Source organism: Scyliorhinus torazame, chromosome 7 (assembly GCF_047496885.1).
Source record: "Scyliorhinus torazame isolate Kashiwa2021f chromosome 7, sScyTor2.1, whole genome shotgun sequence".
NCBI classification, from domain to species: domain Eukaryota; kingdom Metazoa; phylum Chordata; class Chondrichthyes; order Carcharhiniformes; family Scyliorhinidae; genus Scyliorhinus; species Scyliorhinus torazame.
The window spans coordinates 220,188,617-220,260,705 of record NC_092713.1 but is presented as its reverse complement, the minus strand read 5'-3'; the positions used below and the strand labels follow the sequence as shown (position 1 = coordinate 220,260,705).

The 72,089-nt window shown below is 49.0% G+C and overlaps 1 long non-coding RNA gene across 1 annotated transcript; it reads left to right on the top strand.

Annotated features, from left to right (window-relative positions):
• The first annotated feature begins 23,003 nt into the window (after positions 1 to 23,003).
• LOC140427446 (uncharacterized) lies at positions 23,004 to 50,405 on the top strand. The gene is made up of 3 exons (XR_011948492.1): positions 23,004 to 23,062; positions 31,062 to 31,253; positions 49,414 to 50,405. It is a non-coding gene; the product is annotated as an uncharacterized lncRNA (long non-coding RNA).
• Positions 50,406 to 72,089: the final 21,684 nt, after the last annotated feature.

The window sequence follows — 72,089 nt, the reverse complement described above, 5'->3', positions numbered from 1 at the left end:
TCCATTACAAGGATGGGTGTCGATTGGCTAATGGCTGGAGAATGGGGGAAAATAAGACGACAAAATCTCCAGGAGTACATTTAATGAAAGTTGGCAACCCTAGGCTGAAGCGCTGGCCAGCTCCAGGAATATTGCCTGCAGGGTTGGGACCTGCAGACAAAAGCAGTAAGGCTGGGTGCAATCTTTCATTTCACCATCTCTCTCAACAGCACCCGGAAACAAACCTTCCCTTTTTTCTAGCAATCTGGGCAATTCTCTCCCCTCCATCATATTCTTCACCACTTTAGCACACTAAACCACTTCTCATTCTCAGTCTAAACACACATTCACTTGTTGTTTTCTGCTTCCACAGCAAGAATATACTGGTCTCAAATGTGGCCACTGCATTCAGGAATTCTCAATCCGACTTGGTATTCACATTACATTCCAGTCTCTTGTTTTCTATTCCACTCCCTCCCCATCCTGCTTGTGTCCTGCTTCTTCTTCCTTTTAGCATTCGGGACACTCAGAAAATGGCAGATAAAGGAGTTTATGTATGTACAGAAGAGGTAGTCTCCAGATTGCTAACTGTTCTCCAACAGGCCTACAGGGTACCCATGGCAGATTTAAATGTAAAAACATGACAACAACATGGAGAGGTCATTTAGACAACACTCGGAGGGCCCGCATTACAACAGAAAACTAACTTGATGATTAGTGCACTATATTAAGGAGTAAAAATACAGCATTAATGCCTTTTGGAGTAAATGTGATTTTTTTTTCCAATAGCATATGGGAACAGAATGTTATTAAGCCTCATGCCAATATTAATATAAGCTGATGAAAATGTTCTCAAAAGTAAATAGCTGTTTTTAATTGGTTAAATGCTGTGCTATTGTCACTTTATTCCAACACAGTTTTGTACAGTTAGGGGCAGCACCCATGTAGCCTTGTACAATTCACTGAGGTCAGTGGCTGTGGGGTGATCCTTTTTTTAAATGTACCTTTCTGACTATTCACCTTTGCAAATCTGGCAAGTTTTCTTGCTGAATATTTAAGACCCAAGCATCAAGACCTGGTGACATTCCTCCTCCTCCTCCAGTTGCCATACATAGAAACATAGGAAATAGGAGCAGGAGTAGGCCATTCGGCCCTTCGAGCCTGCACCACCATTCATCACAATCATAATTGATCATCCAACTCAGTAACTTATTCCTGCTTTCTCCCATATACTTTGATCCCTTTAGCCCCACAAGCTATATCTAACTCCTTCTTGAAAACATACTGTTTTGGCCTCAATTGCTTTCTGGTAGAGAATTCCACAGGTTCACCACTCTCTGCATGAAGAAATTTCTTCACATCTCAGTCCTAAGTGCTTCCTTGTGACTCCATACCCTTAGACTGCTACACCTGGTTCTGGACTTCCTGCCATTGGGAACATTCTTCCTGCATTTACCCTATCTAGTCCTGTTAGAATTTTATAAGTTTCTATGAGATCCCCCCTCACTCTTCTAAACTCCAGCGAATATAATTTTTACCAACTAAGTCTCTCTTCATAAGGCACTCCTGCCATCCCAGAATCCATCTGGTAAACCTTCGCTGCACTGCCTCTATAGCAAGAATATCCTTACTCAGATAAGAAGACCACAATAATCCAGGTGTGGGCTCACTAAGTCGCTGTATAATTGCAGCAAGGCATCCCTGCTCTTGTACTCGAATCCTCTCGCTATAAAGTTCAACATAACATGTGCCTTCTTTACCGCCTGCTGCAGCTGCATGCTCACTTTCAGTGACTGGTGTAAAAGGCCACACAGGTCTCATTGCACACTCCTCTCAATCTCTAGCCATTCAGATAATAATCTGCCTTCCTGTTCTTGCTACAAAAGTGGATAACCTCACATTTATCGACTTTCTACTGCAGTTGCCATGCATTTGCCCACTCACTCAACTTTTCCAAATCACAAGGAAGCATCTCGGTATCCTCCTCACAGCTCACCTTCCCAACAGCTTTGTGTCATCTGCAAATTTGGAGATATTATATTTAGTTCCCTCATTTATATATATTGTGAATAGCTGGGATCCTAGCACTGATACCTGTGGTACCCCACTAGCCACTGCCTGCCATTTGGAAAAAGACCTGTTTATTCCTACTCTTTGGGCACGACTTAATGGAAATGAAACAGAGTCCCATGTTGGGCGTGTTTAGCCTGGTGTTTCCCGGTGCTTGCAGCACTGATAACGGCCCCACTATTAAACAGGACTCTGCTTTATTTCTGGACCTCGGCAAGGAACACCACTCCAAAGCCGCAATTAGTCCCATTTCCAGCACGAACAACCTATGTTCACCAGTGCCGGAAGATATTGGGGCGCCATTTTAAATGGTGCCCCAATTTCTGAACCTCCCACCATGGCCTCCGGACCCCCCAACATCATTGAGGCGGTCCTTGAGCTCCCATTCCCCACCTCATAAGGGCAGGGCACCCCTGTGCTCAATACCCGGCATGGGAAAAATGCCACCCGGGCACCGTGGCACTGCCAGTCTCGCACCCTAGCAGTGTGCCTGTCAGGCTGGCAGAGCAGCCTGGGCACCAAGACAGTGCCAGTGAGGAACCACCAGGGTGCAAGGCTGGCAGCACCATGGTACCCAGGTGTCATCGGTGGTGCCAGGGTACCACCCTGGACAGAGCTCGACCACCCAGGGGACCCCGGTCGCCTGGGAGACCCCCCTAAACGTGGTCCACGTTGGCAGAGACCAGTGCTAAATGGTGCTCGCTCAGGGTCTCCGAGCTAACTCGTTAGATCTCATGCGGTGAGACGAGGCCGGTAAATCGCGCAAGGTGCCTCTCATGGGATTTCCGGTCTCATCAGGTTCTGAGTCGATCGATAGATTGCGGCCTTTGTTTCCTATCTGCCAACTAGTTTTCTATCCATTTCAGTACACTACCCCCAATCCCATGCGCTTAAATTTTACAAGCTAAGCTCTAATATTGGGCTTTGTCGAAAGCCTTCTGAAAGTCCAAATAACCAACATCCACTCACTCCTAAGAGTGCTTGGATGACCTTGGATTGGTCCATAATTATTCTTGGCAAAGTGCTGCAGCGGTTTCCCATTGCCTTCTTTCTGCAATATGGTTGAACAGAAAACTCTCCCACTCTGACCGCCTGCCATCAGACATTTTGAATGGATTTACAGTTTGCTTATCAACCTGTTTGTCCAAATTATTAATGCACCTTCCATTCTGGTGACAAAGAGAACAAAGAAAAGTACAGCACAGGAACAGGCCCTTCGGCCCTCCGAGCCTGCGCCGACCGTGCTGCCCCTCTAACCTAAAACATTCTATACTTCCAGGGTCCGTATCCCTCTATTGCATCCTATTCATCTATTTGTCAAGATGCCCCTTAAACGTCACTATCATACCTGCTTCCACCATGTCCTCCGGCAGCGAGTTCCAGGCACCCACTACCTCTGTGTAAAAAAACCTCCCTTGTACATCTCCTCTAAACTTTGCCCCTTGCGTCTTAAACTTATGTCCCCTAGTAATTGGCGCTTCCAGCCTGGGAAAAAGCTTCTGACTATCCACTCTGTCCATGCCCCTCATAATTTTGTAGACTTCTATCAGACCGCTCCTCAACCTCCATCATTCCAGTGGGAACAAACCGAGTTTATCCAACCTTTCCTCATTGCTAATGCCCTCCATACCAGGCAACATCCTTGTAAACCACTTCTGTACCCTCTCCAAAGCTTCATTAATAACATTTAATAGCAATAATAACATTTAATCTAATATCTCAACCAACAAGTCTGTTCTTTTGTGTAGCATCTCAACTGATTGACCTACTTTAAAACGTTTGTGCTGTATTGCATGTTGTGGCAGATGGATGTTCTAAACAGGGTTATTGTGATTTGTGTTTCTATATGGCTGGGGTGTGTTAATTTCTTTTCTCATGTGACTGCAGTTGAACTGAGGAATCTTCATATCTGTACTTCAAGGCTAAATTCGACAGATTTTTAATCAGTAAGTGAATCAAGTGTTATGGGGCTAAGGCGGGAAAGTGGAACTGAGGATTATAATATCAGGTCAGTCATGGTCTCATTGAATGGTAGAGCAGACTCGATGGGATGAATGGCCTACTTTTGCTCCGACACATTAAGGCCTCATGGCCCAATCATTTACCTTCCTGCCAATCCACCAGAATTTTTACAGGATATTCTTCACATGCAATTACACCATGATTCTTTTCTTATTTGTATTGAACATATTTTCATTCATTTGTTCAGGGTTTTGCTGTTCTGCACGTGTATTCTCAATTAGGTGCCAGATTTGTCATCCACTTGCAGCATTGCCTTTTCACCATGAACGAGAATGGGGGGATTCCATTTTAATGAGGATTTTGTCATTATCTACTAATACACTTTTGAGGTTCATCAATACATTTTGAATCTTTCAGTTTCACTAGATTTGTGTTTCATTCAGTAGTTTCTATTCAGACTCAAAATCTTGTGCGGCCAGCATCCACTTAAAGAAAAACTTTAAATTGTCTGCTTCAAAATCAGATTGTTGTTTATTATATTAATAGAATTGTTGTGAGATCCAGAATTACCTTCTTGTGGAACAGGGGCCAGGTACTCCAAGTCTTGATAGGCCTTGGGAGTTTCATGCTTGTGTAATCCAGTGTTTTTGCAGTTCTTCAGACAAAGGACAAGCGTAGGCCACCTATGCAAAAAGAAAATAACATAAACACCCAAACATGTGACTGGGAGAGGCGTGCGTAACCAAAGAAGACTCCCAGAAAGGGGATAGGGAGAGGGGACAAGGATATGTTCAAAGATTAAGAAGAAAGAGGACCAGAGGAAGAGGGTTTAAGCAAAGAAAGGGATTTGGTTGGCCTACTTTAAGTGATGACGACTCAGGAGGAGCCCTGGCAACCAAAGAGGGCTCAGGGGAAAACCTGAAGAAGGCAACTGAGTCGTGGGAGAAAAGATTGAAATCCTGCGATCTGGGCCATTCTTGAGCCAATTCAATTCTGAGAGACATTTGGAGAGAATTCCAAGGGGAGATCTTAGAAGACGGAATCCATTGCGAGAGAGATGGAGTTTCAACAAGATTAGTTGACTCACAGTGTTCCTGATGTCTGGGTGGATTATTGAGAAATTCATGGATTCTGTCTTGGTCGCATCTGCCAATGATTATGCATGGTGCTGTGTTTGACCATAGATTGCCTGTTCATTCACATATAGAACATAGAAAATACAGCACAGAACAGGCCCTTCGGCCCACGATGTTGTGCCGAACCTTTGTCCTAGATTGATCATAGATTATCATTGAATTTACAGTGCAGAAGGAGGCCATTCGGCCCTTTGAGTCTGCACCAGCTCTTGGAAAGAGCACCCTACCCAAACTCAACACCTCCACCCAACACCAAGGGCAATTTGGACATTAAGGGCAATTTATCATTGGCCAATTCACCTAACCCGCACATCTTTGGACTGTGGGAGGAAACCGGAGCACCCGGAGGAAACCCACGCAGACACGGGGAGGACGTGCAGACTCCGCACAGACAATGACCCAAGCCGGAATCGAACCTGGGACCATGGATCTGTGAAGCAATTGTGCTATCCATAATGCTACCGTGCTGCCCTTAAGAACAAATAAATCTACACTATATCATTTTCCCGTAATCCATGTACCTATCCAACAGCTGCTTGAAGGTCCCTAATGTTTCCGACTCAACTACTTCCACAGGCAGTGCATTCCATGCCCCCACTACTCTCTGGGTAAAGAACCTACCTCTGATATCCCTCCTATATCTTCCACCTTTCACCTTAAATTTATGTCCCCTTGTAATGGTGTGTTCCACCTGGGGAAAAAGTCTCTGACTGTCTACTCTATCTATTCCCCTGATCATCTTATAAACCTCTATCAAGTCGCCCCTCATCCTTCTCCGCTCTAATGAGAAAAGGCCTAGCACCCTCAACCTTTCCTCGTAAGACCTACTCTCCATTCCAGGCAACATCCTGGTAAATCTTCTTTGCACCTTTTCCAGAGCTTCCACATCCTTCCTAAAATGAGGCGACCAGAACTGTACACAGTACTCCAAATGTGGCCTTGCCAAAGTTTTGTACAGCTGCATCATCACCTCACGGCTCTTAAATTCAATCCCTCTGTTAATGAACGCGAGCACACCATAGGCCTTCTTCACAGCTCTATCCACTTGAGTGGATACCTCATATTAAGACCTAATGTTAAAATATAAGATAGATATTGTAAAACAAATATCTTTCTGACCTTGTGCAGTTAAGCTTATTGTAGTTTATTCCAACCCATGGAATCATGTAGGTTTATTCTCTTCTGTCTTGACTCTCAAACTTTGGGCTGGATTCTCTGTTTCAGCGGCTAAGTGCTGGCACCAGCAGAGCATGTGTGGCCTTTTACGACCAAAAAACTCTGTATGAAACCCTCACCGATTCCAGGACCAATGAGGGGCTAGCACCGACACAGGGTGAAACTCCCAGTTCCCGTGCCGAAAACGGCCGGAGAATGGCCGGGTCCATGTGCACAGATGGCGACCTGCAGGGTTGCGCCATACAACATGGTGAAAGCCGTGGGCGGACCCGACACAGCATCCGCGACCGCAGAGCCCACCCCCTGACCACCTCCTGACCACCCCCTGGCCGCTCCCACCAGACCCCCAGCCCTCGCCGAAGACCCCAAGGCCTGCGGCATGGATCCCGGCCGAGTGTGGCGGCGCTGGACACAGTCCTCAGCCGCCAAGTTGGGTTCCCGCACAGCTGAGACCACACGTGTCCCGTGCCACCGTTAACTCGGCCCAGCGGGGGCAGAGCATCACGGGAGGGCCAGCCTATGACACGCCAATGCCATTGCAGCGGCATGCAGTGCACAACGCGATGACGCCATTATGGAGGGGCGGAGCATGTCTGACCGGCTTCAAACCGCCGCCGGCCCCAATTTTCGCATCGGAGTCCATTTTCCACCCGATCGCCGATTACGATATCAGCGTCGGGCAACAGAGAATCCCATCTTTTCTCTATTTTAAACAAAATGTTTTTGGTCCCTAACCAGATCGCACCAAAAATGTGGGCATCTACTCCGGGACCATAACATAATATGGAAGAGAAATTCAATAGCGGTTACTCATGAAATGATTGTACAAGTTCATTTTTAAAGCTAGGATATTGGTGGACTGAAGGGAATAGACATTTTGAGGTGGTGATTTCATAATATTTTACAACTTTTATAAAGTGAGTTGCCTTCATGCAATCTTTCACCCTTCATAATTTTAATCTGGCATCTTGCAGTCCCATTACACATGAGCTCAATATTATACTGAAACGCAATGAGCTCGATCTTGGCACCTCAGTCATTTTTTTAAACTCGTGGTCAGATGTGCAGCAAGCTCTGCAAGTGTCCTTCCAATGTTACCCACTGATCTGATAAGATAGGGGTGAAAACATGGCCAAACTATGCTCAGGAAACCAATGGGTTAAGTGCTGGTTATCATGAAAATGTGAAGGGGAATTGTGCTGCTGATGCTGTTAATAACCGAGAGGCTAAACAAAGTCTACTGGGTGTGTGTTCTTTCTGGCTCCAGCAATGATGTAATCTGGGTTGTTATGGTCACACTATTCATCATTATGGACACAGTGTGGTGGCAAATTGAGGTCAGTCTTTGGTCTAAGAAGGCGTTAAAAAGTCAGACAATCTTTGTTTTGACTGATTTAGTTCATCAGCTATTTCACTTGATAATAGCTTTGCTATAAAAACAGATTAATACGGTCACGTTGAGTCCAATTAACTATTCCGTGCCCCTGTATATAAAAGAGGATGTTTCCAGCTGGAACTTTTCTTTAGCTAACTAATTGCGCTACATTCACATGAAAGTGTAAAAGCTTTAGTACATGTTATATCACAAAGGGGCTGCATCATCATCATCATCGTAAGGATATTTCTAGGCAATGGACAGGTTTAACTTCTGGAACAATCTGTCCACAAAGCTGAGCCAATGCGGTGGGTGTTGTAAATATGGCTGCCCCTGCTGCAATTTAAAGTTACTGTGGTTTTTATATATTTTGCTAACCATTTCCTCTCCTCTTCCTTTTATTCCTGCTTGGACGCACTTTCCATGGTTTCAGACACCCACTTTTCGGTAACTCACCCAAGTGAACCCAGACAGTGAGTGTTGACCAACAGTTCAATTATTCAGGGCAGCATATTAAACATACATTTTCCAGCAAGGATCGTTGTGAAGTGAACAGGAGTAGGAACCCGAGGCTGAATTTTGCCTCTGTCACCCTGTAGGCCCATTGTAACCCCCCAGTTGGGATCAACTGACAGCACAGGCTGACAGGTCTAACCAGGGGCTTAATTCTGAAATACTTGCATGCCGGCCTTACTCGTAGATCCATATATTTTAACAAAATCTTAAGCTTTACGAACAAATGGAGGTGTTCCATCTAACCTGCGTTTAGTTTTCCCAGTGCAAAGGAGATCATACAATGAAAGAAGCGTGAGTAAATTATTGTTTATCCCAGAAGGAATATTTGAGGCCTTGGGCAATGAGAAGGGAGAAGGTCAAAGGGCAGGTGCTGCATCTAAACAACTCTATTTAGTCTGCTCACAGTCTAACCTTTCTGTCCTTGGCTTCTTACTGTCGCAGTGAAACTCAACATTAGCTTGAGGAACAGAATGCATCTTCTGAGTATACGCACTTTATAGCTTCCAGACTTCAACAATTTTAGTCTGTAACTCCTTCATCCATTTTGTTTCTTTTTATTTGCCGGCTTTGGCTTTTCTCTCTTGATTCGCTTTTTTCCCATTATTTTGCTTTAAGATCACAGCTGTTCATGATTCTGCCATTCACACCTCCTCTTTACTTGTCCCATTACCACTCAATTTGGCCTTGCACCATGAACTCATTTGTGGTTTAATCACCCTTGCCTTCCACACAATCCACAGCATTTTGCTTTCAAATTCATTGTATGTTACCTGCAAAATTATGACATGAACCATGGCGGCTGGTTTAGCTCAGTTGGCTGTACAGCTGGGCCGGGATTCTCCCCTAACCGGCGGGTCGGGCCGTACCGGCGCCGAGGAGTGGCGTGAACCACTCTGGCGTTGGGCCGCCCAGAAGGTGCGGAATCCTCCGCACCTTCAGGGGCTAGGCCGGTGCTAGTGGGGTTGGCACAGAAGGGCCTCCGCCGGTCGGCGCGAGTTGGCGTGATCCCAGCACATGCGCAGGGGGGTTCTTCTCCGCACCGGCCATGGCAGACTATTACAGCGGCCGGTGTGGAGGGAAAGAGTGCCCCCGCGGCACAGGCCCACCCGCGGATCGGTGGGCCCCAATCGCGGGCCAGGCTACCGTGGGAGCACCCCCCGGGCCAGATCCTCCCGTGCCCCCCTGAGGACTCTGCAGGCCGCCCGCAGAGCCAGGTCCCGCCAGTAAGGATCTGGTGTATTTCACACTGGAGGGACCCGCCGAAAGCGGGTGGCCACTCGGCCCATCGTGGGCCGGAGAATTGCTGGGGGGGCTGCTGCCAACGGCCCCCGACTGGCGCGGCACGATTCCTGCCACCGCCAAAAAACCGGCGCCGGACAATCCGGCAGCCAGCGTCGGGGCGGGATTCACGCCGTCCCATGGCGATTCTCCGGCCCAGCGGGGGGTCGGAGAATCCCGCCCCTGGTTTCTGAAGCAGAGTGAGACCACCAGTGTGATTCAATTCCTGTACTGGCTGTGGTTATTCATGAAGACCTTGCCTTCTCAGCCTTGTTCCTCACCTGAGGTGTGTTGATCTTCAGGTTATATCACCACCGTCAGCTCTCATTTTGATTTGTTTATTGTCACGTGTACCGAGGTACCGTGAAAAGTATTGTTCTGCATGCAGATCAGACATATCATTCCATACATGAAAAGAAAATACATAATAGGGCAAACATAAAATACACAATGTAAATGCACAGACACAGGCATCGGATGTAGTACTACTCGGTAGAGAAAATGTGTGAAGAGATCAGATCAGTCCATAAGAGGGTCGTTTAGGAGTCTAGTAACAGCGGAGAAGAAGTTGTTTTTGAGTCTGTCTGTGCGTGTTCTCAGACTTTTGTATCTCCTGCCCAATGGAAGAAGTTGGAAGAGTGAAGTAAGCCGAGTAAGCCGGGTGGGAGGGGTCTTTAATTATGGTGCCCGCTTTCCCAAGGCCCCATCAAAGGGGAAAGCAGCCTATGGTCATCTGTCCCAGTAGGTGGTAAATTTACATTTGCACGATCCAGAAGGACTCTGGGCAAATAGTAAAAGCGTGAAGTACAAACTGTATCTTATAATTAAACAATTGACTTCACAACTTCCCCTGTGTACTACAGTATTGGATAAAGAGAAACATTTGTCTAATTCCCAGCTTGTTGGTCTCATTTCAAAATAATTGTTACTTATATCTGCGCAAACTGGCGTGGTGGCACAGTGGTTAACATTGCTGTCTCACAGCGCAAGGGATCCGAGTTCAATTCCAGCCTTGGGTGACTGACTGTGGGGTGTCTGCACATTCTCCCCATGTCTGCATGGGTTTCCTTGGGGTGCTCCGGTTTCCCACAGTCCAAAGATGTGAAGGTTAGGTGGATGGGCCATGCTAAATTGCCCCTTAGTCTCCAAATATGTGCCATTTGGTAGGGTTATGGGGATAGGGTGGGGGGGGGGGGTGCGCCAAGGTAGGGCAATCTTTCAGAGGGACGGTGCAGACGCGACGGGCTGAATGGCCTCCTTCTGCACTTTAGGGATTCCATGAAGCCAGTGACTGTGCAGCAACACCTCTTTCATTTGGTCTGATCATCTTCTAATTGCTTAAATGACCTCCAAAGCAATCAATGATGGACACTTCGCTGATTCAAATTCTATTGAACATATTTTCCTTCCAATTAAAATAGTTCAGCATTAAGTAGCAGAGGATACCACAACAGAAACACTCATCAACAACAGCACATAGTGTCAGAAGAGCTACATGGACAAGGGTGAATTATATATAAAACTGGGAATTAAATGCCATGGGGCAGGATTCTCCAATAATGGGGCAATGTCCCCACTCCACCATCAAAACGCTGGCGTTTCACTCTGGACATTCCTGAAGCAAGTCCGGAGAGATTTTCCTACCTGAAGGGGGCTAGCAGAGCCCCGGAGTACTCCACGCAGCTCTGCCTGCTGATACGGGGCCCTGCACTTCCAGTCAGGAGTCCGCGCATGCCCACGGCGGCGGTCCTTCGACGGCCGCCCCGCGCAACATGGCGCACTCACACCGCGGAGTGTCCCCGAAAATATAGGCCCCCCCCCCGAGATCGCGGATCGGTGGCCCCCGAACGCTAGCCTGGCCGTCCGTGAGGCCGCGCCCCTCACCGGTGAAGGATTCCCCGCCCCCCACCAGGGCGGCCGCGGACTGACTCCGCAACCGCCACTGGCCGTTCCTGACAGGCAAAACGTGGTTAGAACCACGGCGTTGGGAACTTGGCCAGTTGTCGTCGGAGAATGGGCGCGGGGGCCTCTGTCAATGTCCCCCTACCCGCACCGCGATTCGCGGCGGGGACCGGAGAATCGCGGGAGTGGCGTCGGGCCGGCTTTCGCCGTCAACGCCCATTCTCCGCCCCTGCGCCGATCACGATTTTGGTGCGGAGGCTCAGAGAATTCCACCATGATATTTAGTTGGAGGCAGGAAGTCTGCAGGGGGACATGGGGTACAGGTAGGGGTGGAGCAATGGGAGGGTGTCTGGAATGAACGGGGACATGGAGTTTCTGCTAATATTAATGGGAGGATCACATTATCGTTTTCTTGTAATTATTGGGAAAAATTAAGGCATTGTTTTTGGTTCCCAGACCAAACTCTGTTCCCTAGTAATCAACTCCATCCCTCCCCTGATTACGCCAGTCTGTTCACAACCATGGTTCCACGTTTCTTCCCGAGATGAGCTTCCAACTATATATTCATGCCATTGCTAAGACCGCCTATTTCCATTTCTGTATCAGCACCCGAATTTGCCTTGTCTCAGCTCCATCTGCTGCTGAAACCGTCACTTGTGCCCATGATACCCTTTCGCCCCAACTATCCAAGTGCACTCCTGACTGGTCTCCAACAGTTAATCCTCCAGAAACTTGAGATGATCCAAAATTTTACTGCCCAGATCTTAGCTCGCAGCAAGTCTCACCCCCCTTTCATCCCTGTGCTTGCTGACCTTTTTGCATCCAGTCAAGCAATGTCATCATTTTAAAATTCTCATCCTGGTTTTCAAATCACTCCATGGCCTGGCCCCTGCCTCTCTCTGTAATGTCCTCTAGACCAACAACCCTCCGAAATACCTGGGGCGTCATTCTCCGACCCCCCGCCGGGTCGGAGAATGGCCGTTGGCCGCCGTGAATCCCGCCCCCGCCGAAGTCTCCGCTCCCGGAGATTGGGCGGGGGCGGGAATCCGGCCGCGCCGGTTGGCGGGACCCCCCGCTGGATTCTCCGGCCCGGATGGGCCGAAGTCCCGCCCAGGAATTGCCTGTCCCGCCGGCGTAAATCAAACCTGGTATTTACCGGCGGGACCAGGCGGCGTGGGCGGGCTCCGGGGTCCTGGGGGGGGGCGCGGGGCGATCTGACCCCGGGGGGTGCCCCCACGGTGGCCTGGCCCGCGATCGGGGCCCACCGATCCGTGGGCGGGCCTGTGCCGTGGGGGCACTCTTTCCCTTCCGCCTCCGCCACGGTCACCACCATGGCGGAGGCGGAAGTGACTCTCCCCACTGCGCATGCGCGGGAAACTGACAGCGGCCGCTGACGCTCCCGCGCATGCGCCGCATTTCCGCGCCAGCTGGCGGGGCAACAAACGCCATTTCCGCCAGCTGGCGGGGCGGAAATCCCTCCGGCGTCGGCCTAGCCCCTCAATGTTGGGGCTAGGCCGCCAAAGATGCGGAGACTTCCGCACCTTTTTGCCGGCGCGATGCCCGTCTGATTTGCGCCGGCTTTGGCGCCAGTCGGCGGGCATCCCGCCGTTGGGGGAGAATTTCGCCCCTGTTCCCCAAATTCCACCGGATTTAACATTCCTGATTTTAATTGATTCTCCTTGGTAGCCTTTCCTTCAGTAATCTAGGCCCTAAGCTTATACCCTCCTTACACCTCTCTGACTCTTTACTTTGCTTTCCGCTTTTAAAGCACCCTTTAAAACCGATGCAAATTTAGCTATGGTTTTGGTCATCTATCCTACAATGTATCATGATATCCACATTAACATATCATGGTGCAATCACACACACACACTGATAGACAGGTAGTTGGACCAACCAATACACACACAACATAACAGCCAATCACCAGTGAGAGCACACGCACTGTAAATCAGGGAACACCACAGTTCCCGCTGATTCTACCAGGAGATAGCTCAGAGCACAGAGCTCACAGCATGCCACTCAGACATACACCATGTGCTGAGTGCCTCACTAAGATAGTGCTAGGGCAGGGTCCACAGCCTAGCTGGTAAAGTACGAACCACAGCCAGAAGTTAATAGTTATTATTGTACAGAATAATAAAACAGAGTTGTACCATCTACAACCGTGTTGGTTCGTTTGTGTATCGGAACACCCGACACGACATGGTACCAGGTCTGGAAACTCAGCAGCGACTGTGAAACCTACCTGCACCTCTTCAGAGATCCACCATCCTGCGCCATGGACACCATCAGCCCGCCGCAGCCGCTCCAAATCGCTGGAAATCTCGGCGTCAACTGGAAGCTGTTTAAACAGCGCTTCCAGCTCTTCCTAGAAGCCACAGAAAGGGAGAATGCATCGGACACCAGGAAGATCGCCCTCCTCCTCTCCACGGCGGGGCAACATGCCATCCACATCTACAACTCCCTGGCATTCGCGGAAGGCGAGGACAAGACGAAGTACAAGACAGTCCTTCTACAATTTGAGGAACACTTCAGCGTGGACGTTAATGAGAGCTTCGAGAGGTACCTCTTCCAGCAGCGCCTGCAGGGTAAGGATGAGCCTTTTCAATCTTATCTAACACACCTCCGTATCATCGCGCAGTCCTGCGGCTATGAGGCCACCTCCGACTCCATGATTCGGGATCAGATAGTTTTTGGAGTCGCCTCGGACACCCTAAGCCAGCAGCTCCTCAAATTAAAGCGCCTCACCCTAGCCACCGCCATCGAAACCTGCATCCTCCACAAAAACGCGACCAGCCGGTACTCCCAATTCCAGGCGGCCGAATCGGCACGGCAGGGGCCCTACGAGCCCGAGCGGGTCCAGTCGATCGCGTTCCTCCAGATCCGCGGCCTGGACGAGGGCGGCCATTTTGCGCGCTTTCAGAGCCTTTGGTATCATCTCGGCATCCGAGGTGTTCCATCGCATCATGGAACAGATGATGGAGGGCATCGAAGGGGTACAAGTATATGTTGATGACGTCATCATCTGGTCCACCACACCACAGGAGCACATCAGTCGTCTCCAGCGTGTCTTTGCACGGATACAAAATCAGGGCCTGCGACTCAGCCGAGCCAAGTGTTCTTTTGGCCAAACTGAGTTAAAGTTTTTGGGGGACCACATATCCCGGTCAGCGGTGCGTCCGGATGCAGACAAGGTGGCAGCTATCGCAGCCATGCCGCAGCCGGCGGACAAGAAGGCAGTGCTACGCTTTCTCGACATGGTCAACTTCCTGGGGAAGTTTATTCCCAACCTTGCCTCCCACACAACAGCTCTTCGCCATCTGGTGGAGACCGACCATCGCCCCCTGGTTGGCATCATCCAGAAGGACCTCAACGAGATGACCCCTCGCCTCCAGCGCATTCTGCTCAAGCTCCGGAGGTACGACTTCCAACTTGTCTGCACCCCGGGAAAGGACCTCAACATCGCGGATGCCCTGTCCAGAGCAGTGAGCACACCGCCCGAATCGGAGGGGTTCGTTTGTCAGGTCAACGCCCACGTAGCCTTCACATCAGTCAATCTGCCGGCTACTGATGCACGCCTGGCCCACATTCGCCGTGAGACTGCGGCTGACCCCCTTCTACAACATGTGATGCGCCACATAACGGAAGGGTGGCTCATGGGGCAGTGCCCACAATTCTACAATGTCCGGGACGACTTGGCCATCATTGATGGTGTCCTCCTAAAGTTGGACAGGATTGTGATTCCACGCAGCATGCACCGGCTTGTCCTCGAACAACTGCACGAAGACCATCTCGGGGTTGAAAAGTGCAGGCGGAGTACCCGAGAATCTGTGTACTGGCCGGGCATCAGCGATGACATCGCCAACATGGTGCTCAACTGCCCCACCTGCCAAAGGTTTCAGCCGGCGCAACCCCCGAGACACTTCAGCCCCATGAGTTGGTGACTCCCCCTGGGCGAAGGTGGGTGTGGACCTCTTTCATGCGCTCGGCAGGGACTACGTCATAATAATTGACTATTTTTCCAATTATCCGGAGGTCATACGCCTGCACGACTTGACATCATCAGCTGTCATCAGAGCCTGTAAAGAAACCTTTGCTCGCCATGGAATTCCGCTCACCGTCATGTCCGACAACGGGCCCTGTTTTGGGAGCCAGGAATGGTCTTCTTTTGCCGCTTCATACGGCTTCACACACGTGACATCCAGCCCTTTGCATCCCCAGTCGAATGGCCAGGCGGAAAAGGGCATCCATATCGTGAAGCAGCTCCTCTGCAAGGCTGCTGATGCCGGGACTGACTTCTATTTAGCCCTGCTGACCTATCACTCGGCCCCACTGTCCACAGGCCTCTCACCAACCCAGCTGTTGATGGGTCGCACCCTCAGGACCACTGTGCCGTCCATTCATGTCCCTAAACCCGACCATGCTCCAGTACTGCAAAGGATGCGACAGCAGCGTGCTCAGCAGAAGGTGGCACATGACTCTCAGGCAACTGATCTTCCTGCCCTGGCGCCTGGAGACAACGTCCGCATACACCTACCGGAAGGTGGCTGTTCGGCAACCTCCGAGGTTCTCCACTGCGTGGCTCCCCGTTCGTTCCTGGTTCGCATGCCTGATGGCTCCATTCGCCGACGTAATCATATCATGGTACAATCACACACACACACTGATGGACAGCAGATGGACCAACCAATACACACACAACGTAACAGCCAATCACCAGTGAGAGCACACGCACTATAAAACAGGGAACACCACAGTTCCCGCTGATTCTACCAGGAGATAGCTCAGAGCACAGAGCTCACAGCGTGCCACTCAGACATACACCATGTGCTGAGTTCCTCTCTAAGATAGTGCTAGGGCTGGGTCCACAGCCTAGCTGGTAAAGTACGAACCACAGCCAGAAGTTAACAGTTATTATTGTACAGAATAATAAAACAGAGTTGTACCATCTACAACCGTGTTGGTTCGTTTGTGTATCGGAACACCCACACGACACAATGTTCTTGTGAAGTACCCTGAGACACTTCATTATTTTTAAGGTTCAATACAGATGTAAATCATTATTGTCGTTTTTCTTCCATTTCCTGCTCGATAACATGCTAAATCAAGATATCACCTTTTATAACCTCAGTATCTCGCAAAGATCTTTACAGCTCTTTGAAGTACCTTTGAGGTGAACACTGCTGTAATGTAAAAATGGTGACATTGACTTTGCCCAGACCAAGGTCCCAGAAATAGCAGTGTGATAATTATAGTAAAAGGGCATCTGGAGGAACAAGGGTTAATGTGGGATAGGACCAATCATTGCAGGATTCCTAGCCTTTAACCTGTTCTTGTAGCCACAGTATTGATAAGGATAGTCCAGTTCAGTTTTTGGTTAATACTATCCTCCCAAGATGTTAACAGTGGGGGGGGGGGGGGGACTCAATGATTGTAACGCCATTGAATTTCAAGGGGCAAAGATCTGTCTCCGAAGGTCCTGTCCAGTCCACACTGACTCTAGAGTCAGGTCATGTGTCTCTATCCACTGGACACACCCGCCCAAACGGGGACGTGGCACGGCTGTTTGATGCCGGGAGAGGCCTCTTTCGAGGTTTACCCGGCTTTTGTGAGACGTCACAAACCGGATCCCGCTCACTGTGGGCAGGATTAGTATTTGGCAAATCTGCATGTTAGAGTGGCCCCCAGATGAGTAGCCTCCAGGAAGGGTGGCACCCGGACACTGCTGATGCCACCTGGGCACTTTGGCACTGCCAGCCTGACAGTGTCTCCTGGGTGCCAGCCTGGCACTGCCAAGGTGCCCAGGTGGCACTGTTAGACTGGCAGGAGCAATGTCAGGGTGCCAGTGTCATCAGGCCCGTGTGTGGCCTGCCAGTGTGAGGTAGGGTCCGGGGGCCCCCAAGGACTCCCTTACAGGTGATTTGGGGCTTTGAAGGTTCCGGGGATCGCGTGGGAGGGTGGGAAAGGAGCGCCAATTTAAACTAGTGCCTCAATCTCCTCCTGCACTGAGGAGTTATGGCAGGCGGATCGCTTCGGTGCGGGAAATAGGACCAAGTGCAGCCTTGGTCCTATATAATACAAGTTTGGTTGATTCTCCCTATTCTAAAGGATTCAGGTTTTCTGGCGTGGGTTTAGTGTAATAATTGAAGTCAAATGATCATTATGTCATTATTGATAGTTCTGTTTTGATGTGAGGAGACAAGTGAAACCCCCGTGAGAATAAGTAGTCCAGTCCTCATGTTACAATTATTAAAGACTATTGAAGTAAAGACAAATACACACAAACAGGACTACCCTATTCTCATGCAATTAAGATGTATGAATCACAAAACACACACCATTTATACAATGTACCTCTTGTTCCAAAATATATCCACAATGCCTGAACTCCAGAAGACTTCTCTGTTTCCCCAAACAACATCAAAATTAAATAACCAGCTTATTGTTACGCACAATACAGGGATGATACTCAAGTCTGGAAAATGCCTTCTCCTGGTCCAGCAAAAATATTTAAAACTGCTGTTACGAAGGTTTTCTCCACTGTCTTGGCTCTAAGACTTGGAGGTTTGTTTCATGTAAACATGACATCTAGGCTTCTGGCTGGAAAATCTGGCTTTCAGGCTTGGTGGCTGGAAACTGGCCTGTCTGTGTTATGAGACTGCCAGATGTTAACCGCCTCCTTGGATTCTCAGGGTGTGGTCAATTATACCTTTGTTTCTCTTTGATTATGCCTTCTGTGTATTTAGCTGTCTGCCCCTATCAACTTCCTTGATTATACATTAACAAATGTATATCTCATGGATGTTTCCAATTGTCTATAAACTGTTCCTCCTCATAAGCTATTTACACCTGATTATTATCTAACCAGGCTTCTAATCCCATTATTGTGGGAGACGCAGATCAATGGGGTCTTTCAAAAACTATTTACTGCTGTCTCTAGGCAGATTTTGAACTGTTGCTGGACATCTTTCTATGTATTATGCTTCGTTAAATGTGTTTACTGCTTTTGCTACGCAGGTTCATGACAGCACTTAATGTTCAACCATACTAGAGTCAGAAACTCTTTGCAAGACTAACTGAACGTGCGACATACAACATGATCGCAGCAAATGGAAAAACACAAAATCTCAGAGAAGCTGGAGCCGAAATTCAAAAGCTGGATAAGTAAAGGAGCAGCATTCTGACCTGCCTGAAAACACCTGACATGAAGACACAGAAGGAGACCACCTGAGAGAATGTCCTTTGCAGAATTGGAGATGAAGGAGGAAAAACTCCACTGTGCAGTCGAGGGCTGCTCAAAATCTTGTAGAGGTCCATTGTGAATGGCCAGGGTCTAGAGTCAAAGGACCTAGCGGGTTAAGCAAAACATTCAGTTCTAAGCCAGGGCTAGCTTAAAACGATTCAGCGCTATAAAAAAACTGTCAGAGCAGATTGTTTCCGAAAGCATCGTGGCCAGTCTCGGTTCAAAGTCAGCATCACATGATGGTCAAGCTCATTGTAACGAAGGAAAGAAAATTAATTTGAAGGTTTAAAAACCTCCACCAAAGCACTGCAAAACAACCCTGAATTTAAAGCAACCATGGACAACAAGACTGCGAATCTCTTTGTTACACCTACTGAGCATACAACATAAGGACCAGATAATAGGTAAGATTCTCTGGCGTGTTTCGAGGGGTGGGATGAAGCCCTCTTTTGTTTGGCAGCAGGACCCTGCTGTCAATGAGATTTCCCATTGAACCCAACCCTTGCTGCTGGGAAAAACGTGGTGGGGTTGCACCATCAGAGTGAACAACCGGAAGATCTAGCCAATAGTGCAAAATGCTGGGAATATTTAGCAGGTCAGGCAGCATCTGTGGAGAGAGAAACAAAGTTAACTTTTCAGGTCAATTGTGCTGATGAAAGGTCATCAATCTGAAATGTTAACTCTGTTTTTCTCACTCCATAAATGTTGCATGACCTGCTGAATATTTTCAGAATTTCTGTTTTGGTTTCAGATTTACAGCATCCCCATTATTTTGCATTTACAGTTGTTTTTGGAGTTGCTAACACTCTTCCGATCCTGCGCTGGAGGGATAATGCAGATCTTGTACTCAAGCCGCCAGGGTGAGATGCAAACCAAAGGGAAAACAACAATAGGCTGCAGCTGCATTATCCCAAAATGGTGCTGGAGCGTGGTGACTCTCTGCGAGCTCTCCCCTACATCTTTTATAGCTGTTCCATGTTTTCATGTATGCAGTGATCTGCTGGGACTATAAGCAGAACAATACTTTTCACTGTACCTCGGTACACGTGACAAGAAATAAACAAATCAAATCAAACTTCTGTTTCATCGGCAAGAATGCTACCACTGAACCACAACTATCAATAATGACATAATGACCATATGACTTCAATTATTACACTAAATCCACGACAGAAAACCTGAATCCTTTAGATTCGGGAGAAGCAACCAAACTTGTATTATATATTTAAATTGCTGACTGCATTGCACTTGAATAAATAATCTTTAAATAATCTTTATTGCCACAAGTAGGCTTACATTAACACTGCAATTAAGTTACTGTGAAAAGCCCCTAGTCGCCACATTCCAGCGCCTGTTCGGGTACACAGAGGGAGAATTCAGAATGTCCAAATTACCGAACAGCACGCCTTTCGGAATTTGTGGGAGGAAACTGGAGCACCCGGAGCAAACCCATGCAGATTCCACACAGACAGTGACCCAAGCCGGGAATCAAACCTGGGGCCCTGGTGCTGTGAAGGAATAGTGCTAACCACTATGCTACCATGGTGCCCTAATGCTTTTGTCATCCCTCCCCAGTCTCTCCTTTACCTTTTTTCATTTGAGAGACACTTGAAATGATTCTTCTGTTAAACACATTTTAGTTGGTCTTGTTATTGTTGTATAACTGTAACAGCGAGCAGAGAAAGAAGTCTTTCACCCCCGCAGTATTGGATAGAGTTGAACCGAGATGTCAGAAATGAAATGACAATTATAATTCATTGTGATACTAGTTCTCACAGAGATCAGTTACATGGCACAGTGCACCATTTCTTTGATTAGGTCTTGCAAGTGTGAGATTTGAGGTCAGAAATACTGCAACAAGGGCACTCTCAAAATTAAGTAGGACAAACGACTCATCATTCACTCACATGTTTAATAGGAGCTGGAATTACTTAGGCCAATGAATATCAAACAACGTGGCTTGAATTAAAATGAAGGAGCCACAAAAAGCTTTGGGATCAGACCTTTGCCACTTGTCCAGATGTCCCTCTGCCACTCAGGTGCAATCTAACATTAGAGCCACATTTTCATTAAGTTGTCAGCTGTGCACATCCTACTTTGTTTTTCAGTTTTGACTGTGGCTGAGAACCAATTTCTTCTGAACTCAAAGATAAGGATCCCTAAATTTGAATACAGTCCAGGCCGGAGGGAGGTAGGGCCTCGTTGCGCTCCCCCCCCCCCCCCCCCGCCAATTCCTTACATTAAATAGATATCATCTGGAAAAATAACCACTGTACTTTTCAGCATTTAGTTTCATATGTGTTCGTAGATTCTCCAGCTGTAGCTTTCCTGCCTTCTGAACTATGTTGAATATATTCAAGTTTTCAATTATTTTACACTGAATAACGGCATGTTATGTGTTTATTTTTCTGAAGTTGGACAGTAAATTAAAAATTACTTTTGATGGAGGACTGGTTGATAGCATCAACATCCCAATGGGAAAAGCTTCAAAGGCGCTTCATCATCACAATGTAAGATCGGCTGCGCATAATGAATTCTGTTCCCTTGAGAAAAATGTTGTTAACAGTTTGATTGTTTTCACACTGCATGCAAGAAACACAGAGATTTCATTAGCATTTAATGATTAACCAAAAACAATGTGTCCAGTAATTTGTCATGATTGCTGACTGCATTTGTTCTTTGCCTGGCCTCCTATTATTTTCAGATTACATAATCCAGAAGGTGTACGGGTCTGAGATGCAATGAATGTAATCAACAGATAAGAATGACCATCTCAAATTAGGATCGCGTGATTGACAAATGCTGGTAAAGATCACTATGTCCTTTGTCCTTACATCAACAGCGTATAGCTGGGAAAACATCAAACCATGTAATGTTCCATACTGATTCAAGATTCTGTGTCTTATAACTAGTTAACTGCATGAGAAGCATTAAATTTTTTTTAGTATGTAGTTCTGTACTTATAAGATGCACATTTGGTGGAACGAAAAGCAAGAAAGCAATGTTCTCTTCCAAGACTACCTCCAAAAGTGAGGGCTAGTATCTGAAATCACAAACAGTGTTGACTACTCCCTGTAAGTGAGATGGGTTTGCACTGTGGTTTGGATAGAATCTTAGTTGGGACAACGATATAGCAGAAAGCGTAGTTCTGTGGAACACAAACTCCAGTGACCTCCTTACACATCAGGGTCATTCAATTTGGCCACACATTGACTCGAACCATTACTCTGTGATAGATGCGTGCAATAAATAAGACACAGGACAGGGACAGTGATTAAACTGACCGTATGTACAGAAGTGCTCAAGCATATTCTACAAAAGGGTTTCCAATAATGATTATTAAAAGGCACATACAGAAATTCTTTCTCAGAAAGGGACGAAAGAATGAGTCACACACACATACCCTTTATTGTTTGCCTATCTCTCAAAACAGAACATGCAGATTTCTACACTGAAATATGTGCGAAGCTGTTTCTGAGAATTGGACCTTGCTTATGCATGTAGTGTCTTGAAACGATATAGGACAAGTTAAATTCAGAGCTAAGTAATTGTGCTGCCACTGTAGACAATAAGACACCACAGTATATGTGTACAGTCCACGTACTTAAAGAGGCATTGTCTTCATGAAAAAAATGTTTCTGGAGGTTGCAGAGGCAGAGAACATTTAGGCTATTTATGTTCCGATGACGTGAAAATGACACAGAAATACACATCAACATAGTTTGCATAATTATTTTGTACACTTGCAAATAAAAATAACTGCATTTCAAACTTTTTTTGGGCTGCGAATTACTTTGAGATATCATGCAAACACGAAAGGTGCTATGCAAATGCACAGGTTTGTGGTTGCACAAAACAATGTATTTGTATGACACGTTTCACATTCTCATGATGTCCCAAGGTAATTCACAGCAGAATAATATTTTTGAAATGCAATTACTTTTATTGATAAGGTAGTAAATGTGCTTGATCCCACAGACAGCTGTCACACTTAAAAAACAAAATGGAGATGTAAGGTGACCTGTCTTTTTGTCTACTAATATACAAGGAACCACACCAGGCTTGAAGTGCAGTCTCAGTCAGTCAGTCCCGGAGACAAGGCAACTTGGAAGGAATAGATTGAGCCCAGCAAAGAAGGAAACCTGCTTAAAATCCACCCTCAAGCAGGTAATTAGGGCTTGCTTTTTACCCACCAATTTAAAGAACCATGGTCGATCCTTTCTACAGAGACTCAGCTGCACTTTAACTGGAGCAAAGCCAAAAACCTGCTGTTATGAGGAGTAAACAACTGCCCATTTGTCACTAGAAACTTCCAACCCTCATTTCTTCAGTGAATCGAAAGGGAATAATCATCCCTGCAATGTTTCAAGCTTTTATCTGGAGACTCAAGTATAACAGTGAATCTTCTGATATTTTATAAACGTAAGTGCTAGCTACCACTTTTGTAATCACCGTTTCTTGTGTGTGAGTGGGGTGATTTTACGAATACATTCAGTGTTCAGAAATAAACATTTATTCTTCATTTTAATTGAACGACTGAGAAACTTGGGTTACTCCCAACGGGAGGCTAAGTGCCGACGCCGGAGTAAAAACGGGAGTGTTTTACTCTGGCGTCGGCGCCCGTTCCGGGACCCCATTTTGCGGCCCACAGGGGGCTAGGACAGTGCTGGAGTGGCCCACGCCACTCCACATGCCAATCCCGACCTGATCCCGGCGCTGCGGGGTCCGCGCATGTGCAGTTGGGCTGGCACCAACTAGAGCATGCGCAGTGGCCTTCTTCCCCGCGTCGGCCCCGACGCCAAATGGTGCAGGGCTACAGGAGCCGGTGCGGAGGAAAGGAGGTCGGGGGGGCAGAGAGGCTGGCCCGCCGATCAGTGGGCCCGATCGCGGGCCAGGCCACTACAGAGCCCCCCCCCCCCGGGGTCGGACCCCCCTCCCCCCCCACAGGCCACCCCGGACCCTTCAATGCCGAGGTCCCGCCGGCTCAGAGGATGTTAAAACGGCGTAGGCTCGATTGGGCACTTTATGGAATCCAATCATTTCAACATGCTACAAAACTAAAACATGCAAATTTATCAAAAATCTAAATCTTAATGCATTTTTTTGAAGTAGGTTAGGTCACTTTCCCAAGTGGAGGTACTTGAGAAGAGGCTTTCGGGTAATAGTCCATGCTAACAGCTAAACATCAGGTTCTGTCTGGACCAGCCATGAGCAATGTTACGCTGCTGAGTATTAAAACTGATAATTTTAAGTGAGCATTAACCTTCTTTTCCAGTTTGAAATACTGCTGTATCGGGCAAATGGCTTGGAGATCGGCAGTAGCTCAACTGATAGCACTGAGTCAACAGGACATGGATTCAAATATCACTCCAGCACAGAACCAAGCTGGTGCATCACTTCAATAGGAGTGTTTTTTTTAATGTATTTTATCCAAACGTATATGAAAAGTTACAGCAAATAAACAATTAGGGAAACAAACTTCCCAACACACGACGATATAGTTTGTATACATTTTCTCCCTTTTTTACCCTCCCCACACCCCCCGGAGACGAACAACTCCTCAAACATGATCACAAACATCTCCCACCTTGCCTCGAAAATCTCTGCTGAATCCCTTAACCGTATTTGATCTTTTCTAGCCGAAGGAAGTCATATAAGTCCCCCGGCCAGGCTGCTATCCCCAGTGGCATTGTTGACCGCCACTCCAATAAGGTTCGTCACCGGGGAATCAGAGAGGCGAAGGCCACAACATCGGCCTTCCTCCCCTCCATCAGCTCCGGCTTCTCTCATATCTCAAAATATCACCACCGAAGTGTCCGGCTCCACCTCCTCCCCCACTAGGGAGAGGCAATGAACACACCAGCCCAGAATCTCTCCAACTTTTCGCAGCCCCAGAACATATGTGTGTGGTTCGCTGGTCCCGCCCACACTTTTCACACTCATCTGCCACCCCCTGAAAGAGCCCAGTCATTCTTGCCCGCGTCATGTGTACCCTGTGTGCGACCTTGAGCAATAGGAGTGTTTTACCGTTGGCGATGCCACCATTTGGGTTTGCAGCACTTGTTCCGTAAGCAGAGAAATAGTGCTGAAATGCTGAAGGTTTATAGATCACATGGAAAAGGGGTTACAGACCACACTGAACAGTCGGCAAAAAGTAACAACAAACTGTTGGTAGCTTGCATGAATTGCGATATATAATATTGCACAATGCCAGCTTACCATTTCTTAGGCGACTTCCTGAAACTATTAGTATTTATCCTCATCAGCTTCAGTGTCCTTTGGATTTTTGGAGCCACGTTTTTTCTGGCAGCTACTTCATGCATAGAAAACTCTTCAGCGAGATAAGTACCCTAGGGTCCCACCTCTTTCCGAAATACGTTTAAAATTGAACCTGAATATCAAAGTGCTTGGGGTTAGAGGACTGCTATGACTTGTTAATGTGTGACCTTGGAAAATTCCACAAGATCAGAGTACTGCAGTATCAATGAGCACTAACCTCTCTGCTCTGTCATTTTGCTGCTTTACTGCCCAGATCAAAAAATTAATCTCAGCAGGATTATAGCCGCAGAGATATTAAAGTGCTTCTCATGAATTTAGGCTGTCCCAAATGGTTTACAGACTATAAAAGCACAGGTGGCCTGAGAAAGCAGGTTGAAAACATTTATTTAGTTGCCATGAAGTAAAGGCAATGCAACCTACAACTCAAATGTCCCAATCGGACTACCAGAAGTGCCGGTCCTGGGTCGGGCTTACGTGTCCCAGCTGGGTGGGCCTCCACCCACTAGCGGGGAAGATCATAATTTACAAGTCCCATGGGGAGTTCAATCTACGTGTGCCCATGGGTCTCGTGAGGGTTATTGTACAGACAATGAAGTACTTTTGAATTGTCCCTGTCCATATCCGAGGCCAAGTCACCCACATCAAGCTGATGCGGGCATAGGTCTTCCTGACTAAAGGATGGCAGATAGGGTGGTCGAGACACAGATTCATCCAGTGTGGCTTTCTCTGAAGGGAATTCCCTACCCTTGAGGTTGTCCACGTGCTTCTGCACGGGCCTTTTCCTAGTCCTGACCGTGTAAGAGAACAGTTCCCTTATCTCCACTATAGTCTCTGGGATCCTTGGGCGCCGTCCCCAAAATATCGAACATAGACAGAGTCCCCTGGTTTAAAACCTGTCACATGTTTGGTGATCGTGGTGCCTTTGTTGGAGGCCTTGCTTCATTCCTACCTTCCTGCCAAGACCCGGAACGGTAAACTCAGGCGGGTACGGAAGGGTTGGCCCATTAACAATTTGCCGATGCTACCCCGATTGTGACGTGCAGCGTTGTTTGGTAGTTGAATAAGAACCGTGCCAGCTTTGTTTCAAGAGAACTTGTATTTTGTTCTATTTAAACGTGTGTTTTGTCTGGTCAGCCAAACCATTTGAGGACAGGTGGTACGGAGTGATTTTGAAGTGTTTCACCCCGTTGGCTCTCATAAATACCTGGAACACCTCGCTAGTAAATGGGGTTCTGTTGTTTGTGACAAGCACCTCTGGAATTCCATGGGTGCTGAATGATTGATGCATTTACTCCACGGTGATTCACTAGTGGAAGGCATTCGATAACGTCCAGCCATTTTGTGTGGACGTCTCTAAGGATCAGACTCATTGATCCCGTAAAGGGCCCAATGAAGTCGGCATGCAAACGCATCCATGGGCATCCGGGTCATTCCCAAGGTTGGAGCGAGGCCGATGATGGGAGGTTATGGTGTTCCTAGCAAGCTGCACATTGCTGTACCATTCGCTCGATGTCACCGTTGAGTCCTGGCCATCACACATTGCTCCTCGCGAGCATTTCCATCTTGGAAATACCCAGGTACCTGCTCTGCATATCCTGTAAGATTGTGTGGCGACCCAGCTGCAGGATGACACCACACGAGCACCCCACAGGAGGATACATACTCTGCATTGAGCCCCTGTTGCTTTGTGGATAGGCCCGCAGCTCCTCTGGGGGACTTCCTTGTAACACACCGTGCAGGACAATGTGGTGTTCTTTCACCAGCACAGGGTCTCTTCAGGTCTATGTGCAGATTTGTGCGGCTGTCACGAGTCGGGTGTCCATGACGTTCAAGGTTAATATAACTTTGTCCATTACTGGCAGCAATGTTGTGAGTTACTCCTCATCAGTTTCTGGGAAGATGTTCGGTTGGACTGTGGTGACTCTTGGCCATCAAATCTGTTCACGGTATTTTCTTTTTTCAACATTACAGCGCAGTACAGGCCCTTCGGCCCTCGATGTTGCGCCAACCTGTGAAACCATTCTAAAGCCCATCTACACTATTCCCTTATCGTCTATATGTCTATCCAATGACCATTTGAATGCCCTTAGTGTTGGCGAGTCCACTACTGTTGCAGGCAGGGCATTCCACGCCCTTATACTCTCTGAGTAAAGCATCTACCTTTGACATCTGTCCTATATCTATCTCCCCTCAATTTAGAGCTATGTCCCCTCATGCTAGACATCACCATCTGAGGAAAAAGGCTCTCACTGTCCACGCTACCCAATCCTCTGATCATCTTGTATGCCTCAATTTAGTCACCTCTTAACCTTCTTCTCTCTAACGAAAACAGCCTCAAGTCCCTCAGCCTTTCCTCATAAGATCTTCCCTCCATACCAGGCAACATTCTGGTAAATCTCCTCTGCACCCTTTCCAATGCTTCCACATCCTTCCTATAATGTGGCGACCAGAATTGCACGCACTACTCCAAATGCGGCCGCACCAGATTTTTGTACAGCTGCAACATGACCTCATGGCCCTGAAACTCAATCCCTCTACCAATAAAAGCTAACACACCGTACGCCTTCTTAACAACCCAACATTGAGGGCATTTAAAAGATTATTGGATAAACATATGGATGATAATGGCATAGTGTAGGTTAGATGGCTTTTGTTTCGGTGCAACATCGTGGGCCGAAGGGCCTGTACTGCGCTGTATCGTTCTATGTTCTATGTTCTATGTAACCCTCTCAAACTGGGTGGCAACTTTCAGGGATCTATGTACATGGACACCGAGATCTCTCTGCTCATCCACACTGCCAAGAATCTTACCATTAGCCCAGTACTCTGTCTTCCTGTTATCCCTTCCAAAATGGATCACCTCACACTTTTCTGCATCAAACCCCATTTGCCACCTCTTAGCCCAGCGCTGCAGCTTAGCTATGTCCCTCTGTAACTTGTAACATCCGTCCGCACTGTCCACAACTCCACTGACTTTAGTGTCATCTGCAAGTTTACTCACCCATCCTTCTACGCCCTCCTCCAAGTCATTTATAAAAATGACAAACAGCAGTGGCCCCAAAACAGATTCTTGTGGTACACCACTAGTAACTGGACTCCAGTCTGAACATTTCCCATCAACCACCACCCTTTGTCTTCTCTCAGCTAGCCAATTTCTGATCCAAACTGCTAAATCACCGTGAATCCCATGCCTCCGTATTTTCTGCAGTAGCCTACCGTGGGGAACCTTATCAAACGCTTTACTAAAGTAAGGCTCACTGGTCTATGGTTACCGGGGTTGTCTCTACTCCCCTTCTTGAACAAGGGGACAACATTTGCTATCCTCCAGTCTTCTGGCACTATTCCTGTAGACAAAGATGACTTAAAGATCAAAGCCAAAGGCTCAGCAATCTCCTCCCTAGCTTCCCAGAGAATCCTAGGATAAATCCCATCCGGCCCAGGGGACTTATCTATTTTCACCCTTTCCAGAATTGTTAACACCTCCTCCTTATGAACCTCAAGCTCTTCTAGTCTAGTGGACTGAATCTCAGTATTCTCCTCGACAACACTGTCTTTTTCCTGTGTGAATACTGATGGAAAATATTCATTTAGCACCTCTCCTATCTCCTCGGACTCCAAGCATAACTTCCCACTACTGTCCTTGACTGGCCCTTCTCTTACCCTAGTCATTCTTTTATTCCTGACATATCTATAGAAAGCTTTAGGGTTATCCTTGATCCTACATGCCAAAGACTTCTCATGTCCCCTCCTGGCTCTTCTTAGCTCTCTCTTTAGGTCCTTCCTAGCTAACTTGTAACTCTCGAGCGCCCTAACTGAACCTTCATGTCTCATCTTTACATAAGCCTCCTTCTTCCTCTTGACAAGTATTTTGACTGCCTTAGTAAACCACCGTTCCCTTGCTCGACAACTTCCTCCCTGCCTGACAGGTACATACTTATCAAGAACACACAGTAGCTGTTCCTTGAACAAGCTCCACATTTCCATTGTGCCCATCCCCTGCAGTTTTCCTCTCCATCCGATGCATCCTAAGTCTTGCCTCATCGCATCATAATTACCTTTCCCCCAGATATAACTCTTGCCCTGCCGTATATATCTATCCCTTTCCATCACTAAAGTAAACGTAATCAAATTGTGGTCACTATCACCAAAGTGCTGACCTACCTCCAAGTCTAACACCTGTCCTGGTTCATTACCTAGTACTAAATCCAATACGGCCTCGCCTCTCATAGAACATAGAAAATACAGCACAGAACAGGCCCTTCGGCCCACGATGTTGTGCCGAACCTTTGTCCTAGATTAATCACAGATTATCATTGAATTTACAGTGCAGAAGGAGGCCATTCGGCCCTTTGAGTCTGCACCGGCTCTTGGAAAGAGCACCCTACCCAAACTCAACACCTTCACCCAACACCAAGGGTAATTTGGACATTAAGGGCAATTTATCATTGGCCAATTCACCTAACCCGCACATCTTTGGATTGTGGGAGGAAACCGGAGGACCCGGAGGAAACCCACGCAGACACGGGGAGGACGTGCAGACTCCGCACAGTCAGTGACCCAAGCCGGAATCGAACCTGGGACCCTGGAGCTGTGAAGCAATTGTGCTATCCACAATGCTACCGTGCTCTCGTTGGCCTATCTACATACTGTGTCAGGAAACCCTCCTTTGGACAAAAACGGACCCATCTAAAGTACTCGAACTATAGCGTTTCCAGTCAATATTTGGAAAGTTAAAGTCCCCCATAACAACTACCCTGTTGCTTTCGCTCCTATCCAGAATCATCTTTGCAATCCTTTCCTCTACATCTCTGGAACTTTTCGGAGGCCTGTAGAAAACCCCTAACAGGGTGACCTCTCCTTTCCTGTTTCTAATCTCAGCCCATATTATCTCAATCGACGAGTCCTCATCAAACGTCCTTTCTGCCACTGTAATACTGTCCTTGACTAACAATGCCACCCCTCCCCCTCTTTTACCACCTTCCCTGAGCTTACTGAAATATCTAAACCCCGGCACCTGCAACAACCATTCCTGTCCCTGCTCTATCCATGTCTCCGAAATGGCCACAACATCGAAGTCCCAGGTACCAACCCATGCCGCAAGTTCACCCACCTTATTCCGGATGCTCCTGGCATTGAAGAAGACACACTTTAAACCACCTTCCTGCCTGCTGGTACACTCCTGCAACTTTAAATCCTTACTCATGACCTCACTACTCTCAACCTCCTGTATACTGGAGCTACAATTCAGGTTCCCAAGCCCCTGCTGAACTAGTTTAAACCCTCCCGAAGAGCATTAGCAAATTTCCCCCCCAGGATATTGGTACCCCTCTGGTCCAGGTGTAGACCATCCTGTTTGCAGAGGTCCCACCGACCCCAGAATGAGCCCCAATTATCCAGAAATCTGAAACCCTCCCTCCTGCACCATCCCTGTAGCCACGTGTTCAACTCCTCTCTCTCCCTATTCCTCGTCTCGCTAGCACGTGGCACGGGTAACAACCCAGAGATAATAACTCTGTTTGTCCTAGACCTAAGTTTCCACCCTAGCTCCCTGAATTCCTGCCTTACATCCCTATCCCTTTTCCTACCTATGTCATTGGTACCTATGTGGACCACGACCTGGGGCTGCCCCCCCTTCCCCTTAAGGATCCCGAAAACACGATCCGAGACATCACGCACCCTGGCACCTGGGAGGCAACACACCAACCGCGAGTCTCTCTCGTTCCCACAGAATCTCCTATCTATCCCCCTAACTATGGAGTCTCCAATGACTAATGCTCTACTCCTCTCCCCCTTCCCTTCTGAGCTCTGTGCCAGAGACCTGTACCCCATGGCTTACCCCTGGTAAGTCCCCCCCACCCCCCCAACAGTATCCAACAGTATTGTACCGTTGGTCGTTGTTTTGGTGGTGACTGAGTCATGCAAGCACTGTCCTTAGAGAGCGCCGCTCTCCGGAACAGGGACTGCCCAACACTGTGTACACCACAATCATTGGAAGTCGAGTGCTCCTGCATCCCCTTTTCTGCATTCTCGTGGGTGAAGTACATTTCTATGGCACTTTTCAGATCCAAGGCCCTCTCCGCTAATAGTTTTCTCATTGCCATATTGTTGATTCCATACATCAAACGACCTCTTAACATTTCAGGGCGAGATGGACCAAAGTCACAATGTTCTGCCAACTTACGAAGATGCGTTAAAAATTCCATCACGACTCTCCAGGGGTTATGCTGGCCATATTGAACTGGTACCTCTGCATTATTACAGACGGCTTGATGTCACAGTGATTCGCGACACGTTCTACGAACTCGCTGAAGGATTTCAAGTCTGGGGCTGTCAGGTAGGTGAGACTCTTGATTTCACTGAATGTCGGGGGCCCCAAAGGTGGTCAGGAGTATTACCTTCTGCCGGTCTTCTCCGCTGGTGCCATTTGCCTGGAAAAAATACTGCATCAACTCAGTATACTGGCCCAGTCGTCTATGCCTGCATCAAAGGCCTCTAGCCTCCTGAAATGCGGCATTTTAAAAATCCCATTGGCATCGCTCCCGTGCTGGAGTATCCACTACGATCAGGACATCCAGAATCACAGCTGCCGTTTTTTTCATCGTCCCCAGTATAAAAGCTCAAGAAGGTAAGTTGAATAACCTTTAGTTAGTTAACATAAAATAAAAACCGGGACACAGCATACAACTCAAAGGTCACAATTGGGACGACCGGAACTGCCGATCCCAACCCAGTCGACTTTTAAAGGGTGGGTTTACGAGCCCAAGGTGGCAGGCCTCCACCCTCTAACAGGGGAGATTGTATTCTACAAGTTCCACAGAGAGATTGATCAACATATCCCTAAGGGTCTTGTGAGGGTTATTATACAGACAATGAAATAATTTTGAAGTGTCCCCTCAGTGTTGTAATGCAGGAAACATGGCAACCAATTTATGCACAGCAAGGTCGCATAAACAGCAATTAGATAAATGACCAGATGATCTGTTTTAGGTTTTTCTTTTCTTCAAATTACATCCATTAGAGAGGGCAGAAGGGGCCTCAGTTTAATACTTTGCCTGGAAGTATCAGGGGAGATAGTAACATGATAATGATATGCTGGACTAGTAATCCAGTGGGCCAGGCTCATGTTCTGGAGGACATGTGTTCCAATCCTACCAAGGTAGCTGGTGGAATTTAAATCCAATTAATAAAACCTGGAATATAAAGTGAGCCTCAGTAATGGCGACCATCAAACTATCATTGATTGTTAGAAAGACCCATCTGGCTCACTCACTAATGTTCTCTACAGCACTTATGTATTGCTGAAAAAGGAGACATCTTAAACCCATCAGGGCATTCCCAAGAATACAGTGTAAGTGAAACTGTTAAATTTATCCTGCATGCAAAGAGAGTGCTGATTGGTTCGGAAGTCAGTTCTGATTAGAGGTAGAGGTGTTGGCATGGAGAACGCACCAGTTGATGGTGGTTAACATTTAACTGCCAAGCATTGTTTGAAATTTAAGACAGGCAGTTTGACTCTGATTGGTCAAGGCATTGCTCCAAGGAATGAACCAGCGAATGGTTGTCATTTATTTTGTTTAGCTGAAACAGGTACAATGTGTGTACATGTTCTTTCTGTCTACGATGAACAGGGCTCTATGTATTAATATATCTAACTTCCAATACACGCAAAAGCGCCACGCTATGATCCCAACTGACACTTTTGAGGTACCTTGCCCTTCCAAGGTAATCTAAGGTAGACTGGGCACATTTCGGGGCTGAAGGTATTAGGCCCGCTCATGTGTTTACATGATATACAGCTCAAAATGATTTGATAAGATGCATCAGTAAGCTTGTTAATAGGGCCCAAGCTATTTGCTCACCATGCAAACGTGATGTTGAAATAGAACACCCTAAAGCCATTAAAGCATCTCAAATATTTGAGCAACGGGTGAAGCAAGCTGTTTCAGGCTGCTACTATACAGTACCAACATGCGTGGTATTTACCACCAACAGGGTGCTGCCATCAAGCCAAGAACACATTCTTCCTGTCACATAAATCAGTAATGTGGTATGTGACTTATAGCGTCAGTCTGATGTTCAGTGTATAGGCCATACAACCAAAGGCGGGCGGGTTTAGCACAGGGCTAAAGAGCTGGCATTTAAAGCAGACCAAGGCAGGCCAGCAGCACGGTTCAATTCCCGTACCAGCCTCCCCGAACAGGCACCGGAATGTGGCGACTAGGGGCGTTTCACAGTAACTTCACCTGAAGCCTACTTGTGACAATAAGTGAATTTCATTTCATTTTCATTCAACAGCATGTACCTCCGCTGTTCACAGCGGGCAAGGTACAGACTGTACCCAACAAGCCCATGTTTGCAAAACTCAAAACATAGTATCCAACATTAGAAGTGATTCTGCAATTGGATGACGTTTGCTAAATAATTATCAGTGTGCTAAAAATTACGCTGAGAACCACTTTTGAATTGTCAGTCGGGCTCACAGACATTTCTAGTTTCAAGACCAACACCCTTCTTGCAGACATTTCTAATTTTGCTGATTAATCCTTACTTCCTGAGTTCAGTATCATGCATAAGGACATTGGGAGCTAAGGAGGGGAGGATACGCAGCCTTAAATGTGGAGATGAGATCTACATGCAGAGACAATGGAAGCCTATGGGATTTGAAGTTTGATACGCTTTCTTCATCACCTCAGGGTGCGATCCAACAGCCATAGTGCGCCCAAAACGCAGCGCACCGTGGCGCAGCATGGCAATTAAAAGCCAGGAGGCCTCGCTCCTGGGATCTACCTGGCTCGCAACACCTCACGAGATCTAACAAGACCTTGTGAGATGTTGCGATGTAAAACCCACCCATTGTGGCTGGGATCACTTATTTGCAAATCTGCATATTGAAGCATGACAGCTCGTCTCAATTATTTTTTTTAAATAACTTTAGAGTACCCAGTTTTTCTTCCCCAATTAAGGGGCTGTCACTGCCTCTGCCTGATGTGGATTCATGTCTGTGAGGTGATCACTGGACTGTGAACCTGCCTTAGGACTAGGTCTCACCAAGATGTGTACATCTCCACTGGTCGAGGGTGTAGGTGAACACCAGTGATGGTCCTTCATTTGAGGATAAGTCTGCTTTCTCCTCAGAGATGATCTGGAGGCTGGGGGCTCTGTCATCTTCTCAAAGAAGTCATCCTGCTTTTGTTTCGTATACCTAGAATAGAGAGAAGAGAGAATTAGTCATCGACTCGGCAGGCTCATCCATTAAACATCACTCGTAGTCATTTCTCACATCTTGTCAATGTTTACTGGGTGCATCTTCACTGGCTTGTGGGGGGAGACCAATCTCGCCTTCCGCACAAGAATGATCCCTACCCTCACCAGTAAGCTCTTCGGTCTGCTCTTCAAACATGGAGAGGCACCGCAAATCCGGGGTTCCCTCTCCTGTCTTAGCTCTCGCCCTTTTGTTATGTGAGACATTGTCCTGCATAAAGACAGATGGCTTGACTGTGAGTTCGATGAATGAAAGAACATTTCAGAAGCATGCATGCCTGTTGTGTCTGGTGAGTCATCTCTGGTAAGGGATTAAGACATCAGTTGTGCAGTAAATGAAGTGGTGAGCGGCTGAGACACATGTGTTGCAGACATCCCCGAGGATTCCAGCCCTTAGACTGCCTGATGTCCTTATGAGAGTGTGAGTTTGCAGTGAGTCAAAGTTTCCTTTACTCTGGTGAAGTGAAGCAGATAATTCATCCTGTTGCAGCACTGCAGGATGGTCCCTGGCAACCACCTCCCAGGCCCATATGGTCAGGTGGGAGGACCTCCTTCTCCTAGCCCTTGGAATGAGGACCTCCCGCCTTTCCTGGATGGCTGGAGGAGAGTACCCAGGGAGGCTTTGCTGAATCGGGATGCTAATGGTTTGCTTCTCCTTGGGAACATTTCTATCCTGTCCGACACACACCTGCTAGCAGTGAATAAATGTCTCTGCGGATGCTATTTAAACATGGCAGCAGGACTTTATCCCCACAAGGTAACGAGCAGGATGGGAGAATACCTGCCCTCCCTGTCACGAGATTCGCTGGGCGCCTTCTTGGTGCATAATTAATGAGCTAAAAGGCAGAAGATCGCATATATTCGCCCGTCCCGTTGTGCAATGGGAATCTGCCAACATTCGCGTCCGCTATCAGACTTAGTCTCCGGAACAGAAAATTCCACCCTCTGGTTTTCTGAACCAGTTTAATAGATAATAAATTCCATAAATTCTGGGCAGTCTACATCTTAGTGAACTTTGTGCATTGAGTGGTGGCAACTGTTGTGACAGTCACCAGAGAAATATTCCAAATGAGATCCCAACCTGTCCACAAGACGACTGAAGAGCAGTTGTTGAACCCAGTAAAAATTGACAGCAAAGTTGAAATGTTTTCAAGCAAATAAATTAAGAATTCATCAGCCAGCTAGGTTCTATTTTCTAACTGAAGTATCTGAACTATTTTGATAGAATCATTGATTGCCAGCTGCTTGGAGGTGAAGTTCAACGTTCAAACTTGTGGGCCAAACCTCTCGACTGTCACATTTTAAATTGGCCCTGAATAGTTGTAGAGGCAGACAAGACTCACAATCTGACAGGATCAGTTGGTTGCCAGTTATACAAGAGATATGAGCCCCTCATCCCCGCCTCCCAGATACATATTTTACCCTTTCAGCACATTGTGCATTATCCAAAGAGCTGCATGGTTGCCTTGCCGGCCGCGGCAATGGTGTTGAGTGCCCGTCCATCCCAACCCCACGACCCACTTCCTGGCCAACCTCCGCTACTCCCTCCAGCCCTGGCAGAAGCCCCCCTTGGCCAATGGCACGACTGTCAGCAAACGATGGTAACGTTGGACACCTTCCGTACCCCATCCCTCTCTCCCTCATCAACCACGGTTCCAGTTTCACGATTTTTAAACCTCGCCATCGGGAATTCGCCCAGTTAAGGCAGAGAATCGCGGAGCCCCGGAGAATATCGGGTCAGACCCGCTAATGACATGCCAACGGCATTTACTGTATTTGCGTTCTGGATCGCATTGACGCAGCTGTAGAAGCATTGGAGAATTGTGTTTCGGCATGAACTCGGAGCCCGCCACGATTTCGCCGTCAAAATCGATTCTCCGCCCAATCGCGTTTCCCGATTCTGGCGTCAGCCAACAGATAATCCCGCCCATGCTTTTCCCCTGGTGTGCAACATAACATGACAACAAAATTAAGCCTGACCTATCAGAATCTAATTAAATATTGGTGGTATCGTTAAGCATGCAACAAAAATTGCTCTAACCCCTGTGACTGACATTGAAAGTAAATAGAAAATAATTTGCGTGATGTGTGATGACTCAAGGTTACAATTGTGTTCTTTACCAGCCACAATCAGCACTGTCACTAAAAGTGCCAAACAGAGTCCCAAATCTGATCTGAAAGGCTGCTATTTATATCAGCAACTAGTGTGATGATTAAAAAGCTGAGGCGCTTAGAAATGTGGCCTTGGCTGTCCTGTGAATTATGTAAATATTCCTACAATATATCAAGTGGAAAACAAAATTCAGGAACATTTTTAAAAAGAACATTTCTGCTTAACACATTTACTAACAAGCTGATCTGTAGATGGTCTCTGATGCCACACTATTTTAGGCTCTGTGAATGGGGGACAGAGGGGAATCTGCAATTTGGTGCCTTCACTCACTTGATTGTGTCCTTGTCCTTACGGATGACCATGCATTCCCGAGGGCCTGTGGATACCATCAGAAACTGCTTTGTCTTACCTAGTTTAATTTAGTTACACAAAACCAATACTATTAATGATGGCTTGCTTGTTCTGGGTAAACTAAAGCACAATGGAAACTACAAACCAAGCTAATGAGTGAAAATGTATTCTAGGGCCAAACAATGACACCGTTGTTCGTTGCTTTCTTTTTCGCAAACAAATACTGGAGAACAAATCAAATGTGCGGAGAATGCTAGACAGTTGGAAATTTAAAAGCTTACAGGTCTATAAAATAACAATGGAAATTAATTTTGCCATATCATCCTTATGGCACATAGAAACAATACAGAGATAAACAGTCAGTCACACAACAAATGCAGTCTGTCAAACCAAAGGAACAGATTTGTATTCAGGCTAACACTGTGAACAACACATTCTCCAATTCCCCACTGCTGCATTACATGGCTAGAATTTTAAAGGCCATATGTTATCAGGAATTCCTGGCTCAGCTAACACATTCCTGTTTACCAAAAGTGGTTGTTTTTCTCCAATTTGCTTTTCCTATCCTCAACTCCTCTGTTGGAGGCAGTGAATCATACAGCAGGATGCTTCCATAGATGCTAATGAATCTCTGATGCCCCAAACTCCCAACAACAGCTTAACGCTAGAGGTGTGATTTATAAATACAAGTGAGAGTCCGTTTGCAAACTTTATTCATGCTCAAGGTGCTGCATTTAATTGTTTGATCCTTTTTTAAAATAAATCTTTGTGTACCCAATTCATTTTTTCCAATTTAAGGGGCAATTTAGGCTGGCCAATCCACAGAACCTGCACATCTTTGGGTTGTGTGGGGGGAAACCCACGCAGACACGGGGAGAATGTGCAAACTCCACATGGACAATGAACCAGAGTCGGGATCGAACCTGGGACCTCGGCCACGTGAGGCAGCAATGCTAATCAATGCACCACCGTGCTGATCCTTAACAATGGTCACACATATGAAGTGTTGGGTGCTCTGAGGTACAGACGAACCAACACGGTTGCGATTGGTACAACGCAGTTTTATTCCATTAAACTATTTATACATCAGACTTGGTACTCAGCACGTTGTGACTGTTTGAGTGTCTTGTTATGAGGTCCTGGCCCTGTGCCGTCTCCAGATGGACAGCCCAGGAAGTGTTGTGTTTCTTGTCTTATACTGTGTCTGCTCTTGTCTGTGATTGGCTGTCGTGTTATGTGTGCTAATTGGTCCGTTGGTCTGTCTATCATAATGTATGTGTTATGATGTATGTTTGAATATCATGACAACATAGGCGGCATGTGGCACAATGGTTAGAACTAAGACTGCAGCGCTGAGGACCTGGGTTCGAATCCCAGCCCTCGGTCACCGTGTGGAGTTTGACATTCTCCCCATGTCTGCGTGGGTTTCATTCCCGCAACCAAAAAATGTGCAGGTTAGGTGGATTGGCCACACTAAATTGCCCCTTAATTGGAAAAAAATAAAAATAATTGGGCATTCTAAATTTATTAAAAAAACAATGACCGCACATTGATTGGTCATTTTTAATAAAATCAGCACTCACATTTAATTTTTTTTTTTTAGGTATTGTCCAATTTCTTCCTTTTGCTGCCCTTGAAGACGGGTATCTTGCTGCGTATAGCTTCATAAGTGGCGTAGTCACCAATGTTATCACAGCTTAGAATTTCTGTGCCTCCAGCCTCTTGCAGGGATCTCCTGGACACATTTCCAGGTTATTAAAATCTGCTACCACACAAATGCTGCCCAGTCACTGATACCTCGCTAAATAGACCAATTATATAAATTTTGCCACAGATGAGGGCGCGATTCTCCGACCCCCCACCGGGTCGGAGAATCGCCGGGGGCCGGCGTGTATCCCGCCCCCGCCGTGTCCCGAATTCTCCGCCACCGGAGATTCGGCGGGGGCGGGAATCGCGCCGCGCCGGTCGGCGGAAATCGCGCTGGTCGGCGGGCCCACCCCCGGCGATTCTCCGGTCCGCGATGGGCCGAGGTCCCGCCGCTGTCAACCCACGCCAGCCGGCGAGGATTGAACCACCTTTTGAATGGTGGGACAAGGCGGCATGGGCGGGCTCCGGGGTCCTGGGGAGGGAGAGGGGCGATCTAGCCCCGGGGGGTACCCCACAGTGGCCTGGCCCGCGATCGGGGCCCACCGATCCGCGGGAGGGCCTGTGCCGTGGGGGCACTCTTTTCCTTCCGCCTTCACAATGATCTTCACTATGGCGGAGGCGGAAGAGACCGCCTCCACTGCGCATGCGCGGGGATGCCGTAAGCGGCCGCTGACGCTCCCGCGCATGCGTCGCACAGCAAAATCATTTCCGCGCCAGCTGATGAGGCGGAAATCAGTCTGGCGCGGGCCTAGCCCCTCAAGGTGAGGGCTCCGCCCCTCAAGATGCGGAGAATTCCGCACCTTTGGGGCGGTGCGATGCCGGACTGGTTCGCGCCGTTTTTGGCGCCGGTCGGCGGACATCGCGCCGATTGCGGAGAATCCCACCCGAGGTCTCGCAAACCCTGTCGGCTTCACCACAGTGCTGGATTTCCATAGGCCCTGAGCCTTTGATTGTATTCATGTGCCAGTTAAGATACCCAAAGACCCGCCAGGCATCTCCATTAATTAGAATGGCTTCCACTCCATCCAGTTAGTTTGTGACCACTCCAAGATGATTGTGCATGTCTGTATCAGATATCCAGGGAGCTACCATAACTTCTTCACTCTTCACCAATAACATCTGCCACAGGTGTTCTCTTCACCCTACCAGCTAAGTAGATCTTGGAATGTCCAATACCTCTGACAGGAATTCTCAACCACTGTCCCTGTCTCCAGCACATGCACCTGCTTCTGCTCACATGATGTGCTCCTCATCATGTGCAAACTATCTCTACTGTAGGGCCCACTGAGGTGTTCATATCGGGGCTGGTGGATAGTGCACAGGAGGCATATGTTGGCGCATCATCAGAGTGCTCATCCTCCTCTGAGTACTACACACCCTGGTTCCTCATCATTTTCATAGAGGACCTGTACGAGATGAAGGAAATGAGTTAATGCAACCATTGAGAGAGGGTGCAAATTCCGCATTACACATACAGTTATGTATCAATTCAGCTTCAGTGACTGTTTAGTGCCAAGTGGCATGGTCACATGTTATGATTCATATCTAATTCTGCCTCTGGAGCAGCCCCACCTTTCCTGTGGAGATGCCCAGAATATGTGCCAGCTTGTCAACCACCAGGACCTCCTCCATTGCAATGAAGGTGGCAATGGCTGTTTGTCCATAGCCAGTTCTCCACTGGAGCTGTGTGCTCTCATCTCCTACAATGAGGAAGATATGAGTGTGAGAAGTGGCAGATGGAACGGTAACATTCATGGAGGGTGATTGTGAGGGATGGGTACAATAGGGTAAATGCCTGTGAGTATTGTCTGTGGAAAATTGTGGAAGAGCATGGATGAAGGGTATATGTGGAACAACAAAGTGTGTTGGGCAGAGGAGTTCTGTGCAAGAATACCGTGTGGAGTTTGCACATTCTCCCCGTGCTTGCGTGGGTTTCGCCCCCACAACCCAAAAGATGTGCAGGCTAGGCGGATTGGCCATGCTAAATTGCCCCTTAATTGGAAAAAAATGAATTGGGCACTCTAAAATTTAAAACAAAAAGACAGAGATAGGTTCTTGATTAATAAGGGGATCATGTGTTATGGGAGAAGGCAGGAGAATGGGGATGAGGAACGTTTCGGCCATGATTGAATGGCGAAGCAGGTTCAATGGGCCAAATGTCCTAGACCTGCTCCTAGGGCCTTAGTTAGCCACAGATGGTTCATCTTTCTGGTAGTCTATCTTCCTGAATGGAATATATATCTACACGATTCATCTCAACAAGTTCCTCTGGTAGTGAGTTCTACATTCTAACTAATCTCTGGGTAAAGAGAATTCTCCATCACATATCTCATACAAATCTGGGTCAGTAACGTGGTACAATCATTTTCTGTCAAGAATAATCTGTAGCAGTCAGTAGGAAAGCTGGTAAGCTGTGATCCGGTGATTAAATCAGTGCCCACGTATTACTGCCATGGACAAAATAAACAGCCATTATGCTCCAGGAATGCAGATTTATTTTGGAGTCAGTGGGAAAGAACAAGATTTTCTGCATTTCTCAGTTTGTCAGTGCAGGAAGCGATTGGGGTGTGGGGGGGAGCCTTTATAAATGCCACCCCAACCTGGCACCTGGACAGCTTGGCATTGCCATGCTGGCACCCTGACAGTGCCACAAGGGCCAGGATAGGCAGGGCATGGGGCCCGGGCAGGCACAGGAAGCCGCACAAAGTGGGCGCCAAGGCCAGCGCTCACGCGACGCTCTTACCACCTCCAGATTCGCCGACTAGGGGGCATAACTGACGGCAGCAATAACAACTCGTCCCACCTCCATAACGCCCCCTACCCCAGCCGACCACCTCGTTCCATGTATACCCTGTGGGTGTCACCAGATGGGACCCGTTACTTCCTCCTCCCTTGGGGTGCCCAATGGCCCCTGGGCTACTCCTTGGGACGGGGGTGTGGCCAGAGCAAGTTCCGGGAGCTCTCCCGCCACCTGGTATAGCCTGTCCTGGAGACCCGCTTTCGTCGCGACCAGGATCTCCATGCGCGCCTCCCTCCTGCCCACCTCCCTCTGGGACTGGCTCAGGTCAGCCAGCGCCCGGACAATGCCATTGACGCCCGCAGCCATGACCCATTGTGACTGGGCCAAGCTCTGGAGTGTCGCTGCAATGTTCAGGTGGCCCTGTACATAGCTGCCTGTGGCAGGGCAGCCCTGTCCTTGCCTCAGTGACCACCCACACAGAGTGCCCCAAGCCTTGGACATCCTGACTCATGGCCGATACCTCACCCCCAGGAGCCTCTTCACTAAAATGCCCAACCGAGGTGAGTTTCTCTGCGATGGTGTCGGGTGTTGGAGACAGCTGTGACGGAAATTCGGTGTCTTCCCTGGGCTTTGCTCTGGGCTGGTGTGGGCTGGCGTCTGGCGGTTTGTGTTTCTGTCCATTGCTGCCTCATTGCTGGTATTGTTATGGGGTTGTGGCCCAGGCCGGGAGGGCTCCAGAAGGGCCCACCTCATCACCAGGCAATCCTGCAAAACACAAGACATGAAGCATAGTTGGATCATGGGTTGGGGTAATGTGGGTGTGTTGGGGTGCTGTGGGGGTAGCGGCTGTGGTGTAGGGGTGGTAGTATGGTGGTGTTGGGGTTGCGGGCGTTGAGTCGCACGTGCCATAGGGACACGGCAACTCGACGGGGTCTCACTCATTTGCCCAATGTCGACCTCTGACTTGACAGCTTTTCTCCGGGCCCAATGACTAGGTCCAGTACCTGACGCTCCGTGACGATGAGTGGCCGAAGGTCCAGCGGTCCCCCTCCGGTCTCTGTCTCTCCCTGCTGCTGTCACCTTCTCCTTGGGAGATGGGGACAGACAGAAAGTGCAAAATGTTCGGCAGTTGGACAAGTGCGGCACAGCTGGTGGCCTTTGTGGCCAGGTCAACTGGCCATGGCGTGCGGTATAAGTGCTGGCATGTGGTGCAGGGTGGGGTGCGAACTGACTGCCGGCGGGTGGGATTCGGTCACCCATTGGGTGAGGGTTGGCTAGTTACGGGTGTGTGAGGCAGGGGTTAGTGGCAGAGGCATGGTCCTGTCTACTCACCCTGGCTGCCCTGAAGAGGTCGTGCAGCTTCTTCCGGCACTGCTGGCCGGTCTTGGCAGTGGGGCCCATGGCGCTCATGACCTCTGCCACCTGCGCCCAGGCCCGGTGTACGGTGGCTGGTGGCAGCTTCTTTCCCACTTTGGGGAACAGCGCAGACCACCTCTCCTCCACGGCTCCATCAGGGTCCCCAACTCCGCATCCGTGAACCAGGGCGCCACTCTTCGTGCTGCCATCTTGTTGCTGGGATGCGTGTGTGTGGGGAGTGGAGTGCTGATATGCGGGTGCAGCTTATCAGCCTCTCGAGTGCCAATCCCGACGCTGGTGAATCGGACACTGCTTGTCATTGGAATGGCTCGGGTTCCACCTGGTGCCGGTGCTAGTTCAATAACGGATCATGAACTGCTCTGGGACCGGCGCCACTTTAGTGGTCGTAGAAGTCCACCGATTCTGTCCCGGCATCAACACAATTAGTTTCTGAAACCGGGGATCCCTCCCCTTATCTTTCCTTCACATATGTCTTCAGATTTATGTTCTGAACAAGACAAAATCAGTGGAAAAGGTTGTTGTGAAAAGCAAGGCTATTAAAATTTCATTTTAGTATGCTTGTGACAATGTATATCTGCTGATTTAAGACAAGTAAATCATTTTTATGAACGCAACAACAAATATTTCTCAATTGAGAAGTGTGTCGTAATTCTAAACCATAGCTAAATGTTGAATAAAGACCTGTTTGAGAATCAGCATCAAATGGGCTATAGCACGGGCAGCACGGTGGCGCAGTGGGTTAGACCTGCAGCCTCATGGTGCCGAGGTCCCAGGTTCGATCCCAGCTCTGGGTCACTGTCCGTGTGGAGTTTGCACATTCACCCCGTTTGTGTGGATTTCACCCCCACAACCCAAAGATGCGCAGGGTAGGTGGATTGGCCACACTAAATTGCCCCTTAATTGGAAATAATGAATTGGGTACACTAAATTTATATTTAAAAAAATACATAGAAGGCAACCAAGGCCTTGCAGATTGTTGAATAAAGGTATTCAACCCCAGTGACATGTATGACATTTAAGTTGTCCTGTTTAATATATAAAATCAGCTCAGCATTTTTTTTTTACAAATTTAGAGTACCCAATTTATTTTCTCCAATTAAGGGACAATTTAGCATGTTCAATCCACTTACTTTGTACATCTTTGTGTTGTGGGGGCGAAACCCACGCAAACATGGGGGGAATGTGCAAACTCCACATGGACAATGACCCAGAGCTGGGATCGAACCTGGGACCTCGGCACCGTGAGACTGCAGTGCTAACTACTGCGCCACCATGCTGCCCAGCTCAGCATTTTTAATGCAATAAATTAACTGTTCTTAACATGGATTATCAATATAACTACAAAGAAAAATCCTAATATAATTATAGAATATTCGAACTGCAACAAATAAACTAACGGCACCCCGGTTCGCGGAAGCAGAGTTGGATACCCTGATGGAGCCATGGAGGAGAGGTGAATTGCTCTGTTCCCTGGAGTGGGAAAGAAGCTGCCACCCGCCGCCGTACACCGGGCCTGGGGCAGCATGGTAGCACAGTGGTTAGCACTGTTGCTTCACAGCTCCAGGGTCCCAGGTTTGATTCCGGCTTGGGTCACTGTCTGTGTGGAGTCTGCCCGTTCTCCCCGTCTGCGTGGGTTTCCTCTGGGTGCTCCGGTTTCCTCTCACATGTCCCGAAAGACGTGCTGTTAGGTCATTTGAACATTCTGAATTCTCCCTCTGTGCACCCGAACAGATGCGGGAATGTGGCGACGAGGGGCTTTTCCCAGTAACTTCATTGCAGTGTTGATGTAAGCCTACTTGTGACAATAAAGATTATTATTATTATTACAAAATGGCCAAATTCACAGCCCCTGCCTGCGCACCATGAGGTAAGGGGTGCCTTATATTTAATTTCCAAATCCAACTTTTCATGCTTCAGTAATTTGATAGCATGCCTTAAATTTAGTTACCACAGTCTTACAAAAGAGCAGAACTGAGCTCCAAGCTTCAACTTTTAGTTCAAACTTATTAAACATCCAGTGATTTACTCTTAACTATTTTCTTTTTGCAGATTTTATTACAGACACATTGAAGCAGATAAATGGCTAGTAGATACAATTAAGAGCAAATCATTAACGTCCACAGTTTACTGCTAAGGCTCCCTGCAGTAAGAATGATGTCGTGCAGCTCCACTCATATCTGCTTCATTGTCATTCTGAAAGCACTCATAATTAATATGTGGAGAATAGATTAATTCCATGGGCCACAAATTTTCACTGCTCAGAGAGGGAGAGTTCAGCAATTCAATCTAGTATTTTTGTTTCAGTCAGAACCTTGTTGTGAATGCTACAATTATTCCGTTATAATGAACCACCTTACTCCAACGCCAATTACAAATAGCAATAGGAGTACATATTTTAAATTAACATCTTGAGTGAAAAAACAGATTATATATTTTATACATAATCATGAAGAAACCCACTGATGTTTCCGAAAAACCAATGGGTTTGTGATCCTAGCAAATATGGTGGCAATCCATTCAAATCAACATTAATTTAGAAGCCCTTTTGCGCTTTGCTGGGGGGGGGGGGGGGGGGGTGAACTTCCTCAAAAGGCATTTCTGAAGTAGCACTAAAACCATAGAGTATTATTTAAGGGCGGCACAGTGGAACATGGTAGAGTGGCACAGTGGTTAGCACTGCTGCCTCACAGCTCCAGGGATGTGCAGGTTAGGTGGGATTAAGGGGATAGGGCAGGGGAATGGAACTAGGAAGGGTGCTCTTTTCAAGGGTTGGTGCAGACCCGATGGGTCAAATGGCCTCCTTCTGCACTGTAGGCTTCTATGATTCTAGGTATGGTCTCATAATGCCCGGGATAATCTCCAGGGATACGGGTTCAATTCTGGCCTCGGGAGACTGTGTGGAATTTGCAAGTTCTTTCCGTGTCTGCCTGGGTTTCCTCTGCGTGCTCCGGTTTCCTCCCACAGTCCAAAGGTGTGCACATTAGGTGGATTAGCCACGCTAAATTGCCACTTAGTGTCCAAAAGGTGGGGTTACTGGGTTATGGGGATAGGTTGGAGGCTTAAGTAGGATGCTGTTTCCAAGGGCCGGTGCAGACTCGATGGGTCAAATGGCCTCCTTCTGCACTGTAGGGATTCTATGATTCTATGATTCTAAATAGAGAGAGATGGTAGAATTCTGCAGTAGAAAAGGACCATGAATAACTGAATAAGAAACAGAAAATGTTGGATAAACTCAGCAGGTCTGGCAGTATCTGTGGAGAGAGAAACAGAGTTAATGAAATGAAATGAAATGAAAATTGCTTATTGTCACAAGTAGACTTCAAATGAAGTTACTGTGAAAAGCCCCTAGTCGCCACATTCCAGCGCCTGTTCGGGGAGGTTGGTACGGGAATTGAACCGTGCTGCTGGCCTGCCTTGGTCTGCTTTAAAAGCCAGCGATTTAGCCCAGTGTGCTAAACCAGCCCCTGGGCTGGATTCTCCGCTGTTCGGATTCTCCATTTCGCCGGCAGCCCGGGGATTTTCCCGACGGCATTGGGCTGCCCACATTGGCCAGCCGGGGAGTTGGAGAATCCCGGGGGCCCGCTGCACCAGAAATCTGGTTCAGTGGGATGGAAAATCCCACCCAATATTTCAAGTCTATTGAATATGGACTCAAAACGTTAACTCTGTTTCTCTCTGCACAGTTGCTGCCAGATTTGCTCAGTTTACCCAGCATTTTCTGTTTTATTTCAGATTTCCAGCATGCGCAGTATTTTTCTTTTATTATCATGAATAACAAAATCAGCAAGTATTTAGGAAGGTAAATGCAATGGTTAGCCGTTATTGCCAGAGGATAAATATAGGGAAATCTTGCTACCACCGTGCAGAGCATTATGAGACTATACCTAGAATCATAGACGCCTACAGTGCAGAAGGAGGCCATTTGACCCATCGGATCTGCACCAAACCTTGAAAAGAGCACCCTTCCTAGGTTCATTCCCCTGCCCAATCCCCTTAATCCCACCTCACCTGCCCAAAACAACACTAACGGGAAATTTAGCATGGCAAATTCACCTAACCTGCATAGCTTTGGTCTGTGAACCCAGAGCACCCAGAGGAAACCCACGTAGACACAGGGAGAAAGTGCAAACTCCACACAGCCACCCAAGGCCGGAAGTGAACCCTGGTCCCTGGCGCTGTGAGGCTAACTGTGCACAGTTTTAGTCTCTTTATTTTGGGAGAGGCATACTTGATTTGGAGGTAGTTCAGAGAAGGTTCACTGGGCTGATTCCTGGGATGAGGGGTTTGTCAAATGAGGAAATGTTGAGCAGGTTAGACCTATACTCATTGGAGTTTAGAAGAATGAGAGGTGATCGTATGAAACCTGTAATATTCTGAGAGGTCTGGCAGGGCAGAGGTTGTGAGGATGTTTCCTCTTGTGGGGAAGTCTAGGACTGGGGTATACTTTCAAACTAAGGGGTCTTCCATTTAAGATGGAGATTAGGAGGAATTTCTTCCTTTAGAGGCATACAGTTCTTTGGAATTCCCTTCCCCAACAAGCATTGAAGGCCGGCTCATTGAATATATTCAAGATTGTGATTGACAAATGTTCGACCAACAAGGGGAGGGGAAGAGGGGGCGCGGTGCAGATAGAAAAGTGGAGTTAAGGCTGCAATCGCATTAGCGGTGACCCTATTGAATGGCGGGACAGGCGTGAGAGGTCAAATGGCCTACTCCCACTCCTATTTTTTGTGTTCTTTGGCTCTTATACAGATATAAAAGGTTTCAGGTTTGATTCCACAAACCAACACAATGTTGCCCATAGTTGGTTCTGAATGAAGACATTTGAATCTTTCCCCGAAAAATTGGTTAAGTGAAATATACCATTGGTATAAAATAATAATTCCACGTTAAATCTATTTTTGAATTTGTGACTCAGCATCTGTAACGTGCAAATATGCCTTTTGTAAGGGGCAACGAAAGGAGTCCACGCCGAGTTGCAGAGAAAAACAAAACTTATTTTATTTAACACATTAACAATTATATACAGCTTTCGCCATAACCCTAACCCTAACTCTAACCCTAATGCAGTGCCCTACTGGATCTTTTCTAGTCGGTGCCTGACCGCCGACTCAATACAAAGACACATGAACTTAACTAAGGGTTCCCCACCCCCTTATCGTATTTTGCAAATTTCATGGGGCAGTGGATCATCCTTACCCCGTAAGGCCCATGCGGGTTATAACAATGCTTATACACCTAGACTACCATTTCCCATGTGGTGGTGGGTTGCTTTTGGAACTCCTGCCTCACTCCTTTGTAGTCCTTTTGTGTCAGTCTCCATCACTCACACTGACAGGTTGATATTGTAAAGTAGTGCAGTTAAGGCTCTTTAATCCAAAGAGCAGGTCAGACTCTATAACTCTTCAACTTAAAATTATATGGGCTTTACAAAAAATTAATTGTAGTCAGGCTGAGCAAGATTATTCCCAGCTGCTGAACTGCAATGACTAATTTTCCTTAAATGTAATTATACAAATAGATTCTGAGTGCCAAGTCAGAAATTAAGCTCTATGGTGACTACAAACATTTATTCTATGAAAGTAAGAAACTCATTTTGTTACAGGCAGTAATTTCACTCTAAAAGGACTGTCATTCCATTCCTTCACATGGTAATTTACTTGGAATACTGGGCAACTTCGCTATATGCAATTACATTCTAAACTGATGCTACAGCATCCAGGACTTTGAACTATTAAATACTATTGCTTCAGTAAAGTACTTATTAATTACCATCACAGAAAAAGGATATGGAAAACATATACTTGGGACAATCTACTTCTACTATAACGCACCCATTTACCAGCAGAGTTCAGTGAAAATCTTCACCGAAAACTGCTCATTTACAAAAAATCTAGTTGCTTCAAAGGAAACAAGATTTGGCATTTTAACTGCTTTCCAATACCTGGACATAAATATTTGAATCTGTAATTAGAGCCTCCCGGGGCAAATAATAATTTTCTGTTACTTTAAAATTTTCCCTCAAACTCAAAACCACAATATAAATACAAACATGTTAACAATGATAGACAGGAAAATTCTATCTGGTCAAGCCAGACTATCCCAATTGGGGTGCCTTGTGTATCAAAATATATTGACTCTGCCCATCTAAAACCTTGCGATTTCATTGAAGAGATAAAATAATTATATAGAAACCTAGGTCAGTTTAGGATAAATATCCAGGAAACTCCTCTCCAACCCCCTTAGGTGCTTGAAACCAGTCAAAATGATGACACTGGCTCTGATAATGCCATTCAGTGCCTATTCTTTTGCACAAGATGATCTCTGTCCTAGCTAGAAACCCATCCAGTTCTTCTTTGAAGGAGCTGGGTATGAACCGGCAGCGGGTTCCAGAGATTCCCTGCGCTCTGGGATAAGAACTATATAATGACTTTCGGGCAGCACGGTAGCACAGGTGGCTAGCACTGTGGCTTCACAGTTCCAGGGTCCCAGGTTCGATTCCCGGCTTGGGTCACTGTCTGTGCGGAGTCTGCACGTTCTCCCCGAGTCTGAGTGGATTTCCTCCAGGTGCTCCTGTTTCCTCCCACAGTCCAAAGACGTGCAGGTTAGATGGATTGGCCTTGCTAAATTGCCCTCAGTGTCCAAAAAGGTTAGAGGGGTTATTGGGTTACGGGGATAGGGTGGAAGTGAGGGCTTAAGTGGGTCGGTGCAGACTCGATGGGCCAAATGGCCTCCTTCTGCACTGTATGTTCTATGTTTAAGCTAAATCTTGCATTGTACAACTTAAAATTGAGGACTCCAATCCTCCCTAACATATTTAGTTAAACTGTTCACTCAAACACAATGAAAGCTCAGGTGGACGAGCAATGCAGAAACGTCAGTAAGACCACGTGCCAAATATCTCTGATAATCTGACCTCACATTCATTTCTGATTTATAAACTGTCACCATCAAAGCAAATTTTTTTTTTAAATTTTAGCTTTTCTTTTTCTTTCTTTTTTCCAGGTTCGAACATTAAGGATTAGATTTTCGATTTGCCACCTGTGCATAAAACTGGAACTTCAGACTGATCCTCTTCCTAGAACCTGCACTATTTTCACTTCAATTGTATGACAGTTGGGCATTTTCCATAATGAATGTTCAATCCGCGAAATGGTGCTATCACTCTAATCCCATGGACAATCCAGTGTGTGGATACATCCATCAAATACCTCAACGCAGCTCACTTGGCCTGCAGAAGTACACGAATGACAAAGGAAATTAAATCAACATGATTCTACAGCATTCATGTCTTTCAACTACTAAACACTAAAATACTATGGCTTCAGTAAGGTACTTATTAATTACCATCACATAAAAAGGATATGGAAAACATACAGATGGACAATTACAATGGGCAGCACGGTAGCACAATTGCTTCACAGCTCCAGGGTTCCAGGTTCGATTCCGGCTTGGGTCACTGTCTGTGCGGAGTCTGTACATCCTCCCCGTGTGTGCGTGGGTTTCCTCCAGGTGCTCCGGTTTCCTCCCACAGTCCAAAGATGTGCAGGTGGATTGGCTATGCTAAATTGCGCTTAGTGTCCAAAATTGCCCTTAGTGTTGGGTGGGGTTAATGGGCTGTGGGGATGAGGTGGAGTTGTGGATCTTGGGTGGGGTGCTCTTTCCAAGAGCTGGTGTAGACTCGATGGGCCGAATGGCCTCCTTCTGCACTGTAAATTCTATGAAATTCTATAATTCACTTCTCGCGATAATGCCCCCATTTACCAGCATACTTCAGTGAAACTGTACATCTGTAAACAATTTGTTTGCATCAAATCTAATTGCTTCAAAGGCAATAAGCCTTGGAATTTAAATTGCTTTCCAATACCTGGACGTAAATATTTTAATCTGCAATTAATGCTTATCGGGACATTTTAATTCCCATTGTATTCTCCAGATTAATATTTTGGGAATGAATGTAGGAATTTCTGGGGTATTGTATTGGGGGGCACGATAGCATAGTGGTTAGCACAGTTGCTTCACAGCTCTAGGTTCCCAGGCTCGATTCCCTGCTTGGGTCACTGTCTGTGTGGAGTTTGCACTTTCTCCCCGTGTGTGCGTGGGTTGCCTCCGGGTGCTCCCGTTTCCTCCCACAGTCCAAAGATGTGCAGGTTAGGTGGATTGGACATGCTAAATTGCCCCTTAATGTCCAAAAAGGTTAGGTGGCGTCACTGGGTTACGGGGTTACGGGGATAGGGTGGAGGTGGGGGCTTAGGTGGGCTGCTCTTTCCAAGGGCCGGTGCAGACTCGATGACCTGAATGGCCTCCTTCTGCACTGTAAATTCTATGATTCTATGATTATAGGTATTTGGTGAAGTAAGGTTTAAAAGCCTGGGTTAGAGTGTGTTTGACTGCTGCAGTTATGTTTTCAAAGAAATCCTAGTTTGAAAGGTTGGGAGCCACGGGTGCAATTAAAGCATCGTAAAAAGCTTGGGTTAGTGGAAGTTCATCTTGCGTAAGGGGTAAGGAGCAGGGATTATAGTGAGATCAATATGGAGGACCCTGATAATGGAGGAGTTAATTAGATTTCAGCTTGGTACAGTGATGCCGTTACTGGGTGTAGCTAAGGCATCAGGCATTTTGAGAAAGCAGGCCGATTCAGTTCTGGATCAAGCTGTGACCACAAGTCAGGCAGTTTTGCTCTCTGCAGTCAGTTAAAAGAGATTAACAGTCTTTAAAGCAGTGTAGACTTGTCTGAGAACAAGGGGGAGCTGAAACAAACTGAGAAACAGATTCTGAAGACATACAGCCAGAGATTCTGCAGGGGTCTGACAGGAGTCACATCTGGGGCGTCATTCTCCGACCCCCCAGCGGGTCGGAGAATGGCCGCTGGCCGCCGTGAATCCCGCCCCCGCCGGTTGCCGAAGTCTCCGGTACCGGAGATTGGGCGGGTGCGGGAATCGGGCCGCGCCGGTTGGCGGGCCCTCCCACTCGATTCTCCGGCCCGGATTGGCCGAAGTCCCCCCGAGAAATTGCCTGTCCCGCCGGCGTAAATTAAAGTAGGTATTTACCGGCGGGACAAGGCTGCGTGGGCGGGCTCCGGGGTCCTGGGGGGTGTGCGGGGCGATCTGACCCCGGGGGGTGCCCCCACGGTGGCCTGGCCCGCGATCGGGGCCCACCGATCCGCGGGCGGGCCTGTGCCGTGGGGGCACTCTTTCCCTTCCGCCTCCGCAACGGTCTCCACCATGGCGGAGGCGGAAGAGACTCTCCCCATTGCGCATGCGCGGGAAACTGTCAGCGGCCGCTGACACTCCCGCGCATGCGCCGCCCGGGGTTGTCATTTCCGCGGCAGCTGGCGGGGCAACAAACGCCATTTCCGCCAGCTGGCGGGGCGGAAATCCCTCCGGCGCCGGCCTAGCCCCTCAATGTTGGGGCTCGGCCCCCAAAGTTGCGGAGCATTCCGCACCTTTGGGGCGGCGCGATGCCCGTCTGATTGGCGCCGTTTTGGGCGCCAGTCGGCGGACATCGCGCCGTTGGGGGAGAATTTCGCCCCTTGTCTTTAAAGCAGTGATAAGAGCTCTCTTTTTCAAAGAACATCTTTTTAAAGGAAGCATTCCTATATTCCATTGGTAGATGCAATGGATTGAGAGCTGAGATTTTTTTCCTTGTTGTTTAAGTGGGAGTAAAGATAGCAATTAATGGTACTGTATTCATTAGATTGAGTAGTATTGTTTAAGGGGTAATTGTAAGCTATTGTCTGGTATGATATTAAAGATTTTAATATTGTGTTAGTAATAAATTTTGTTTTAATATGCCATATCCCTATTTCTTTTTTAAAATAAATTTAGAGTACCCAATTCATTTATTACAATTAAGGGGCAATTTAGCGTGGCCAATCCACCTGGCCTGCACATCTTTGAGTTGTGCAGGCGAAACCCACGCAAACACGGGGAGAATGTGCAAACGCCACACGGACAGTGACCCAGAGCCGGGATCGAACCTGGGACCTCGGCGCCGTGAGGCAGCAGTGCTAACCACTGAGCCACCGTGCTGCCCTTCATATCACTGTTTCTGTGTGTAATCAATCCTGGAGTGAGGTATCTTTTCCTCACAGTCTTACAAAATTAAAATAAAATATTGGGGTTTCTGTTCAGTATCCTAACCACTGTTGCGGTTTGGTCTGGGATCTCGGGCGGGATTCTCCGCAATCGGCGCGATGTCCGCCGATCGGCGCCAAAAACGGCGCAAATCAGTCCGGCATCGTGCCGCCACAAAGTTGCGGAATCCTCCGCATCTTGAGGGGCCGAGCCCTCACCTTGAGGGGCTATTCCAGCAGTGGGACTTCGGCCCATCGCGGGCCGGAGAATCGCCGGGGGGGCCCGCCATCCGGCGCGGGGCGATTCCCACCCCCGCCGAATATCCAGTGCTGGAGAATTTGGCAACCGGCGGGGCGGGATTCACGCCAGCCCCCAGCGATTCTCCGACCCGGCGGGGGGGTCGGAGAATCCCGCCCATCATAATATTTTTGCTCAAAATGAAATGTTCGAGTTGAGACCTCATGTAATTGAGTTAGCTGCAGTATCAACGGCAAATAATAACTTTTTGTTACTTTTAAATTTTCCTTCAAGCTCAAAATTTCTGTATAAATACAAAAATACTAACAATAATGGACAGGAAACTTTCATCTGGTCAAGCCAGACTATCTCCACACAATTGTGATGCCTTGTGTGTCACAATACATTGACTCTGTGCCCCACCCAAAATCTTCCAAACATCTAATGATCCTAATTAGTTAAGAAAAAAAAATCATCTTTTATGTTGTTTAATGTGATCGTGGGTATTTAATTTTAATATGATATTTATGCTAATTGTGCTAATTTGGTTGTCACTGTAATCCTTAGCAGTCAGGATTGTTTTGCAGGTGCTGCCCAATCACAGCATTAGACATTATTTGCAAAATGTTTCCACAAATAGCAGTGCCAGGTTCCTAGTGAAAATTGATGCGTTTCTCCCGCAGGCAGGCTTCCTGTCGAGCTCTTCCCAAACATTGCCATTTTCCAGAACGGGGTGGTGTTTTGCGCCATTGTGAGAGGCGGGGCCTAAATACATTGGCAATCCCAGCTCCATAGAGATCAGGGTATTTTTTTAAAGGGCACTCTGATTTCAGAATAAATTTAAAGATCCCCCCCCCCCATGAACATCAGGGGCGAAATTCTCCGTTATCGGCGGAAACTCCGCCGATCGGCGCAAAAAACGGCGCAAATCCCACTTGCGTCACGTCATAAAAATGGGCCGATAGTCTGCGGCCCGAAATGGGCTAGCAGCGACGTAACGGGATCCGCGCTTGCGCAGTGGTTCACGCCGTGCAGCGTCATACGCGCTGCACGGCGTGACGGCTCATAAGGCCGCGCAGCTCCCCCCCACCCGACCGGAACAGCCGACCGCAACACCCGACTTGATGGCTGGCCGTCGCTCAGCCCCGAGGTTCGAGTCACGCGATGTGGAGGCGCTCCTGGATGCGGTGGAGCAGAGGAGGGACGCCCTGTATCCCGGGCACGGCCGCAGAGTTGCCCCACGCCACAGCCGGCGTCTGTGGAGGGAGGTGGCAGAGGCCGTCACCGCTGTGGCCCTAACACCACGGACAGGCACCCAGTGCCACAAGAAGGTGAACGACCTCGTCAGAGCAGGCAGGGTGAGCCTCCCCATATCCCCCATATCCCCTCTCCCCCAAATCCCCCCCTCCCCCATATCCCCCCTCCCCCATATCCCCCCCTCCCCATATCCCCCATATCCCCCCTCCCCCATATCCCCCCCTCCCCCATATCCCCCATATCCCCCATATCCCCCCTCCCCCATATCCCCCATATTCCCCCCTCCCCATATCCCCCCTCCCCCATATCCCCCATATCCCCCTCCCCCATATCCCCCCCTCCCCATATCCCCCATATCCCCCCTCCACCATATCCCCCATATTCCCCCCTCCCCCATATCCCCCATATTCCCCCCTCCCCCATATCCCCCATATCCCCAGTCCCCCATATCCCCCATATCCCCCCTCCCCCATATCCCCCATATTCCCCCCTCCCCCATATCCCCCCTCCCCCATATCCCCATATCCCCCCTCCCCATATCCCCCCTCCCCATATCCCCCATATCCCCCCTTCCCCATATCCCCCATATCCCCCCTCCACCATATCCCCCATATTCCCCCCTCCCCCATATCCCCCATATCCCCCCTCCCCCATATCCCCCATATCCCCCCTCCCCCATATCCCCCATATTCCCCCCTCCCCCATATCCCCCCTCCCCCATATCCCCCATATCCCCCCTCCCCCATAACCCCCATATCCCCCATATCCCCCCCTCCCCCATATCCCCCATATCCCCCCTCCCCCATATCCCCCATATCCCCCCTACCCCATATCCCCCCTCCCCCATATCCCCCATATCCCCAAGTGAATCCAGCCCTAACCTTAACCTCTGCAATGCACGCGCAACCGATGGCGTGCATTCATATACCTGCCGAACACTGTTGCCTTTTACCCCTGCCACCACCACCCCCCCCCCCCCAGGAGAAGCGCGCACACAACAATAGGGAGCATGTGAGGACTGGAGGAGGGCCCGCTGATGAGAGGCCACTGACCGTACACGAGGAAAGGGCCCTGGAACTGGCTGGCGGACCTGAGGACCGGGAGGTTGCTGATGCAGAGGTCGGGGCCCCACGAGCAAGTGAGCCACCAACAGCCCGTCCCCATATCCCCCCTCCCCTATAGCCCCCTCTCCCGTATCACCTGATCACTGCCTGATGTCTAACCATGCATGCTTCATTGTGTATCGCAGGACCAAACGTCCAGGCACCCATCCCCGCAGATGCAGACCGCCCGCAGGATGCCCCTCGGAGACCACGGGAGACGGAGAGACCCGGACCCTCCACCATGCGACGCCCGCAGGATGCCCCTCGGAGACCACGGGAGACGGAGAGACCCGGACCCTCCAGCATGCGACGCCCGCAGGATGCCCCTCGGAGACCACGGGAGACGGAGAGACCCGGACCCTCCAGCATGCGACGCCCGCAGGATGCCCCTCGCACACCACGGGAGACGGAGAGACCTGGAGCAACAGGGAGACGACACCCCCGTCACGTGCGGGAGCGACCACCCAGCGATGAGGGGGGCAGCCACAGGCCCCCGTCACATCCGAGCCTGGACACCACTACCCAGGACACCACTATCCAGGACACCCCTACCCGGGACACCACTACCCAGGACACCCCTACCCGGGACACCACTACCCGGGACAGCACTACCCGGGACAGCACTACCCGGGACAGCACTACCCGGGACAGCACTACCCAGGACACCCCTACCCGGGAAGACGAAATACCGGACAGTGACTCAGAGTGGATGGGTGGAGACGAACCCCCACCCCAAAGTGCCATGGACTCAGAGTGGGACGAAGAGCACGACACAACGCCACTGCTGTCACCAACACCCTCCACCATCGCAGAAACACTCACCACGGTTGGGCACTTTAGTGATGAGGCGTCTGGTACACTCACTGGTGCGCACAACACAGCCGTCCCGGTACAGCAGGTGGAGGTAGGAGCAGCAGAGGGACCGGGCGGTCGGAGGGCAGCCCAGGCCAAGCGAACATCTGCCGCCCAGATGGATCCCGGGTTCCTGCAGTTACCACACCCACACATAGATCCGATGCAACCACCGACACGGAGACGAGCGAATAGGGTGACGGGTGGCTTGCGGCGGCTGCGGTCGCAGGTGGAGGAGTCCACCCGCGTCCAGGAGCTGGGAGTGGTCCCGGTCATGCGTGCCACCCAGGCTGACACCGCACGGATGGCGTCCGCGGTGGAGGCAATGGGTGCGACGGTGTCAGACATGGGGAACGGTTTGCGAGGCCTGGGGCCTTCCGTGCAGGCGGCGTCTGTGGCCCAGGAAATGGCTGCCCTCTCACAGGAGGCCATGAGCCAGTGCCAGCGCCAGATGGCAGAGGCGCTCAACGCCATAGCCCAGTCTCAGCAGGCCATGGCCCAGTCTCAGCAGGCCATGGCCCAGTCTCAGCAGGCCATAGCCCAGTCTCAGCAGGCCATGGCCCAGTCTCAGCAGGCCATGGCCCAGTCTCAGCAGGCCATAGCCCAGTCTCTGCAGGCCATGGCCCAGTCTCTGCAGGCCATGGCCCAGTCTCTGCAGGCCATGGCCCAGTCTCAGCAGGCCATCGCTGAGGGCATCGGCGCCAGTGGCCATGTGCGAGCTGGCGTCGCACTGTCGCAGACAGGGTTCGACAATCCCCTGGGCTCCATGGCTGCAAACCTGCAGACCCCTGTCGATACCAGCACGGGCCTCCAGGACTGGCAGCGCCAGATGTCGGGGGCGCGTCGGATGGCCAGTCCGTTCGCATCCCCCACCCATGTAGAGGCCTGGGGGCCATCGGGCACCCCGAGGGAGGAGGAGGTGGTGTGGTCCGTCCCGGCTCCCTCTGTAGGGGAGGTCCCGGTACACCGCGACACCTCGGACTCCCCCCCTTCCGTCCCAGGTGCATCGGGTGGGCAACGGGCAGGACAGGCTGGCAGCTCGCCATCCCAGTCGCCCGGGCCACAGCCTGGCCCATCTAGGCCAGGACGCCCCAGGAAACGGCCGCCAAAGGGATCCAGTGTCAGAGGGCAGGAATTACAGGAGTCCACCTCCAGTTCTGCTGTACCGTCTGGGGAACCACGTAGACGTAGTCAAAGGGCCCGTAAGGCCAAACAATTAGACACTGAGTAAGTTGGCACGGGTGCAGGGCACAGATGAGTTTTAGGCGCTAGGGCACGTGCATGAACTCCTTTGGTTATTAAAGTCAATGTTACACCTACCGAAGCTGCCTTTGTGCTCTGTCCAAAGTGTGCGGGGGTGTCATGTACGTTGAGCGCAAGTGTGTGTGTGAGGGGTGGTCTTACCTCAGCCCCAGGTGAGTCTGCCCCCTTCCCCCTGGGCCGCCATCAACATCCCCCGGGCAGAGGACAGGACCGTGCGCTGCAGTGTCACAGCCGCATGCAGGGATGGTCCGGGTGGATGGTGGTACTGTGGCCATGGGTCAGACATAGTCCAACGATGTAGAGCCAGGAGCTCATCGGAGGCGGGTTGTCATCATTCTCCATGGCCTGCGATAGACACGCGTCCACCCGCAACTGTGTGAGCCCGGCCCGTTGTGCCGCCGGTGGATCGGCAATTGGGGGTGGGGGGGTGGTGTGCATGCGGGTGGGGTGTGTGGGGTTGGGGAGGGGGGTGAGGGTGCTGGGTGGGTGGATGGGTGGGGGGTGTGGGTGGTCGGCTGTTGTCATGGTGTGCGGTCTGTGGCCATACTACCCGATTCCCACGCCCATCTAGTCAGTGAAGCGGGCGTCTATCAGTCTGTCCCGTGCCCGCTGGGCCAGCTGGTAACGGTGGACAGCCACCCGTCTGTGTCTACCCCGTCTGCCCTGACCATTGCCCCCATCCCCCTCATCTGGGGAGGACTGGGCCTCTTCCTGCTGCTCCTCCACTCCGCCCTCCTCTGCCTGCGGCACATCGCCCCTCTGCTGGGCTATGTTGTGCAGGACGCAGCACACCACAATGATGCGGCCGACCCTATCTGACCGATACTGGAGGGCGCCCCCAGAGAGGTCCAGGCACCTGAAACGCATCTTCAGCACGCCAAAGCACCTCTCGATCACTCCCCTTGTCGCTACATGGGCATCATTGTAGCGGTTCTCCGCCTCATTGCGTGGCCTCCGTATAGGCGTCATCAGCCACGATCGCAATGGGTAGCCCCTGTCGCCCAGCAACCAGCCCCTCAGCCGGGGATGGCGTCCCTCGTACATGCCGGGGATGGATGACCGCGACAACACGAATGAGTCGTGTACACTGCCTGGGTGACGGGCGCAGACGTGCAGGATCATCATGCGGTGGTCGCAGACCACCTGTACGTTCATCGAATAGGTCCCCTTCCTATTAGTGAACACGGCCCTGTTATCTGCAGGTGGCCGCACGGCGACGTGCATCCCATCGATCGCGCCCTGGACCATGGGGAACCCGGCAATGGCAGAGAAGCCCACGGCCCGGGCATCTTGGCTGGCCCGGTCCACGGGGAAGCGGATGTAGCGGTGCGCCATGGCATAAAGGGCATCTGTCACTGCCCGGATGCACCGATGCACCGATGTCTGCGATATGCCGGACAGGTCCCCACTCGGTGCCTGGAATGACCCCGTTGCATAAAAGTTCAGGGCCACCGTAACCTTGACGGACACGGGGAGAGGGTGTCCCCCGCCAGTGCCATGCGGTGACAGGTGTGCCAGCAGGTGGCAGATGTGTGCCACGGTTTCCCGGCTCATCCGGAGTCTCCTCCTGCATTCCCGGTCCGTGAGGTCCTGGTATGACTGCCGGGGCCGGTACACACGGGGCGCCCTCGGGTGCCTCCGTTGCCGTGGGGCCGCGACGTCCTCCTCCCCCTCCTCGTCCTGTCGGTCAGGTGTCCCTCCAGCCTGGGCGGCTGCCGCCTGCCCCTCTGCGGCAGCCTGCGCCGCCTCTCTGGCACGCTCCTCCTCCTCCTCCTCCTCCTCCTCCTCATCCAGGGCAACATAGACATGAGCGGCTGCCACCACGGCAGCCAACATCGCTGGATGGTCTGAAAACATGACGGCCTGGTGGGGGGGAGGGGAACGACGACATGTCATCATTGCCCATATCCCCTCCTCCCCCCAGCCAGGTGGCATGGACCGCATGGGTCCAACTGTTGGAGGCTGGCACCTGGCCAGGTGGACCAACTCATTTGCCCTCCCATCACCCACCCCGGCACGGACCCCCCCCCCCCCCCCCCAACCTCCACCCCGGCACGGACCCCCTCCCCAACCTCCACCCAGGCACGGACCCCCTCCCCAACCCCCAACCTCCACCCCAGCACGGACCCCCCCAACCTCCACCCCGGCACGGCCCCCTCCCCAACCCCCAACCTCCACCCCAGCACGGACCCCCCCAACCTCCACCCCGGCACGGCCCCCTCCCCAACCCCCAACCTCCACCCCAGCACGGACCCCCCCCAACCTCCACCCCGGCACGGACCCCCTCCCCAACCCCCAACCTCCACCCCAGCACGGACCCCCCCCCCCAACCTCCACCCCGGCACGGACCCCCTCCCCAACCCCCAACCTCCACCCCAGCACGGACCCCCCCCAACCTCCACCCCGGCACGGCCCCCTCCCCAACCCCCAACCTCCACCCCAGCACGGACCCCCCCCAACCTCCACCCCGGCACGGACCCCCTCCCCAACCCCCAACCTCCACCCCAGCACGGACCCCCCCCCCCAACCTCCACCCCGGCACGGACCCCCTCCCCAACCCCCAACCTCCACCCCAGCACGGACCCCCCCCAACCTCCACCCCGGCACGGACCCCCTCCCCAACCCCCAACCTCCACCCCAGCACGGACCCCCCCCCAACCTCCACCCCGGCACGGACCCCCCCCCCCCAATCTCCACCCCGGCACGGACCCCCTCCCCAACCTCCACCCCGGCACGGACCCCCCCCCAACCTCCACCCCGACACGGACCCCCTCCCCAACCTCCACCCCGGCACGGACCCCCTCCCCAACCTCCACACCGACACGGACCCCCTCCCCAACCCCCAACCTCCACCCCAGCACAGACCCCCCCCCAACCTCCACCCCGGCACGGACCCCCTCCACAACCCCCAACCTCCACCCCAGCACGGACCCCCCCCCCAACCTCCACCCCGGCACGGACCCCCTCCCCAACCCCCAACCTCCACCCCGGCACGGACCCCCTCCCGGCACTCCCCCGGAGCCCAGCCTACTCTAACCACCCCCCCCCCCCCCCCCCCCCCGCCGCACACACACACAAGCCGAGACACACCTCTCCTCAGGCAATCAGTCTGCGGCCACGCCATTTCCTGCCCAGAGCCAACCCCCCAGGCCGTCACTCACCTCCTCGCTGGTCGGCGTGAGCCTGGAGCACCGGGTCACGCCGATGAAAAGGAGGTTTGATTCACGTCGACGTCAACGGTCATCACGTCGACGGGACTTCGGCCCATCCGGAAGGGAGAATATCGGCAGGCCGAAAATCAGCTGCCTTGCGCAGACCCGTGACATTGTCCGCGGCAGCGGCGCCATTAACGCCCCGCCGACTTTTCTCCCTTCGGAGACTTCGGCGGGGGCGGGGGCGGGATTCACGGCGGCCAACGGCCATTCTCCGACCCGGCGGGGGGGTCGGAGAATGACGCCCCAGGTTTCCCTCCCCATTCATGGCCACCGGCATCAACCCTCTCCCAAAGATTGCGGGCATCAACCCTGCCACCACAAAGATCCCTGGCATCAAACGCACCCCCCCAATGATGAATGGCATCAACATGCCCCCCCCCCCCCCACAAGGATCACTGGTATCAGGGACCTCCATATTGATCTCACTATAGGCCCTGCTCCTTACCCCTCGCCTTCAGGTCTCCTCCTTCCAGACACACCCCTTCAGGCCCCACCTCTTGGCGGTACCACCCTGGCACTGCCAGGGCTCTGCCATGCAACATCCCTGACCACCTGGGGGGGCTACACTGGCCTCTGAGCCCCATGGTGTGGTCATCACATCCAATCTCCATTTTTGGAGGCCAGTAGTAATTCATATGGCATTACATCACACCAGTGGGTGGGAATATCTGACATTCCTGGAAGATTCAGCGTTAAGCTGATTTTGAATATTTAAATACATTAAAATGTATGGCAATCAGGTTTATGCCCTCACTGGGTGTGAAACTGATTACATTGCCAGTGTGGGGTTGGGAAGATCTCATTCTGAGATCTCCCCCTCACAAATCCCATTATCCCATCTCACAAAAGTTTCTGATCATAACGGGATTTGAGCTGGGACATAACAGGGCTGGAAAATCACCCCACTATGTTGCTAGTTTTACAACCACAAGTTGGTGAGTATGGTCAGTACTCTGCCTATTGCAAACAATCAAATGAACGTGCTGATTGATAACATCCGCATGTCACTGGGACGTATGGCCTATGTACCTGACATCCCATCGGCAATGAAAGTCATACAATACATTACTCATTTGTGTGGTAGGCACAACGTCTTTTTGACTTCATGGTAGCATGCCAATAGTAGGATAGTCGTACGCTACTGACCGTATGCAATCAATCCAACTCCAGAATCAACCTAGTGAATCTCCTCTGCACCCCCTCCAGTGCCAGTACCTCCTTTCTCAAGTAAGGAGACCAAAACTGTACACAGTACTCCAGGCGTGGCCTCACCAGCACCCTTTACAGCGGCAACATAACCTCACTGTTTTTAAACTTCATACCTCCAGCAATGAAGGACAAAATTCCATTTGCTTTCTTAATTACCTGCTGCATCTGCAAACCAACTTTTTGCGTTTCATGCACAAGGACACCCAGGTTCCACTGCACAGCAGCATGCTGCAATATTTTACCATTTAAATAATAGTCCATTTTACTGTTATTCCTACCAAAATGGATGACCTCACATTTACCAACATTGTACTCCATCTGCCACTCACTTAAACTTAATATATCCCTCTGCAGACTTTCAGTGTCCTTTGCACACTTTACTCTACCACTCATCTTAGCGCCATCTGCAAACTTTGACACATTATACTTGGTGCCCAACTCCAAATCATCTATGTAAAGTGTAAACAATTGCGGTCCCAGCACTGATTCCTGAGGCACACCACTAGCCACTGATCGCCAACCAGAAAAATATCCATTTATCCCCACTCTTTGCTTTCTGTTAGGTAACTAATCCTCTATCCATGTTAATACATTACCCATTATGCCGTGCACTCTTATCTTATGCAATAGTCTTTTGTGCGGCACCTTTTCGAATGCCTTCTGGAAATCCAGATACACCACATCCACCTGTTCCCCATTGTCCACCGTGTTCATAATGTCCTCAAAGAATTCCAGTAAATTTGTGGGCAGCACGGTAGCACAAGTGATTAGCACTGTGTCTTCACAGCGCCAGGGTCCCAGGTTCGATTCCCTGCTGGGTCAGCACGTTCTCCCTGTGTCTGCATGGGCTTCCTCCGGGTGCTCCGGTTTCCTCCCACAGTCCAAAGACGTGCGGGTTTGGTGGATTGGCCATGATAAATTGCCCTCGGTGACCAAAAAAGGATAGGAGGGGTTACTGGGTTAGGGGGATAGGGTGGAATTGAGGGCTTGAATAGGTCGGTGCAGACTTGATGGGTCAAATGGCTCCTTCTGCACAGTATGTTCTATGTAAAACTATGTAACTAGTTGAACATGACCTGTCTTTCATGAACCCATGCTGTGTCTGCCCAATGGAACAATTTATATCCCGAGGTCTCGCTATTTCTTCCTTGATGATGGATTCAAACATTTTTCCCATACAAAAGTTAAGCTAACTGGCTTATAGTTACCCACTTTTTGTCTACCTCCTTTTTTAAACCGGGGTGTCACATTTACTGTTTTCCAATCTGCCATAACTGCCCCAGAGTCCAGCGAATTTTTATAAATTATCAGAAACACATTTGTTATTTCCCCCTATTTAGTACCCTGGGATGCATTCCATCAGGGCCAGGAGTCTTGTCTACCTTTAGCCCCATTAGCTTACCCAACACAACTTCCTTTGTGATAATGATCGTTTTTACATCCTCACCTGCCATAGCCTTCTTGCCATCAATTATTAGGATGCTATTTGTGTCTTCCACTGTGAAGACCGACACAAAATTCCTGTTCAATGCCTCGGCCATTTCCTAATTTCCCATTATTAAATCCCCCTTCTCATCCTCTAAAGGACCAATATTTATCTCAGCCACTCTTTTTTGTTTTATATATTTATAGAAACCTTTGCTATCCGTTTTCACATTCTGAGCTAGTTTACTTTCATAATCTATCACACTTTTCTTTTCTTTATAGCTTTCTTATGGCTTTCTGTTGACATTTAAAGATTTCCCAATCCTCTAGTTTCCCAATAATCTTTGCCACTTTGTATGCATTTTCTTTCAAGTTGATAGCCTCCTTTATTTCCTGAGATCTCCATGGCTGATTATCCCTTTTCCTATAGTCCTTCCTTTTCACTAGTATATACTTTTTCTGAGCACTGTGAAAATTCGCTTTAAAAGTCCTCCACTGTTCCTCTATTGTCTTACCATAAAGTCTCTGTACCCAGTCTACCTTCACCAACTCCTCCCTCATCCTCCTTTGTTTAAGCACAAGACACTGGTATTGGATTTTACCTTCTCACCCTTGACCTGTATTTTTAATTCAATACCGTGATCGCTCCTTCTGAGAGGATCCCTAACTAAGAGATCATTAATTATTCCTGTCTCATTACACAGGACTAGATCTAGGATAGCTTGCTCCCTCTGAGGTTCCATTACATACTGTTCGAGAAAACTATCGCGGGTACATTCTAGGAACTCCTCCTCAAGGCTGTCTTGACCGACCTGGTTTGACCAATCGACATGTAAATTAAAATCCCCCATGACAACTACCATACCATTTTTGGAACTCAGTCTGCCTCCAGGGTTGATATCAATGTAGTGCTATTGGTGTCAGCATCTGCCGATGACCATTTGGCATCTGCTGACAATTGGAAAAGACATTGAATTACTTTGGTCTGAATTTTACATTTACCATGCAGGCGTGCGGCAGGCACAATGCATCACCAAATGGCCCATGATAATGTCAGTAGGGCTTCCCGATGTCAATGCACCACCTCATGATATTTTGGGTGGTGGTCGGCTGTAAATATTGAAAGCTTGCCAGCTGGCAATTAAAGGGCCAATTAAGGCCATTAAAAGTCTAATCGATCCTGATTTTGAGTGGCCAGTGTGCTTTTACGCTTAGTGCACAGACCAATTTGGCAGGCAGTCTTCATGTTTTTTAATCAGTCTAAATCCATGGCAGGTTATAAGTTCCAGGAGTGGGGAGGTGGGGGGTTAGGAGTATTGAAGTGAGTTGCGAATGTGTTGGTTATAGTTAATTTTTGTAATTATTTTTGTTTATTTGAATAATTTGAATAAATCTCTGCAGAGGCTTTCTGTAGGCTGGCCCCTTCATTATTCGAAGCTGAGCAAGCATAAGGCCGGACATGGGTATTGTGTACTCTGATGGAGGGACCCCCTCAGATGAGGAGAGGACAAGCAGGGAGAGGGTGCTAGTTGCTTGCAGACAGCGCAATAGAGTCTGCCCCCAAGGCCGAGAGGCACAACCTGAAGGGGTCAAAAGCCAGCAGGCATTGCAGGGAGAAGGGTCAGGAGAAGACGCTAATATCCAGCTAGTAGAGTATGCAGGCTGAGTTCGAGCTCCCTGGACATGGCAGAAGTACAGTACCGAAGGAGGCTCCTCCTCTCAAGAGAAACAGTCACCCCGATTTGCAACATGAAAGGCCCTGAGATAGCTTTAAATTGTGTAGATGGCCACCCAATGCCAGTGGGTCTAAAGGTCACAGTTGCTCTGAGTTTATTTTGTCTTTAAGAGATCTTTGAGGAGTGTCACAATCCATCGTGCAGAGCTGCATCACGTTGGTGACAGATGCACCATTCCAAAGGGTGAACACTTTCATTCAGTGCAAGACGACGAGGCCAGCCAGGCAGAGCAATCCACCAGTTGCCCTGCAACAGCAAGCTTTCCAAGGATTGAGGGAGTCATTGGCTGCACGCATGTGCTCATAAAGGCACCTGCAGGGGAGCTGGGTACGTTTATGAATAGAAGAGGCTTCCACTCTCTGAACGTTCAGATTGTGTGTAACCACAAGCAGATCCTACAGGTTTGTGATATGTACCCTGGACGATGTCATGATGCATATATCTGACGTAACTCTGAGATGCCAAATCTCTTCATCTCCCCAGCACACTTGGATCGCTGGCTGCTGGGTGCTCAAGGATGTCCATTCAAAAGGTGGCTGATGACACGCAAGGATACCTGCTGAGGAGAACTACGTCCACAGTCTTGCCTCTACAAGGTCAATCATTGAGAGGAAAATAGACCGAGTTAATAGGAGGTTTCGCTGCCTGGACATTCAGGACAATGACTGCAATATCCTGCCGGAACATGTTTCCTTTATTGTAGTAGTCTGCTGTGCATTCACAATCTGGCTCTCTCAAGGTGGGAGCTCATGGAGTGTGAAGACACTGATGCTGTCCCAGAAGTCACTGAGGATGAATTCAGCGCTGAATCAGAGGAGGAGCCTAATCAGCACCAGAGTGATGAACAGGATCCAGCAATGGGGATGCTTGTGGGAGCCAGGGAGACCAGGTAGGCCCTGATTTAGAGGAATCCAAATGATGGCAAACAGACTTCCAGCCTGTTTGGGAGTGATGAGGCCCTCCTGACACTCTCCTTTCCTGTCCCTCCCTTTGAAATAAATGTTGCAGCCCAGTCGATGTGTTAGATATGAGTGCCAGATCTCGTCCTTAACCATTTCATAAAGCACAATAAAGCCATTTGACATGATGAAGCACTTTAATAGTGATATAACACACGTGTCAATGAGAAATGATTCTACCGCGAAAGCCTTTCTGTGATCATAGTGACTTAAATTTTCACTTATGAAAGCTATGTCATGGTGCTTCCTCTTGCCGGCAGCAGCATTGAAGGCAGGCTGTAGACTCTGATGCCCTGTCACCCTTGGTGACTTTGACAGCTGTCCTCTGCCCCCTGGGGCCTGTGAAGGCCAACTGGGCAGGAGAGTCCAGTGTCATTGCGGTCTCCTCAAATGTGATGGTCACTGGCAAAGGGATGGAGGAGCTGCTGCCATCATCAGGAGCATCCTGAAAGGAACCCCCAGATGCAGGGAGCTGCAGGTTGTCCACCAACATGAGGCTTTTTTGAACCTCCTTGTTCAGCAGAGATGAATGGGGTGCCAGCAGAGTCACTAGCTGTCTCATCCATTTCTCACACGGGCAGTGACCTGCTGAGGCCATTGCCAGTGTGTGGGCTCACAGGTCTAAATGCAACCTCAGAATCCCCTGACTGAGCTCCCGGATCTGCCGCTCCATGAGAGTGGCCATCCTCTCTATGGATGATGCTGCCCATTCAGAGAGCTCTGGGTTAACACAGTGCTCTGCATGGACTCCTCCAATAAAGGGACCTTAGCACTCAGACTCTTGGGGATCTCTTCATGTGCATCCGCTTGGACATCCAGCATTTGCTGCCTAATAGATGATTCCAGAGGCTCACCGTCTGCCTGAGGCTCAGCATCATCCTGACATCTAGCAGTCCTCCCTCCTACAGTCAGTACTCTGAGGACTCTATCTCCGACAGCTCCTCAAGCGAGTATGCCTTGCCTTCACCAGTGTGAACCATCTGTTCTGGAACGCTCAGGCCTGCCAGCTTGGATGTATCTGCACTGGTGCCTAGTGCAGAGACAGGGTGTGACATGGGTGTATCTGGCTGTGAACCATCTTATAATGTCAAGGGTGGGTCTTCTGGATCGTTCTGCAGTCTGGAGGATGTTCCTTCGGAGGGAGGGAAAACATATAAGTCTCTATCAGCATTCACAAATAATAATGCATGCATTCTGGTAGCTTCTGAAAATAGACATCTGGTTGAACAAAAACAAATTACTGCGGATGCTGAAATCTGAAACCAAAGAGAAAATGCTGGAAAATCTCAGCAGGTCTGACAGCATCTGTAGGGAGAGAAAAGAGCAAACATTTCAAGCCCAGATGACCCTGAACAAAGGGTCATCTGGACTTGAAACATTAGCTCTTTCCTTGTCCTACAGATGCTGCCATACCTGCTGAGATTTTCCAGCATTTTCTCTCTGGTTGAACAAAGACTTCTGAATGGATGAGCAATGGGCATGTCAGTCTTACAATCGCTGCTCTACATCTCTCATATCCTCCCCCAATCTTTTCCCTGTCCACTGGACTTTTAATGTCCTCCGAGACCCCTGCCTCTCTGCAACCAGTGGATCTGGCTCCACATTCACAAGCCATCCCCAGGATCCGCTCGTCTGCCTGATATAACAACAACAGTTCAGGGACACCACTACCTGATTGCTCTTGCCTCTGTGCATTGTGATTCCTTTTCTCCCACGAGGAAAATAATGCTTTCATTTGTCCTCCCCCTACATGACAGCACATTCCACCCACCTCCCCCTCCTCAACCTCAGAGATCACAGGTTTAGGTGCCTATCAAATTGTGGCACATCACACTTTGACATATGCCATCCATCCTGCTGACGCACATGCAGTCTTTAAGGGCAAGGGAAATTAAACTTGGTGCTCCAACAAGTGCAGTCACACACAAACTCATCTTTCTACGTTTACATGTGGATTCAGTTTTCACCCTCTCAGAGCACAGAAGGTAATTGAACCCCTTCCTGCACTGCATTCAGACGATCCTGACCGCTGACCAGAAATGCTACCTATGTCTAAGCCTTCTGAGTTAAATGTGAGGCCTCCACTTTCTGTCTCGTGTAGTAATATCTCCCAACATGTCCTTACAGCCTCCAGTAGAACCCGCAGACAATCATCCGAATAGCAGGGGGCTGATTGGCTTTGGCTATTTCCACACTCCTAGCATGGGTTCGTGGTGAAGAAGACATTGCTAGTGTCCCAGCCATACTTTCCTGCACAGTATATCACCACAGTTGACTGCCACTTTAAAGATTCAAGAGAATAAAGCACCTCCCTCAGTCAATTTCTCCACACATCCAGCCTTCAGGGAGCTGCTTTTAAACCCCCTGCTTGCAGCTGCAAACATTCCGGCGACCACCCTCCTCCACTGCCCACCTTCCGCCCCCTTCCCCCCAACTCAGCTCCTCCCCTCCCCAGCCCCATCAGCATTGAGCCTCTTTTAGTGCATGTTTCACACTGGCCAGCAGGTGATTGGCCAGCCAGCACATGATCCCTGTCAGGAGCTGATCATGAGCGTAAGCAGATTTCACATCTGCTTCCGGTCTCACCAATCGTGCTTGCCCAATGACCCTAGAATTCAGGGCTCCCTTCTGTAAATAATGCACCACAAAACACGATAATTCTATTTGCAGTGCATGTCCTAGTTTTCACCCCATGTATTTGTTAATGATCTACCACTATTCATTTGACCTGTCCTCTCCCCTGAGCCACATTGCTGGTTCACCATCATTATATTAATCATGATCTGAAGATTTTAAGGATATATGCAATACTGCAGATTGATTCTGAGATTGTGGCAACTAATTTCTTATTATTCTTGAAGAGGATAATAGGTGGACTTCTGGAAAACAGAGGCAACAATGGATGTGGAAGTTAAGAATGAATCAATCTGGAAAATATTCAATGGATTGGGATCCCTTCGGATTTTTCTGGCCTATCATAAGGATATCATATTGTATGAAAGGATATGAGAGGAATTTGTTTGACAGTGGGCTCCTATAGTTACTGTGTATCTCTGCTCGGGAGTGGGAGATGGGATGGTTGGTTTATGGGCCTGAAATCAGCCAAGAATTGGGGAAAGCATATGTAGGCCCAAGCCCTTTGCTCATGCTCAGTCAAATAAAGTGGGAATGAGAGAAGGCACCCAGCTCACGTTTCACTCTTACTTAGTTCAATAAGGCCATGAAGGGGTCGACACGAAGTAGTTCAAAGAACTGTAGTTTATTTACAATCACTATTATACACATCACACGGGTCTGCCTTGCCGGTGCCTAATTGGCCGGCTTTACCGTCCAACTATACATTGTTTAGAGATCCCCCGTCCCGTCGTATTCTGCAAGGTTCACAGGGCAGTTAATTGTTCCCACCCTGTAGGATACCAGTGGGTTATAACATCGCCCCCCCCCCCCCCCCCCCCCCCCCCCGCCCCCGCAAAGTCCAAAGAATCCTCCGATATCTTTGGGGAAGGAGGGCAGTGGACTTAGTTTGTGCACAAGAGGTGCCGGATTGGGTGGCAGAAGGCGAATGCAGCTTCTGAGTGGAACGTCGCAATGGCTGCTCTGCTGGCGGTTGTTATATTGTTGAATCCCCATCAAAGATTTCCGATGTTTGAGTTTCCATTTTCAAATCTGTGTCCACGACCTCAGTCATCTCGATGCCTTGACCCTCTTGGGGCCCATACGGGCTGCTGCGGCATCAGAGTCAGCTGGATGAGTTCTGTACGCTCAATTGGAAGCTTTCGAAGAATTGGTTGCCTGGATCGAATATGATCAAGATGCTTTCGCATGATCCCATCCTCATCGTCAGTTCTATAAGGCCGCGAAGGAGTCCACACAGTGTAGTTCAAAGAAACTTAGTTTATGTACAAAACTATTATATACATCACACAGCAGATCGCAACCTGGTCTGCCTTGCTGGTGCCTAACTGGCTGGCTTTATATATCTTACAACAAGTCATTGTTAAGAGGTCCTCCGTCCCCTTAACGGGGAGCTCATTTTCTGCAAGGTTCATGGGGCAGTTAATTATTCCCACCCCGTAAGATATTCATCAAGGGACGAGGGACTTCAGTTGGACTGATAGATTGAGGAAGTGCAGAATTATTCTCTTTAAGAGAGTAAAAATAAGGGGTCTACTCTTCAAGACAGAGATGAGGAGAATTACTTTTCCCAGAGAGATAATAATCTGTGGAGTTCTTTTCCCCAGAGACCATTGGAGGCACAGCCATTGATTGTTTTTATAGATAGATTCTTGACTGACAAGGGAGAATGTAAAGACTACACTCAGATCAGCCATTATCTTATCAAATGGTGGAGCAGGCTTGAGGAGCCGAATGGCCTATTGCTGCTCCTAATTCTTATATTTGTATCTCTTCAAAAATGATAAGGAGTCTAGATAGAGCAGACAGAGAGAAACTATTCCCATTGAGGAAAGGCTTGTTAACCAGGGGACACTGATTGGAGGTGATTGGTGAAAAAATCCACCCCAACATGAGGAAAAATGTTTTTCCACAGCAAGTGCTTATGATCTGTAATACACTGTCTGAGAGTGCAGCGCAGGCAGATTCAGTCATGGCTTTCAAAAGTGAATTGGATAATCAGCTGAAGAGAACAAAATTCCAGCACTGCAGGAAAAGGTTGGGGAAGTGTGACTAGTTGACTGCTAATGCAGGGCGATGGCATAGACACAGGAATGGCCTCCTGTACAGTAACCATTCTATGATTGTCTGATTCCTGCTAAAGACGTGAAATGAATGATTTGTGTTTATTAGTGTCTTGCATGACTATAGGATGTCCAAAGCACTTTAAAGCCAATGTAGTATTTTTGAAGTGTGGTCACTATGGCGATGTAGGGAACATGCATATTTTAATTGGTGTCTTTATCACGGAAGCCACCTATCAATTGTGTGCTCTCCAATTATTTTTCATCATACAAAAGATCTATCAGCTTGGATATTGATATGTAAAAATAGACTGTTTAAAGTCACTACTATGATATTATACCTTATCTTATACATTCTAGACTAATCTGCACATGTAGAATATATTTCTAATTTTGCACCTCTGATATCATTCATCCATTTGTTTTAATTACAAGCCATCTGCTCATTCACTCACCATGATGTGATGCCAGCTGCCTTTATAAAAAAATAAATTAAGAAAATATATAATGTTTGATTTCAGTCTTCTTTCCTGCTTCAATGCTATTGGAGTTAGATTTCTTCAGAATATTTGATCCATTGCCTTGAATCTTCATCACACATATTTCCCTCAACCCGACATTTTCATTACTGGCACCAAACTTGGAAAATAGTAGATCAAAGCAGATTGTAGAAATTGACCTTCAATGACTTTGAGAAGCAGAAAGCATTAGGAAATCTTGAACAGTTGAGTGCAGAAATAAACATCCTTCTAGCTATTTTTACATATTAAAAATACATTTGCACATTAAACTTGATGGAAGGAGAAAGTGCTTGCATGGAAAGAGAGCGTCAATATAATAAATAAAATTACAAACGTTGGATATTGGTATTTAATGCATGTGTGGTAGCTTGTAATTTTAAGTATTCCTGAAGTCATCCAAATCTTAATTGCATGCACCTTTCGAGCATATTTATATGCTTACATAGAGGAACAAAGGTTTGTCATTCAATGAAGAATATTGAAAGTGCAACTGAGAGTGCACTGGATGGTTGTTTTAATTCTTTCATGGAATGTGGGCATCAGAGTTTATTGCCCATCCCTTAAGAAGGATTGCCAATAATCATATTCAAAAGGACTAAAGGCATGAATAATTGTTTAGGGGTTACTGGAAATATCTGTTGACACCAACAACTAACTGGCCTTCCAATTGAGCAGTAGTGTTTAAACTGTAATGACACCTGGCAAGATCTGGTGACCTATTTGTCGGGATGAGGGGGAGCAACAGTTAAATTGTTTTTGTGATGTGTACGAGGTAAGAATATTGTGAAAATATTATTCGCATAAACTGCTTCCTTTTTGAGAACAGGCAGGATATTTCTGTGGCTCTGATCGTCCCCACAGCTTCGCAGTACCGCACCCAGCACCTTCCTACAATCGAAAATCAGGTGAAAAGTTTCTTCAGTATATTGGAATGGCGGGGGGGGGGGGGACAGCACGGTGGCGCAGTGGGTTAGCACTGCGGCCTCACGGTGCCGAGGTCCCAGGTTCGATCCCGTCTCTGGGTCACTGTCTGTGTGGAGTTTGCACATTCTCCCCGTGTTTGCGTGGGTTTCGCCCCCACAACCCAAAAGATGTGCATGGTAGGTGGACTGGCCATGCTAAATTGCCCCT